The sequence below is a fragment of the Myripristis murdjan genome, chromosome 12 (assembly GCF_902150065.1).
Source record: "Myripristis murdjan chromosome 12, fMyrMur1.1, whole genome shotgun sequence".
In the NCBI taxonomy this organism is placed as follows: domain Eukaryota; kingdom Metazoa; phylum Chordata; class Actinopteri; order Holocentriformes; family Holocentridae; genus Myripristis; species Myripristis murdjan.
In genome coordinates this window covers 26,786,390-26,856,679 of record NC_043991.1, presented here as the reverse complement: position 1 = coordinate 26,856,679, position 70,290 = coordinate 26,786,390, and the positions used below count along the sequence as shown (strand labels likewise).

The window sequence follows — 70,290 nt, the reverse complement described above, 5'->3', positions numbered from 1 at the left end:
AGTAGTTCTTGAAGTGATGAAGAGAGATGTAAGGTATGCGGCTGAAATGAAGCTGCTGTACCTGACTCGCACTGGAACTCTGTGGCGGCACACACAGCGGGCGGCTCCAGTTCACACACAGCATCTGTTGTGCATGCCTCCTTGTCCCCGAGCGCTCCGAGGCAAGCTTGACCGCCAAACTGACCAAACACCTCTACACCCCGAGAACGCCTCTGAAAACCCATAAAAATGTTAAAAAGCTTAGCTTAGTAACTAAGTAACGACATAAATGCTAAAATTGGTCTGTGAAAGTGTCAACATTAAAGTGAAAATTGGCCTAGAACTACAGGTAAATAGGGATTTGTGTTTTTAAAAAATCCTATCCAAGAAATATAGCAAGGCTAAAACTTAAGTTTGCGTTTACATATTTGTATCTCCTTTTTGAAGGTTTTCAAAGCTTCTCTATAAGTTGTCCAAGTGTAAAAAGTTAAGCCTCTCTAACAGAGAGATTGACAAGTCTCAACTTACTTTTTTTTTGGCTCATTTACTCACTTATGTTGGTAGAAATAATCCAATATTTAACCTTTCAGAAACAGCCTCTTTAATATTCCTTTCAAGGTTCAGTCACATACTTGCTGTTAGTTAAAAAGTTTGATCATACAGTCTCTCCACCGGCACCAAAGCTTTAATGAACTCACGTGAATTTTCGTACACGGATCGCACGGACCCCACTCTGACCAGCGGCTCCATGCACAGTTCACTGGTGCTGGATCAGGAATATGGCGTCCCCTAAAATGTGCATGTGAAGTGAAGCAGTGAATGATAGATCGTTAATAAGTGAATGAGGGATCCCCCCCTGCAGCTGTGTAATTTAATTATATCAAATACATACATTCCTCCTCCCAGGAAAGCCAGGGTTAGACAAAGGCCCAAGAAGCCCAGCTGGAGAGCAGCCTCATTCCTCATGATGAAGCTGTGGAATATAAAAGAGTAAAGGGTGTGTATATCTGTCCCTGCAACCTCTTATGTACTGTTGCTCTGTCAATGATTGTTCAGCTGAAAGAGGAGCTTGTTGTTGCCTTGAAAATCAATAATTTGGATTTCAGGTGCAACCATATTGATTGAGTGCTCGGAAACTCCCAATCCAGGGTTTACTCTTTCGTTTCAACATAAATACTTAACTCGCCACATTTTTGGTAAAACATTTCTTTTAATTATTTTTATAAATGATTTCATCTTAATCTACCTGGCATGTGTGATCATTCCTGCAGATGCAGAACATACATGCTTATTCTGATTGACAAACAAACATGTCGACCTACAGACACAAAGACATGCCAACCACAGCTCAAGAGGCGTAGGCAGACAAGTCGATGTTATTTGATATGTGTTACTCACCACAGTTAACTTATGACACCAATAACAAATAATCATTAGGTTAGGGAATTACAATGGCAATTTCTAAACCCAGACTGAAATGGTGCCATTTTATGTTTCTGCAAACCAATAAATTTTTTAAAATGTCAGCATTTCTGAAACAAAAATATGTAGCATATCAGCGCATAGCCAATGTGGTGGAGTGACCGTGAAAGTTAGTTTGTTATTTACTTCAGCCACTTTCATTTGCTGTGTTTTGGTCTCTTTCCAGGTCTGTGCTGGAACACAGGACCTGCGAGTGAGAAACGTGTTTGATGTGTTGGGGCTGATGAGACCAGCTATGAATTAACTGGAAACACATAGGAACTTAGCATTTCCCATCCAGCAGCATTTCCCTCCACCTGACTTGGGATATGTCATGTTTAGATCAGGGCTGCCAAATCTGGGGCCCAGGGGCCACATTTGACCCATGCCTCTTTTGTTTTGGCCCACCATATCTTTTGACAATCTCATTCTTATCCTCCACTCATTTTAAAAGTGCTGTAAAATCCTAACATGACAACAAAATGCAGCTAAAAACAACAAAATCAGATTTTTATGGCAGTGTACAGCACATTGCTGTAAGCTTCCTTGAGGAATAACGGTATCAATTTTGCTCGAAAATGTAACACATTTTAATGTGATTTAATTTCACAGACCATCAACAATTATATTCCATCCAGATTCATAGGAAATAATCTGGGCACATCTTCATTAGAGGAGGATGCTGCCTGTTGTGAAGTAGACAGTTACTTATAGTAACTCTGATTCTCTGATCACAGACAAAACCCTCTTAGCTGTCACACTGCCAGTTGACTTGACTTAGGTAGATTGACTTAGTGGACTTATTTAATAGTCCTTCCCTGGTTGTTTGAGCTTGTGTATGCAAATTTTTTTAGAGGGTTCTGCAGATGATCATAGAGCTAGAGTTACCCTGAGTAACTTTTTGTGTTCCCAGCATTGCGCAACAATCTAGGCAGGTTTACAGGAAAGCAAAACAAATATTTAAGGAGGCTGTTTTTACAAATGTCGTAATACGTTGGCAAGATGACATCCATGGAACATTAAAGTCATACAAGCATGAGTAATCGGGAGAGTGAATGACAAAGATATTATAACTCAACTCAGAGAGAGAAAGCCTTTTGTTTCACAGGACCTTCTCATTATACTGTGCCTGTGTGTGTGTGTGTGTGTGTGTGTGTGTGTGTGTGTGTGTGTGTGTGTGTGTGTGCGCACACGCGTCTGTTTTCTTTTTGTTTGATATTGCTAGGCATCCGTGTTGAGGTCGAGGCATTGTTCTGTGTCCCTGTTATTATATTCCTGGCAAGTTTTTGCCTTGCTGTTTGAATACAGTGGGGTCCAAAAGTCTGAGGCTACAACCAAAAAATCTTTTGTTTCATCATACATCCAAAACTAATACAAACAGGATCCCAGGATTTTTCAGTATAAGTTAAATATAAGTTTAAAAAAAATGTATGCACTCAGCTAGAACCTTTGCAGAATTTGAGAATCTGTGTGACTCCATTGCTCTTTTGGGTGTAAATGTTGGTCTGTCTCATGCAGATGTTAACTTGATACTGTGGTTTTCAGGAGGTGTGGTCACTTAAGCTTTTTAGGTTTGTTGCTGGCCTAATTTTTACACCCCTCGCTGCTTCACTGCGTGTATTGTGACAAACAATCTGACAAAACATGGCATTCAGATATAATTCAGTTTCACAAAAGCATTTCTCAACAGTCCAAATAAAAAATGAAATCTTGAATAAAAGTATCAACTTAAACAAAAAATAGTTTTTGCTTGACATTGAAAACAAGTAGTTGTTGGTGGTGGACTTTTGGACTATACTGTTTATATATAAAATATTCAAGGGTGTGTGAGCATGCGCGCGCACGTGTGTGTGTGTGTGCAATTTACTTTAAAAAGTCAAACGAAACAGCTAAGTATACAAGTTTTTTAACTGGCGAGACTGCTCTCCCTGTAAAGCTTGTTGCAGCTCAGGCCTGCAGAACGCATGTTGCAGTGTGTCCACAAGATGGCGACATTGAACAAATGAGATTCCACAAACGAGACTATGAGATTATGTATGCTGGATATAATGTGATTACATTATATACACCACTGATTTATCTAGGGTGAAATTACACGCCTGTTTAGAGTTGGCAATGACAGTATACACTGCATGCAACAAATTTCTGTCACTGACGTGTGCCACAGGATTTTGTTTCATAGATACATTGTAAAGCAAGCCTTGCACAATGTACAGGAAGTTTCAGACTGTTGCACCTAACAATCTATCATGTGATTCTGGAGGCATTTGCTGAGTCTGCAATACGTCGTTCTTCAAAAGGAGGGAGGGCAGTGTGTACAAATCTCAAAAAAGGGGGAAAACAGAGCAGTGTACAGTGTAAAGAGATCAGAGCAGTGCTTCATTTAAGATGAGGCAGGAATCCGCTGATGTTATGGATCAAATCATTCACTGAATCTTAGCTGTGAGGCGTTTCAAAACAGTTATTCAAATGGTCTTGCGAGTGGATTTGTGCTTGTCAGTGGTGTAAGGCTCCGAAATCTATATATTTTCTCAAACTTTGTGGCCATCTTGACAGATACGTTCTGCTGACTTAAATAAACATAAGTCAAACTGTATTCCCTGGTGTGTGTCCACAGTCATTTTGGGGGTTGCCCTCCTCCTGTCTCTTCCCCCGGCCTTGATAAACGGTCGCTAGCAGAGTAGGGGGTGGACTTGGGGCTATTTGGTCATGGCCTGCTAGAGAGGCACAAATATGTGCTGAAGTCACCACTTTTACTAGTTCGGCAGTTTCCTCTTGGCTTTCTCAGGAAACCAGAGGGTAGGCAAGGTGCTTGGCTAATATTTCTCCTGACTAGAAAGTCTTCCTGTTTTTGGGGGCTGTTGGAACTGTGTGGTTATACTCCTGGGACAGACTACCACACTGATTTAAAGTACTTTGTAAAGAGTGCGTGTTACTATGTGTTGAATGGTTGACCATGCTGACACATCATACCGTACCACAGAAATCAGTGACAGGACATGGTGAGGTTGCTTCCCACACTGCTGCCACTTCTGTTGTTGCATTTTCAGACGGTAAAGCAAAGACAGAAGCAGCAGCCGTGTTGGCGTTTGAGAGTTAAAAGCACAGAGAGGAGCACAGGGGACACAATTGAAGACTGTCTCAATTATGGACTGGAGTTAAGTGGCTCCCTTACATTCACGCTGTGGTGACAGCCAGTTCCAGCATTCACGCCCCTAAATGCTTGCTTGCTCTTTGGATTTTGGCCTTCCTGACATAAACTGAGGAAAACACGCTTCCTTTTAGATTGCCTCTGTCAGCAGTTCTATCATAACACTAAACCCTCTGATGTGTTACTGTGACTGTGATGACTTATTCCATCTGATTAAACAGCGATCTCTTATCTGGAATAGGATGTCCCATATTTGTTAATTACCAAATCTCTTTTGCTGCCGTGACCTTAAGCTGTAGATGAGGAAGTGGTGTGTTAATCATCAGATATGACCAACGAGGCAAAAGTGCTGCTGAGCTGGGTGTGCCCCTGATGTAAACACACAGATCACATTCAGAGGAATAGGGAACAGTGATTTTAACCGAACGTCATCAGATGGCTGGTGTGTGTTTGTGTGTGTGTGTGTGTGTGTGTGTGTGTGTGCTCTCATAAAGAGAACTCCAGCTCTTATATTTATGTCTTTTATTTGTATTGTTTATCATACTATATGCTGTATTAACAAGCAGCATGCATATTGTTTGCCTAAATTTATGTAAAAATGGTCCGTCTTTCTGGTCTATCTTCACTGTCACTGTCCAATAAATCAGAAAAAAAAATCATATTAAGAAAAAAAAATACAGTGCAGCGTATGCAAGTGAGAATTGTATTACTTATAGGCCACTGGGTCGTCCAAAGCCCATGTTGCACTTCTTTCTGGGTCACTGCAAGCATCGAAATGTCTAGTGATATACAAAGTATAAAGGACAGAGATATTCTTGACTAGCAGTGGTTGGTCACACGAGAAGAAAAAGGGTCTCTCTCTGCGCTTGTCAATAATCTGGCTTCTGAGGGGCTCATCACTTAAATAACAACCTCTGTCAGCAGAACACAGGATACAGAGCCAGGAAGGATGTCCTTCCTCTGTCCTATAGTCTCCCATCTCTCTGCTGCCCAGCGCTCAGCCTACAGCACACACATACGTCTCCGCTGACCCACTGACAGCATCATCGTTACACAGGAATGCCCATGATGCCCACTGCTTCTCTCCTTTTGCACAAAACACACAACAAATCTCAAACAAGCTTACAGCACACCATGAACAACAGAGTGACGCATACCAGCTGGTGAAATCACGTCATATTTTTATTATATAAATTGATTAAGAGGGATTTTTTTAGAGCATTGTTGATCCTAGTCGGTTAGATCAATGTTAAATAAATTTTTGGGGTAAATTTTTGGGCTTTAAACTCGTTTTCTAACATGTGTTTTCTAGATGCTATTAAATTCCAAGGTGATGTAACCGTTCTCAGCTCCACAAACTAATTTGTTGTTGTGTCTAGGGCAGAACGGGAGAAGGGAAGCACGAATGCTAAATCAGGGTGTTCCCCACAAGAGGTGTTGTCGTCTCTGAGACAGAGCCTGATGAAAGACACGGGGACAAAGACAGCGGGGTAACAGCAAGCCTCTGGACTGTTCACCTTTGCTGACCTGAGGATCTCCAGGACTGCAGACACCTCATGAATGCAAAGTCAGACACCCTAGAGAATGTGCACTCTGCAGATTCACAGGAGAAGTCCTACAGTTCCCTCTCATCTGTCCACACCAAATTATTTTGGTCTGATGCACACACATCCTGCTACATTTTCTGCTTTGTTATGCTCATAAAAATCTACCTTTATTTTATTTTATTTTTTTTTTGCTAACACTCAGACTGAAGCAGGCTTCTCTCAGTTTGTTTAGCCAACATCTCAGACTGAATGTTGACTCTGCACCTCAAGCTCCACCTTGACAAGTTGTTCTTTTCCTTTGGAAAATCCTGCCTCCTGCAAGACCGCTCTGTCACCAGTGACATCGCCCAAGTGACTCCTGGCCTCGATCCCGGTGTGACCATAGACAACCAACTGCTTGTTAAGGCCTGCATCTCAGCCATGTGCAACGGTGGAAAGAGTGTTAGAAATTGCCACTCAAGAAGAAGTATTGTTACTCTGATGATATTTTACTTAAGCAGAAGTCAAAGTAATACTGTAAAGTGAAAGTAAGGAGTAATTTAATAAAAGTACACCAAAACAGGTAAAGACAGATTACTTTTTAATCCTTGCTAATTGACCATTTTATTGTGAAAGGTCCTCTAATCAGTCAATTTATAAAGGTCCAGTTTCTGATGCTTACAGAGATTGTGCAGAATTTGTACTCGGTTGTGCATGTGACTTGAAAGGTTTTAAGCACAATACTTTAAACTTTAAAAATAGTCAAATAGTACAAGTATACACAAAAAGTGACTTAATTACACTAATTTGAGTAAATGTTATTAGTTATTTTCACCCCTGGCCATATAACACTTAATCTCCCAAAGCAGACCCAAATCCTTAATCTGGACAGCTTCAGCTGCTTCCTGGCTGGGCTTGTAAAGTCCTCTCCTCAGCCATTACACTCATCTACACAGAGCTGCCTCCACTGGCTGCTCACGTCAAACTGAGCAAAGAACACTTTCCCTTATTTTTTCCCTCCTTTTTTTCCTGGTAATAAGTTTTTTGTTTTTTTTTTCTTTTGGCATGTTACACTACACATTCTTTGATGCCAGTGATCTGACAACAGGCACTAAATTCCCAAACCACAATAATACCATAATATACCTAATATAGCTGATATAGTGCTTTTCAAAATAAAGTGCTTTACAGACAATTAAAAATACAGTAAGCAAACTTATAAATATTAAAATATAATAATAAAATATTAAAATAAAATACAGTGAAAAATAATAGTTAGGATAATACAACAAACAATGAAATAATTTCAAATCAAATGAGAATGGAAATGCAAAGAGTAAAATCAGTAAAAAGCAAGTCTAACATAGTGAGTTTTTAAAGCAGACAATGTGTTGGCTTCCCTGATCTTCTCCAGCAGGTCATGCCACAGCTGAGGGGCTCAAACAGAAAAGGCCTGGTCACCTTTAGTTTTGTGGTTTGACCCAGGAATGGCCAGGAATGACCCACCAGAGCATCTCAGGTTGCATTCAAGCTCGCAGAGGGTCAAGAGGTCAGCCGTATATTCTGGAGCTAACCCTTAAAAGTGATCATTAGAATTTTAAAATCCACTCTGAAACGGATTGGCAGCCAATGAAGTGATTTTAAAACCGGAGTGGTGTGTTCCCTCCTGTCAGACCTGGTCATGAGTCTGCCTCGGCATTTTGAATCAGCTGAAGTTTGCTGAGGTTTTGTTGTGTGAGGAAAGAGAAGAGAGCACTGCAGCTATCCAAACGATGAGATGAATGCATGAATTACAATGTAGATGTTCTTGGCAGATAAAAATGAGAGGGAACCAAGATATATAAAATAGAGATATATAATGACAATAAGTACAAATAAGTATTGGCTGTTAAACTATGACTAGTGAGGCAACTACAAATAGCAAGGTAGAATAGTGTTCTGATTGATGCTTCCTGTGTGTAACTGTATCATAAATAAAGACAAATTGACATTATTGTCATTTTGAGAAATTATATTATTGTCACAGTACCTGGATTTCTGTCTGATTTAGGTTGAAATCACACAATCCGTATTGGATAGTGGTTTTGTTTTTTCTCTTTCAATGAAGCTTGCATGCAAGGCGAGAAGCAGACACACATCAAAACAGCAAGATTTAACAGTCTGCCCTTGTCCTGGATCCCAAGATGGAGCGAAAACACTACAGGAGTTGCATGAGAGACAGTGGCAGTAAATAAAGTTTTCTAACAATGAGGAATGCAGAGGGTCCTGACGTGAGTGCCTTGGGGACTACATGTTAAAGGTTTGTAAAGAAGGACAGTCAGCTAAAGGGTACAGGTCACAAGGTCAAGCGCAAGGTGGGGATATGCACACATGTGAGCAAGATGAGTGTTTCTGTTCACCCACAGTCATAGAGTTGTGAATTTTCTCTATAGCAATCCCGGGGGGTCTGTCTCCATGACTATAGAAATTACTTCCTCCTTGGAATTTTTTTTTTATATCACAATATGAAAAACAAAGGGGCCATAGCCCTCACATAAGAATAAGTATATAGAATTATAGCATGCCAAAACACCGGAAAGCATACTAAAAGCAACAACAATACAAAAAAGAAAAAGGATGAACAGTGCTTTAACTATGACTATTTTTTATGTATATGGAACTAAAGGAAATAGTGTGTCAATAGAGTGTCATTAGAACAGCAACAAAACAGGCAGGCACGGTCAAACACATAACCACTGCTTGTATTGGGGTTATCTATCCACACTGTATAAATACATTCAACATGTTGTAAAAAAAAAAAAAATGGCATGTCAACTATTTACTTACCTTAGCACTGCATATCAAACACAGTCAAGAGCCATAAAGATAATATATCAATTGACGATGACTATATTAACAAAAAACAGCTGTTTACAGTATGCTGACCTACATTAGTGCTTGTAACCTACTAAGAAATCTATCAGCACTCTTACAAAACCAAACTAAATACACACAAACACACACACACGAAACAGCAGATAACAAACAGTAATGTACTTCTCCATACTAGTCCACATGAAGAACCACATCTGCATCGCTTCTCTTTTCCTCTTTTTTGTTTTTCTTTTTTAAATCACAGAGTGCTTTTCATGATTGGACATTCACTCTGGTACTTTTGGCCCAGGGCTTCCTTCTTTTGCATGATTGCTCTATTTCTTTTCTCCTTGTTCGGTCATGGCGGCCGTGGCTGCTCATGCTTCACCGTTCTTGAAATTGTTGTAATGGCATCAACTGGCAACAAGAGCAAAATGGACACAAAATGTTGCAAATTCATTTAAAGCAGACCAGTCTTTTGCTGGGAATCTTTAGGTAAAGTGTGTTGGAGAATGATGACAAGTAGGCCTCTCCATAAACAAAATATAAACAATACTACTTCTACCATCACTACCTCTGTCATGTCAGTGGCATTTTTCTTTTCCTTCAGTTTACTAATGAAATGAAAACTGAACTGAAAAAAGACAGGTGGGACAAAATATTTGAGTGCATGGAATATGGGTATGGCAGTTCAATTCGGTGGTGTAAATCTCTCCTTTTTGACATTATGTAGCCTGTGGTGTTTGTGACACTCACCTCTATACACAGCAGCTCTGTCATGAGTCATCTGAAGAGCGTCTTCCTCCAGCAGCCTATCGCCTGTGAGCCTGGAGCGGGTCCCCTCCTGAGACCTGCCACTCAAGGGTTAAACTGAGCTGGGAGTTCACAGTAGCGTCTCCTTTTCTGTCCACGGCATCGCGGCCAATCCAGCGGAAAACATCTGACTGCAGCTCGCTTCCCAAAGCTGTGTTTGATTTTACTCGCAGTCACACCGGAGACGCGTAGCCAGCCGCGGAACAAAACTAACCATTTCAGGACTGCAGCGACATCCGGGCGCTTTTCAACTGGTAGGTAGCGGCACATCCACATTATTTGGCATCTGTATTTTAACTAGAGGACCACCGACGGACTCATTTAAAGCTGTGACTAAACTGTTGTCACTCATGCGAATAAAATGTCTTATTGTGCCGAGCCCCGTGAACGCCGCTTTTCAGATTTTCAAACAAACTTCAGACAAATGATTGTCCGTTAATTCCAGCTGTGGCACGTCACGTAAAGGTAGGGCGAAGTTGCGTAAAGTTGTTATTTTGTAATGTATGTTTTCGCCTCTGTGGCATTTCGTGGCTGTTTTTTGTTGCAGTTGTGTCGCGTAGATAACAGACCAGATAAACTGATTTTCTCCTCATTCAGGGAGTTTTTCTGTGTCTCTTAAAGATGGTCTTTACAGCCATAAATCCTATTCAGATTCCGTGCATTTTGACGCGACGCGCCGTGTCAGTGAGTTTTGGGCAGCAACACACTCCTATGCAAAGACAGAAAGCTGGCTGGTTTTTATTGCAGAACCATTTTGCAAAACCTTTGTATGAAGAGCGTTTGCATGCCCTCCGTGTTCACAGTGGGCCTGTGGTATTTCACCATCTCATTCACTTGCAGACTGAGTCATTCCCTGATTTCCTCCAGATGTGCAGAAGGCTAGCTTACGTTTCCTGACAAAGCAACAGCCCAGGATTGTGACACTTCTGTCTGCTCGCTGCACTTATTCTGCTGACGAGGACGATTTTTTTTTTTTTTTTTCATAAATTTCTTTTCAGGGGCATGTCTCAATATCTTCTGGGGAAATTTAGCGTGTGTTGTGATCCTTAGTTGATCAAGCTGCTGCATAAAAATGCCTCAAAACAAACCCTAACCTCTTGTAGAAAGCTGTAATCTAATACAGACCTGTCCAGGCCTCATCTTTCCTCTGCAGGTTATGAGTTACGGCCTTTTCAAATAGCAAGTTGGTTATTAAAATGTAATCCTTTAACTGAAATGTGCAATAAACTGCTGACATTTCAGCCTTTTTTATTAGCTCTTCTTCAGCTGCTGGCACTCAGTCTCTCAGTGGGGTCAAGACACTGGGACTCTGACACCACAGTGGTTACTGGACAACTAAAAAATCATGTGTGTCATACAGCCCTGATGATTTCATGGCCCATCTGAACTGAGCATCAACAACTGCACAGGGCTGCAGGCATTTTCATTGAGTCTCTGCAGCTTCATCACATCACAACAAATACACTAGGACCTCCCTTGCTTATTGCATTGTCTTATCTAAAATTGTTTTGTGATAACCGCCTATTACGCTCCAAACGTGGCAGATTATTTGAGAGGAAATGGCAGGGGAGATAATGTGACACTTTAAGTATTTCAGGATATGACTGTACTACTACCTTGAAAACCTGCTGTGCTGTTGGAAAACTAACTGCAGCTGGATAATAAATATTTTATTGTTTTTGCACCGATATTCATTTGCACTGTCTCCATAGGCCCCGTGTCAGTGTCTCTTAGTGATTGCTAGCTTTGATTTGTAGACGTGGAAATGTTGGCACAAAGTTTTAGTGCACTCACTGACCTTATAGATCTTATCTGTGTTACCTCATCTTTTCGCTACTGTTTTCCTTCACGGATCTAACAAATGACCTGCCTGAGGAAACTATCATAAAAGAGCAACACTTAAGTGAATCATCTTTTTTTTTAAAAATATATTCTCTCTGTTCTCTAGTTGAAAGCAGTCAATTTGCATTATTTCATGTGCTGCTGCTAATGTTACCCTGGTTCCCAGTTATCATAAATCAAGTGTGAAGTAGGTGTTTACACACTGGGCAAATTAGACTGTTGATGATCACTGAGAAGACTCTTAATTTGCATTTGTAGTTGATTAGCTGGGCATCACGGGATCTCTTCCCTGGCTAGCGTAAGATTAACTTCATTTAATTGCTCAACCTTTGCCCACATTCAACCTTTGGTCTGCTCTACGGTAATTACAACCTCTTCTTACAAGCAGTTCAACCAGTGTAGCCTCTGGAACTGGTCCCAAAGGTATGTCTCACGAGGAGGGTACATAAATGACTCAATTTTTCTGTCGGTGTTGTTCCATGGTGGTTGAGCAGCAGCCGTCTGCACATAGGAGTGCAGATTAGGTCTCAGTTTTTTAATATTTTGTTGTTGTTTCCACTGTTCAGATGGCAGTCTTACCTAAGACAGAGCTCGGGGTGACAGTCAAAACTGTGGTTAATCAGTGGTTGAATAAAAAATGAATGACCTGGGTGTTCTCAAATACACCAAAAGTGCTTCACCTCCAGCTAGATGAGGAGATGAAGGTGAATCACAGGTGCTTGGATTGTCCATATGATGAAATTATCTTGCTTTTGCAGTTTTACATTGCCTCTCTAATGCAATTGCCTCTTATCTTCAGCACATTATTTGCAGACCTGCATATGAATCATATACAGTGCAATTGATGGAGATGTTAATGTTGATACGAAGATGGTAGCAGTGACAGGTTTGTTGCCAGTTTGCAAGTGAACCACAATCAGCAGCTCTGTGATAGGTACTTCAGGCTGCATGGATCACATGACTGACATCACAGCATAATATGAGGAATGCAGTTAATGTTTTCCTGACTGTTAGTTACCTATACAGCTATAGTGGTACCCTCAACTGTGCAACCGTGCCGACTACACAGAGTTCAATGACAAAAGCATTCTCAGATTTGTGCATAGGTGACTGTGCAAAGGACCTTCTTTATCTTTAGGATCATTTTCTTGCCTCCTTTACAAGGCTGCACAGTTGGCATGGCAAGTGTGAAGATGGGGTGTAAATGTTTCTCTGTCATTATGAGGACATTATGTTTTATGGGTTGTCTGGATTGTTGTTCTTGTTGCTCTAAAGGGAATGGCTGTGGTTATAAATCTTCCCTGCAGATCATTAGAGGGAAATGATTACTTATAATGTGCAAAAAATCATTCTCCAATCATTCTGTATCCTACAGAATATGGTACAGGCAGAAAGTACATTGACAAAGTATTTTAATGTAGTCTTGAAGGTCAAATATCCTTTCCTCATTTTTCTAAAACAAAAATTGTAGTAAATAATTTAGCAACAGTAGTAGACTGATATAAACTTTATTTGATCAAGATGATTCAACGTACAGCCTTCTTGATATGAAAAGGGCTGTGTGTTGAAACGTGTCAGATACTTCCTGCCAGTAGTGTTGCCAAATTATTTTCTATATTCAGCTGATCATTCAAGCACCCTGTCGAGGGCTGAAGTAGCAGCACTCAGTCCTCTCCAGAAAAGCAAAAACATACACTAACATTTTTGTTCCTTCCCTTTTCTCCTTCTTTTGATAACAACATGTTAACTGTGTCCCCTCACTAACTCTGTCCTGTAGGCAGATCACCAGGAGAGCATGTGTGAATACTGAGACCCCTCTGCTCAGTTGACCTCCCTGCCCAGGAACACGGAGCTGCTGTCTGGTTTACCTGTCTGCTTGTCCTGCGAGGCTCACCCCGCACCATGTCTACAGAGGTGGAGAACAGCACACCTGTTGCTGCTGATCCCAGCGCCCCATCCCCTCCTGCAGCCTCGACCTCTGCAAGCCCGCCCACCTCCCCTGCAATAGCCACATCCAAGACCACATTCAGGAAAGAGAAGAAGAAAGGTAAGTAATACACAGGGATGGAAAAATAAAATTCTGTGCTGTAATTTGTATTTGATTGTGTAGTTTAGTGGAATGGACTTTATATCAAAATACCTAAGAATTCTGTGATTTTATAATGTCTGCATACTGAAAGTACTTTTACTACCCATTCCCCCCACAATGTCAGTAGATATATCCACCCAAACTGTGGCTCCCAAGTCAAGATCTGAACTGACCCACCCAACACTGATTTTTCCTAACTAGTCTTTAGAAAGAAGAAGGGTTTTCTTTCTTTCGTTCTTTCTGTCTTTACTTAGTTAATTTATGTTAAAAAAAGAGATATGAACCAAACAATGAATCATGAATCATATTTCCCTCAGTAGGGGTTGAGGGAAATATAATTGTTTGCACCAGACATTTTAAATAGGGTTCAGATAGTTTTACATGTTTTACAAACATGTGGCTGATGAGACACTGAACCTTGTTGATGAGGTTTGTGAGTTCAGTGTGTCATGAATTAACTTGCAAGCTTATTTTTTTCATGCTCATTTGCTGGCAAAAACACAACAAATGTGTTGCTTCCATGATTATTGTGGTTACTTTTATTGGTTAGTCCTGGGGTAGGCAACCATGCACCATAGTGAGCCGAGAGGCTGCAGGTTCTCATTCCAACCCAAAACTCCACCAGCTGATTTCATTGATTACCTCACCTTCATGCAGAGAGGAGGGACTAAGCAGTGAAATCACCTGGTGGAGTTTTTGGCTGGAATGAAAACCTGCAGCCTCTTGGCTCACTATGGTGCATGGTTGTCTACCTCTGGGTCAGTCTGTGCTGCATTTCATTAAAATGGTTAAAATGAACAAGAATGATTACAGCGTTATTTGATCCATGTTCAGGCACTGGCTACATTTATCCCATAATAAGGCTGAAGTTGTCATAGCAGTCATTGGGACTGGCTAACACAATGACCTGTTTGATCTATTCCACTATCAGAAGCCTACACTCACTGATAAAGGGCTTGGTTTCTAACAAGTAACTAATTTAATTAGGTGTGCAGGAATATTCAAATATATGCAAACAAGGTTAAACCACAGATCACATGTATTTTACTATATTTTCAGAATCCAAAATGCTCTATTTTATTTTGACATGTTAACATTTGGGGTATTTTGTATCCAAATTTTGATGTATTTTTCCCTATCCCTGGCTAATTGCATCACACCAAATGGCACTCAGTCTTAATAGAGTCCAGTCGAAATCATGGTATATTCTCAAATATGATAGTAATAAGGTAAAAACAGACATACAGTGCTATAAGTACTATATTGTAACATCCTTCTGTCCCTTTTTAAAGTGCCAGAGAAAACAGATGAGTATCTGCTGGGCAGATTTCAAGGGGATGGTGTGAGGTACAAGGCCAAGCTGATCGGCATTGATGATGTTCCAGAGGCCAGAGGAGACAAGATGAGCCAGGACTCCATGATGAAACTTAAGGTGCTGCGTGAGACCTGGGCCAGTGCCCTGTGATCAAGGAGCTGCATGAAAAATATTATGATATTGTTGTCTTTTTTATGTTCACATAAATAAGATTCTATGATATGATACTCAGATGTTATTGCACTTTAACAAATAAACAAGTAACAAATGCACACACATAGACACATGACACTGTTGTCCCATCATTGTGAGAGCCACACATACCCACACACACACACACACACACACACACACACACACACACACTGCACCCCTCATTCTATGTGCTGTTCTATGTAGAACGGTGTACATTCATTGTGTGTCATCTCCTGCTGTTCAGGGCATGGCAGTAGCTGCTCGATCCCAAGGTAAACACAAACAGAGGATCTGGGTCAACATTTCCATGTCAGGCATCAAGATCATTGATGAGAAATCAGGGGTGAGTTCTGCAGTTTTCTTCTGTTGTGACCAAAATCACTCTGTGTAGTTAGATTATATTCCAGGTGGATTTTTTAAGTGGAGAACATCACAGGGTATTTTACATTTTTACACAACCTTTAATAGCCCGGGTTAAATTCCAATGCAACTAAAATCTTTTTTTTTTTTTGGCCAAGAAGGCAGCATAAAACAAGAATTGACATTCTACACAAGGCAAGTTATTTTGTTTGTCATCTTAATGAAAATCTCTCCTTTTCAGGTGATTGAGCATGAACATGCAGTGAATAAGATCTCCTTCATTGCCAGAGATGTAACAGATAACAGGGCATTTGGTTATGTGTGTGGAGCAGAAGGACAGCATCAGTTCTTTGCCATAAAGACTGCCCAACAGGTAACACACACACACACACACACACACACACACACACACGCACACGCACACACACACACACTATGTACTATGGAAGTACTATGGAAAATAAAAATGAATGGACTAAACTACGAGGGTTTAATATGTGCAATATTTTTGTCACGTTACAGGCAGAGCCCCTTGTCATCGATCTGAAAGATCTGTTCCAGGTCATCTTCAACATGAGGAAGAAAGATGCAGAGGCTTCACAGAAGGTAAATAATGCACACAATCCTCTGTTCATTTGACTTAAAACAGAGATCCATTTTCATATATTAAATGTTGGAAAGTTTAGCAGGTTGCACCTCAACACTGCCTCCCTGTACTATTACACAGAATCACACCTGAAGACATTGCACTAAAATAATTAAATGTTTTTGTTTTCTTTTTGTGCACAATATGCCTTCAATAAATTAGGAAAAGAGGAATGATAATTATGTGCCTACATCTGTTTACAGGGTGAAAATGGCAGCACAGTAGTTGAGGTAAGCATTTGTATGGTGATTTGGTCTGATTGTTTCCCAAAGTCAACATTTCAGTTGACTAATGTATGTAATGCTGCCCTTCTTGGCCCCCTTGGTCTCTCTTTAAAAATGAAAAACCTTCTGTTTTTGCATTCTTTTTTTTTTTTTTTTTTTTTTTTTAGAATGGAAGTGACAGTCTGCTAAGTGTTGACGAAGAAGCAAAAATTGCCCAGGTATGCATTTCTGCTCTGTTTCATTTGTGACTTCCATCTCTTCTTGCTGAGGGTCAGTTCCTTCGACTCTGGTTGAATCGAGCTGCCTGTCATAGTTGTTTATATCCATTTCTGTCCCTTTCTGACATTTAGCCAGTGGAGCAGCTTGACCTTTTTGGTGATATGTCAACCCCTCCATACATCCAGCCTCCAGCTGTAAGTATGTTTTCATAATGTCTTAGTAAAAGGTTGTTATCAGCGCAATACAGTGGAATTCTGCCAAAGTGTTTAGTTTTGGTTAGAAATGCTTTAGTTTTCCACTCATACATTTATGTAATCACATTCAGAAAATAGCACTTGTTGCTAATTACAAAGCTCTATATCAGTCTTCAACTCTCCTAGACTGTGGGCTTTTAGCAAATATTTCCATTTATAGTAAATGTGCCTGTTTTCATTGCCATGCAAACTCGAATTTGATTGCCATTACCATGGAGTCCAATTATAGCAATCATGTTTTGCTAAATGTTGCCTGTTGTCAAAATGTACCTCTTAATGTGACTTTAATATGTCTTCCTGAAAAACAAACAAACAAAAAAAAAAACATTGCTGCATTGCATAACTTGAGCATTCCTCAATCGACATGTTTGATCTCAAACTCAGTTCTACAAGGACAATTTTTGTACATACATCTGAGTTATTAGTGAATCTAATTTTGTGATTTAGTCATGGTAGATTTAAATCTAAAAAACATTTTAAGAATTGAGTTTCTGATCCCTGTTTATTGATCTCAGTGTTCAACATCCAACATAAAGCTGCTACCAGTGGAATTTGTGATTTGATGATTTGGTGACCCCTTGTGTCCCTTAATGGCAGTGTTTTAGGACAACTCCACTTGACTCCCCCCATGAATTTCCAGTAGCCCCATGCAAAATGTCTGTCTGTTTCTCAGTATATTATTTCTAACTTAAGCAGTTACTGTTTCTCTTGTAGAGGTTTCAGGGAACACATTTTAGTGGCTTATATTTAGTCTAGACATAAAATTGCTATTCATAAGCTAATTGCTACTACTGATGGAAAACATTAATAGTTAGTTAGTTAGTTTACACTTTCAGTGTACTGGTTTGGTTACACTGATTGCTCACATTTTATCACCTGAAATCTTCACTTATGATTGGAATAGTTTCAGCTCAAGCAGCTAACGTTAAAGTGGTGTCAGGCAACATTGTTTATTATCCATAGCAAGTGAGAACTTGCTTGGAAAACAGAGCTGGAGTCTGGAATCCTGAAGTTTTATTGGATCTGTGGCTATGATTGAGATTGTGAATGCGGTAGTATAGTTTTAAAAAAAAGGTACTGTCCCTTGAGACAGATCAGAAGAACAATATTTAACACTGCATCACAATATATAATCCAGGAGTGAAAGGCAACCCACAAAATTGTAAAAAACTAAGTGAGTTTCCAAGCACATAAATGGCAATGTGACTGGGGATATTAATTCCCACTGTCATTCTTTATCCTTCCTGTTTGAGACTCCTCGTTTTTAAGCCCCTTTCTCACAAATTTTGATAAGATTTCAAAATCAGAAGATTTAATCAGAACATAAAAAATGTCAGCCTTATACTATCACTGCTGTTTCCGAAGTCTCCATGGTTATTGTACTGTACTTCTCATGTCCAATTAATTTGGCCAGACTGTTAGTAAGACTGTACTGCTTCTGACAGTCTCATTTTCAGACTAATATATATTTATTTCTGCCAGAGGCTTATTTGATTCAGGCAAAACAGCAACCTGTCTTTGTAAGCTTTGTAAGCTGATAGAAGCATGAAGTCCAGAGGTCTTCCCATTAGGAGAAACAGTGTAAATGTATTATGGTAATATTCAGTTAGCTGCAGGCATGTGCGAGAGGAAACCCCCCTAAAAATTATTTGAGAACATTATGTATATATTCTACATGTAGCAGCTTTAAATTGCCGTCTTTTCACACCAGTGATTCATTTTGCTAACCGTTGCTTATCTCCTCCTACAGAACTGATTCATAAATCTGTCTTCTCTCTCTCCCACCCTCCTTCTCATGATAACCAGGAGTCAAATGATATTCTCTTGCTGGACTTGTCCGCTGAAGTTGACAGCAATCAGAATTGTATAAAGGGAAACCCCTTTGACACTTCCTGTGCCCCTAACCCTTGGGCATCTCCCCAGACAGAGAATCCCTTTTCCTCGACATTTGGCTTCTTTCCAACCCCAGACACTGACCCATTCAGAGATGACCCCCTTTCTAAATCACCCACCCAATCAGCACCCCATAATTCTCAGATCTCTCTTACCACCACCAATCACAGCTTAGAGAGCACTGTTGCCAGCATTAGTAAGACAATCATGAATGGTGGTCTGAATGGAGACTCTGACCACCTCAGTCAGCAGATGAACGGGTTGTCCAATAAGACCATGACCCTCACTCTCAGTGACAGCCAGTGGCCACTGGGAGGCACAATGGTTCAGGGGAACAAGAATACTTTGTTGGAGGGGAGTGATTTTGGATCGGTTCTCTCTACCCAAAACCCGTTTTTTGACATGACTCTGAAAAATGCCCCCCCTTCTAATGGCATAACAAATGACCCACAAGCCTCAGTATCTCGTTGCAAGGATTCGGTTGTCATTAGCCCACCTCCGCAGAGCTCTAAGGTTGGACGAGGTCGAAGAAGTGCAAAGGTGAAACTCCACAGATAGATGCATCATAGTAATGCTGCATGTCAGATGCATAAGAATGAGTTTCTTATGCACACCTCCCAAACTGTAATTGGTTTCCTAACATCTCCCTTTCTGAGCACGAGGATTGCGTACTGTTGTCTGAGGGGATATGTGCCATAGGTTGCATTGGGTTTAGCTAAGGTATAATGCCTGTCGATTAGAATTGCAGCTGAGGGCTTCTTGTGTGATTCATTCTGTCTCTATCTTTTCTCTAATGTGAATGGGCATCTAACTGCATGCACTTGTGGTCGCATGCTCCACTAACTGGCTTGAATGGAGGACAGTTTGCCTGTCCTGCTGAAAAATGAACTCTGTTTCCTCTGTGTCATCTCTGCTTATGCTGCTTCTGCTGTCTCATATCATTCATGCTTCAGTGAATGAAAAGTTGGTAAGTGGGGATGTTCACATCTTTATCAGTGTTGAACTAAATAAACTGTATTTACTTCTTACATAGGTAATCACAATTATTTGTTGTTTTTGCTGATAACTAGCTGTACAATAATTCTTCTAACTCAGATATTATCCTTACCTATAAATTACTTCAAATGTGCCTCTATGGCAAATGTGATTCCATCATTTCATATTTTTCTTTTATTTTCCATCAATAGTCTACATCAAGTGACCTGTTTGGGGCAGATCTGTTTGCTGCTCCTACTCATACTGAGGCGTCATCAGCTCCAAGTGATCTTTTCAACAGTACACCTGCAAATACTGCTGCCTCCTCCATAGCTGCTCTGGGTAATACTGTTTAACCTAGCGTCTTGAAACAATGATCAATGGAGATAAAATATCAAAAGAGGCATCAACACAAATAGACTTTGTGTGTCAACAAAATTAAGTCTTTCGATTTCTTTGCCTTTTTAATATTTATCCCAACTTTTTAATCTTCAGGAAATCTTCAGTTAGGTCCTCCTGCTACCACTTCTGTTGCTGGCACAGGCATGTGGGGAGCATCTACCCCTGCACACTCCATGTTCCCCATGCCAGGAGGCATGCCCCAAGTGACACTCCCAGGCTCTCAACCCTACCCTCAGCCATCTGCCTTTGGTGGTCTGCCCATATCACCCACAGCTTGGGGCCAGCAGGTGCCAGCTCAGTTTGGTGCCACGCCTGTCTCCCCGCCCCAAGCTTGGGGTCAGTCTTCACACCCTGTGTCACCTGGTGCTCCAGGTTGGGGTCAGCCCTCCATGTCCAATCCCTTCCAGCCAGGCCCGTTCCACCAGGGTCCTCCACGGCCTCCTCCTAGGCCACCAGTTAAGGAGGCCCCAAAGGTGGAGAATAACGCCTTCACAGCTTTGGACCCCCTTGGAGATAAAGAGAAGAAGACTGGAAAGGACATGTTCAAGGACTTCCAGCTTGCCAAGCCCCCTGCCATCCCAGCAAGGAAAGGGGAGCAGGGCTCCAACACTGCTCCAGCACAGAGCAGCAGTGAAGAAGGGGCATTTGATCAGTACTTTTCCAATAAAGTGGGCTTGCCTCAGGAAGCTGCAGATCACGATGACTTTGACATCAATCAAATCTCAGCTGCTGTAAATGGTAAACTACCAGCTAGGCAAAGCAGTAATCCTTGTGATTTTTTTATAAGTTCATGATGTGTGAATGATCTTGAAATATGTCCCTAAATGTGACCTCTGTCATATGGCTGTTTAGCTCCTAAGCCAGTCGCAGCTCCTGCTGCTGTCCCAGCTTCAACTCCCAACCCCAGCCTTCTAGATGCTGCCTTCTCCTCGACTCCAGTCACAAACAGTTCAGCTCCAGCCTCAGGACAAGGACTCAGTCAGAACAAGTTTGATGAAGCATTTGGGGCTCCAAATCCTGGTGCCTTTGGAGCACCACCCTTAACTATGGTATAGAAAGTTACACAAAACACAGAGTCACAAATACATATCCAACACGGAATTGTTGTAAACCATTTATCTATATTCTAATGATTTTTGCCTTTTTCCCTCAATCTTATGACAGAATACTCCTGTTGCTCAGACTTCTGGTTCCTCAGATGCTTTTGGAGACGCTTTTGGAAATCCCTTTGCTTGACCGTGACTTTGTCTACAGGTAAGTGATCTTTTTTCTTTGTCGTTTTTGTTGTATATTGTATATAGACATATTTCAAAATTGTCTTCATCTGTGTATACAGTATTTCAACCATTTTTTTGTACTTATAGGGCACTTCAAATCGAGTAGCAGAGATCTCCCTCATCAAAAGACATGGAACCAGCTGCTACAACATGCGGAAGACAATCGATGGCAATGATCAACCTTTCTAACTCTTACCCTGTGTCCACAAGTTCTCACCTGTCCTTTAAAAACCCTACTTTAACATCGCCACCTTAACTATTACTATGTTTTTTTTTTCTATCCAATCAGTAGTTTTCCTGTTTCTGAACCAACTGATTTCAAAGTAAACATAAATGTTATGTTGTGATCTTATGAAGGAATAAATGTGTGAAGGTGGAAAAGAAAGTATGTCCAAAGATGTCCAATGCTGATACTGTCTATATTAAACAAATAAAGAAAATGATACCGTCATAATGGTGGGATGTGATGACTGTTTTTTTCTTTAGTATGGTACTGAAAGGCTTTTGCACACCCATCCCTACAAGTTCATAGAATAAGCATCAACAGATGAAATGAAAACATCCCACACACTGTCCTTACTCATGTCTTCCTTTGATTACTATTCTGTATACATTTCTAGCAATGTTATTGTAAAATGGCATTTTACCTGATGCAGCCTATCACTTTGGCAAGTAATTTCCTGAACAAATATTGTACTGATTAACTGTGCCTTGGCATGGAGATCTTGTTCAAATTAAAAAAAAATCCTGCTAGTGAAGACAGTGCTCAGGATTTAAAATCCACAAGCTAATTTTGGATTTCTGTAAAACTCAGTTTGTGAATAAAGAGTTTGCAATGCATTGCGGGTCTTTTAAGGTCTCTTTTGAGACAGTTCAAACATCAGTTTGATGTTTTTGCAAAGTTACAAAGTTATCCTACATTTATCATGATTGCCTCCAGTAGGACGCATAAATTTAAGCCCTGTATTTATGTCTCTAATTTTGCTAAAAAAAACAACAACAACAACAACAACAAAAACTTTTCAGCATTTGACCTCTTGGCTGCAGAGAATGCACACTCAGTGGCCACTTAATTAGTTTCACCTGCACAATCTAATTAAAACCAATACAAATATTCTGCCATTAAGTTTACTTTTTCTGCTGCCTGTAATGCTCAGGTTTTCTTTTTGTCACAGTAATGGAGGTGTTCATTCAATTAAATATTTGGCATTGAGCTCATAGTTAGTGCTGCTGCCGGACTGGACTGCATTTTATTGAGAGCTGTTTCTTCTGTTCTGTCCCCCTTGTGTATATAAATAAGGAGGACAAAAAAAAAAAAGAGAAACACATCTGAATATAATGTAGTCCAGTACACGACCTCTGCAAACTACAACCTCAGTAATAAACACAGAATTAAATTGACACATTCTCCACAATGTCAACCAAAACTGAACAGTATAAACTTTCTTAAACAGTAGAATTTATGGCAGAGCTGTTGCAATGAACTGCATTCGATTGTACAGCTGGATCTAATCAAGTGGCCGCTGTGTGCAAGTGCATTAAAAAAAATCGCTGTATATGGAGACGCAAGCTCACCTCCGGTACAGTAGGTGGCGACATGCACCTTTATGGTTGGTTTTATACTCTGCCAGCAAAACATTAGAGGAAGAAGAGACTCATGGCGGTGTAACGTACGCATATGCTTGGGCTACGCTGTTTGCCTCTTACTGTCGATTGAAAGAGACTCACCGCCGACAACAAACGACTTCTTCCAAGGGGTATGTAGTTACGAATGAACCGGCGCGTATTATTTTATGGCAACACACTGAAATTCCAAGTGTAAGTGGCCCCAGCGTGCCGGCAGCGTCCAGGCGTGACACATAGGACGGCCTCGCTCCGGCAGGGAGACACTATCACGGTGCTGTCATGCAAGTTGGACTGCACATTTTGCACCGTCGGCTTGTTTTGGCGTCATGTCGATATGTTTTGTGTGTGTCACGCACGGCCAAATGTCCAAGCTCTCTCTTCAGTGTCCGCTCAGCTGGCTTACATTTGCTTTAGTCATGACTGAGCGTCTTGTGAGTTAGGGGCCCGGCTGTTGCCAAATGAACTGTCAGATTGCAGCGTGATATCATTGATACTTGGGATAGACACACAGTATTGCTTGAATATTAACTTCGTATTATTCTGCACTGCACTGATACCTTATTTATTCTGGGCAACATTTGACCACTTGGTTAAGGTTAGGGTTGTGGTTTGGTGAGGGCTCACAGCATCAGCGTCCATGTCACCAGAGGCTTGGCCAGGCAGGGCTTCCTCTTTGAGTCTGCAGGAGCACCCCACTACAGTTTCTTGCTCTCCTAATTAGAGCTGTCGTTATTATATCAACATTGTGATATAAGACTAGGTACCATCTGGAATGTTGCATATTTTATTGTTTGAAAGGCTCCATTACAGTAAAGAGATGCAGTTTTCTGAATTTATCGCACTGTTGTATGTCTATGCATATTCTCATTCGTCCAGGTCATAGGCATCTCAAGGAAATTGAATCAGGTCAACTGGACTTAGTTATATGTCGAGAAGACTTTTATCCAAGTGGCTTCACCAGTTCATGCTGTTCATTAGGTTAGGCTGGTTAGTCTAGTCTAGGCTGGTTAGTGATAGTGATACAGGTTTGACTTGCCGTCTCTCCTCAGGTCAGAATGCTTCGCAGATCAAGGATAAGTGTCCGGCCCAATGTCAGTGTGGCAGGGAGAACCGGGGCCCTGACAACGCCTCAGGATGCCCCACCACAGAATCAGGGGGCCAGTGACATCCCGGCAGAAGGAAACGAGGAGCATACCGCCACTGCTGAGACAAAAGAACCCACTGTGGAACCATCAGGAGCAGCTGCAGGGTGTGTGACAACTATAAGAAAGGCTCCAAATATCACTTAAAGTTCTTTTTGTTTTGTTTTTTTTGTCTTTGTTTGCTCAAAGTAATGGATATGCTCTCATCTGTTTTTCTGCAGAGACACTAATGATGAAAATGGTGAAGGCGTTAGCTCCTCAGCTGCAGTCCAGAGGAGAAAACGGTTCTCTGTCAAGCCCAAAGTGGCCCCACGCACCTGGACCTCTGTCCGGACACCAAAGTCTTCTGTCAAGGCAGCCTCGGAGGCCCAGGCCCCTGGTCCAGACCCTGATAAGCCAACTACATCCAGCCAGAAAGAGACTACAGTCGCTCAGGAACTTCAGTCCCAGGGTCGACAGAAGCCTTCTGGAGAGAGCAGACAGCCCAAGATGCAGCCCACCCTCTCCTCCCCTCCCCCTCCAAGCCCCACAGCCGTCTCTCCAGCTGAGGACACGGCAGAAGAAGCCCCACTGCCGTCAGACAAAGGCAAAAAATCAGAAAGCAGCCAAGCCAGAGATGTTCCTCCCAAACCACCAGACAAAATCCCCCCCTCTCTACCAGAGAAAGAGGCTTTAGAGATATCAGAGAGAGCTGAGACTCTAGTGTCCAGGTCCTCCAAGAGTGGATCCCACCTGCCAGCACCCAGAATGTCCTTGAGCAGACTCCTGAACGACCCAGTGGATTTACAGAGGTTGGCAAAGGCCCGTAAGCTCAGGGAGCTGCTCAGGCATGAGATGGACAAAGAGAAGGTGAGCTGAGCTGAAGTAACCAGCATCCTTATCCTCATTCTCATCACCTTCTGAGTGTAATAGCTTGTCTCCTGTATTAATCTTGACTGATGAAAGTTCAAAATGAAAATGTATTTATTTACCATTGCAGAAACTCAAGAAGGATAAGGCACGTCAAAAGGAATATATATTAGACCCTGCCAAAATGACCATGAGAGACCTCATCTATTATCTACCAAACTCCAACCCCATGACGTAAGTAACTTTCATGGAGTAACATTCAGTTATTTCCAGATGCAGTTTTTAATATAAATTATTTCAGATATTTAGCATTCACTTGCCTTATGTGTGTTAATAGTTGCAACTTTTTCCAGGTCCTATTTAGAAGACACAGGGCGGGAAAATGAGACTGAAATCCCTCCCTCTGTGGCCAGAGAGAAGTAAGAGTTTGTCTTACCTGTCCTTTCTCAGAATTGTTTCTGTGTTTGTCACTGATCTCATCCATGGCTGGGTATCAAAATGATACAAATTCACTCCATAATGACTTGGTATTTGTATCCAAGCTGAAGTATTGAAAAAAATCAAATGATTTAATGATTTTAATCCTCAGATCAAGTTTTTTTTTTTTTTTTAAGTAAAGGTGTTACCAGGAAATCATTTGAGCATGGCCTGATTTGGTTAAACAAGCAGTTGCCTCATAACAATGTGGCACAAAATAGATGCATGAGAGAGGTGCCTCCTTTTCAAACAAAAGAAAAAAAAAAGTCTTTGTATTTGTATTCAGTTTGAAGCATTTTTAAGTACAGTGAAATAAAAAATCCAACAATGGAGTTTATCAGTAATACATCAGCACTGTGATGTGAGATATGACTTGGGATATGATATTGTAATATTGTGATATGGCATGGCATGGCAAGTGTTTTGTATTTTCCTGCATTTAAAGGCTGTGTTACAGTACAGTGACACAAATTTCTGAACATTGTTGCTGTTCTATTATTTGTCTTCACCTGCCTTCACATTACTAAAGATTGTTTTCACAAAAATCCCGTGTGTGATAAAATATCAGTCCTTTATTTTAAGATTTGCAAAAGTGGACCTATACTATATTTAAAAAAATCTCAAAATGTCCATCTTTGTCTCTCCTTGACAAAATCATCTAGACTGAATGATAGCATTTTCAAATAGCCTAAATATGTTTCTAGATAGTTACTATTTCATAATTTCACTGATAACTTCATTGCTGGGCCACTGAACCACACGTTGACCTACATATGCTGACTGTACACTGACCCACTTCTGATTTCTTGACATTTGCAACTAAATCCACAGATCACCCGAGCGAGCCCAGGAACCTGAGATCCTCCCGGAGACAGCAAGCCAGACGATGGAGGATGAGGAGGAAGTGGAGGCAGAAGAAGAGAAGGATCAGCCACTGATGGCTCCTCGGGTGAAGGTGGCAGAGGACGGCTCACTGATCATCGATGAGGAGAGGTCAGTGGAGTTCTGTAGGCGTAGATACCAAGTGTTGCTAGTCAGTCTACCTCCTTTCTGTCCATCGTTGTTGCTCAAATGCTGCCAAGCAGACATCCAAAAGTAGTTTGCCTTGACTAACGGAATAACATGACAAGCTGTGAAAATGATGTTGAGAAAGAGTTACTTGTTGTGCAGGCTTTTTTTCACCGTTTCTAAACATCTTTTGTGGGTGAACAGGGAAAGAGCAGTACAGAGCTAAAGTTTTGCAGTGGTGGAGGTACAACACATTGGCCGAAAACTTTTGAAAGGCATCTTACGTGCACTATTGTACTGTATCACAGTCAATGGGACCGGCAAAGCAAGCACAAGTCCAAAGTACTGATAGATAAACTGACTGAGATGATGACTAATACAAGTTTATGTATGTTGGCTGCTGAGAAGGGAAGACAAAAAATACTAATGGTGTGTTGCTTATGTAATCATATCATGTGACCCTGTGGCACAGCTTGACCGTGGAGGTCCAGCGATCGGAAGGTGCAAACCCAGTGGAGGAAAGAGACACCGTCTTTGAGCGCGGCACCACTACAACTTACTCAAGCTTCAGGAAAGGGACCTACACCAAGCCTTGGTCTAGCGAAGGTTTAAATGACATAAATAACCTGAACATTATTGTGGCACCCCTTTTTACTCCGCAGCATTGTCTTTATTTGCTACTTGTCTGGGTTTTCATCAGAGACGGACATGTTCTTCGTGGCCGTCAGCATGGTGGGGACAGACTTCTCCATGATTTGCCAGCTGTTTCCGCACAGAGCTCGATCAGAGATCAAGGCTAGTAGTCCTTTGACTGTCATAGAAACACAGACAAGCATGCATAGTAAAAAATAGAAGAATTATTAATGAAGAGGCAGTTGCACAAATAAACAACTTGTTAACATGTGCTCATGGTATTGTGTTGGTTTTAATCTTTCAGAACAAGTTTAAAAAGGAGGAGCGAGAGAATGCCTGGAGGATTGATAAGGCTTTCAGTAAGTATCTGTCTAGAAAGCCCCCCCACTGCCTGTTTTCAGCTTGCATTGTTTTTTCCTTGAAGCTATGAAGAGCTATGTTTTTCAGCTGGTTAAAAATTGCCCCCTCTTTTTTTTAAATTTAATTTAATTTTATTATTATATATATATATATATATTTTTGACCAGCATAACCAAAGACAGGCTACACAGGGAGATATTCCACCTTCAAGAATATGGGAGGCCAAACTGAGTTAAATGAACAGCAGTCAATGGGACTTTACCAGAAAATCAGCTTTCTAAATTATAATCATTTTCATTGTCATTGTCGTCATTGGAGATTAAGAAGATTTACATTTCTACGTGCTTAAATAATGAAATCTGGAACTATTTAAGGGGAAAAGGCCTTTTCCATTTAATTATGCCACGAGTCAACAACATTCAGCCTCAGTACTGGTGGGAATTATCTAAAATTGCCATAATTTTACAGGTTTAAGTCATTTTACATGTCTGGGCACAGACCAGACAACATCTGTCCCTGACGAGTTTGGGTGTGGAGCTCCTTCCTGTGCCCGAAGCCCTCAGGGACAAATGTTGTCTGTTGCAGTTGCAGTCCAATCCTGGGAGAAAGAAAAAGTACTGCACACTTATCTTGTTGCCACGACTGAACTAAAACATGAGAATGACTTTTAGGGACATTTAAGGAGCAAGTTATATCTTTTGGCCATGAATCAGTAAATCATTACCTTGAAATACTTTTTTTCCCTTCACAGTGCACCCCTGGGGTGCTGAAGTTTTTGTTTTAAATTATGCACTTTGGAAAATGTTACTTATGTTACGTTCTGTTGGATCTCCTGCACATTTTGTCCTTTGTGGTCATGGTGCTTTTATTCCACTGTTCTTTCACTGTGCAAATATGTACTAAAATGTTTAAAAAATGCTGCAGTTGGGATCCTTATCGCATCCTGTAGTGGGCTTAATGGAACACGGTCTGCTAAATGTCTTGTAGAAGAGAGGCGGAAACTGGATATTGAGTATTTTTCCAAGCTGCTAGAGAAGATACTGGAAGTTCAGAACAGCAAGAGTAAGAAACCCAAGTCTCCCAGTGAGAAGAAGCCACCCACCAAAAAGCGCAACAGGAAGGCAAAGGGTAAATAAAACACTTTCAGTTAACTGCCTGTGCCCTGCCACTGTTTTCAGTCCTCAGGCCAACTGTGAAAATTTGATCTTGAATAATAGTTTACAGTTCAAACTTAGCAGCTGTTGTCCTTAGAAAAGGTATTATCCTTATGTCTTGTGTTCTCTTTCCCTCCTCAGAAAAGAAAGCTAAGAGAAAGCTGAGTGATGTGGAAGAGGAGGATGAAGAGGGTGCCACTCCTTATTTGGAAGAAGTGGAGGGAGAGAAAGAGAATGAGGACATCTCTAATGAGGGAGGGACCCCTGCTTCCACCCCTAAGAGGAAATACAAAAGAAAAAAAGGAGAGGAGTCTTCACCTAACAAACCAAATGACAAGAAGATGGCAAGAGCTGAAAAGAACAAGGAACAAGGTACAGGAACTAGCCATAATTTTGTGATGAGTCAGTGTGGTGTTGTCGGTTAAAATATCAAGTTCAGTTTTTCTTTTTGCTTATTTATTTATTTATTTTTTTGCTTGTATGTTCTCAGGAGAGGCACACACACCTGAAGATGTGGAGGCAGCACTGCCAGAGGATCAGACAAATCTGAACATGTAATGTACCCTTTAAAAAAAAAAAACACTTTTAAAAAAAAAAAAAAAAAAAAAAACCTAATAAACTCCAAAAGGCATTAAAATTTCCTAATTTATCTGAATGTTCAGGTCTGAAGACACTGAACCCGCGAAAGCAACCAAGGGCACTACAATCAAGCCAGCTCAGCTTTCACGAGGGAGAGCACCAAAGCCGCTCCTGCCACTAGGGCGGAAGTGGGGGAGAAAATGTCAGGTACCCAACACAAAGCCCAACGTCGGTGCCACAGATGCAGCGCAAGAGAGCTTGGGTGACGAGGCCTCGAAAGGAGAGGTTAGAGCTTCAGCCGCAGTTCAGACAGCTATTAAATGTTTGTGCATCTACTACATGATCTTACTGAAGTTACCCTAATTTTTCAGGTTTGTAAAGATGCATCACCGTCAAGACCCGCAAAGGAGAGGAAGTTAGAGAATGATGACACTTCATCTGATGGTGAAGGAGACTCTGCTGTTAAACCTCTGAAACCTACCAGGTACAACATGTCACGAGTCATCTTGGAAACAATATCATTCTCAAATTGGGTACAAAAATAATACAGCCTGAACAATACTGGATTTTTCAGGCTGATACCAGTACCAATATTATGGAGTAAAAAAAACCCACATTTTTGGCAATAATCCATCAGTTGTGGTTCTCACACACTTGTGACAAAGATATATAATGGAAACAGGATATTTTACAGTGTAATAGTAAACTTAATTGTTCAAAATGACATCAGTCCACTGAGGTCAAACAAACTTTACTGGGAACTTAATAAATATAAATAACTATATATAAAAAGCCACAAGCAGAACTATATTTATGTATAGCATCTATAAAGCAGGTTTTTCTGCACTATGTTCTGTAAAAAAGTTTTCATATCGGTGCTTATCAGATAACATATACACAGACACTGGTATATCTGTGATAGACCGATACTGGCAGATAAAGTCAGTCAGACTCTAAAAATTATAACTCCCAACTGAAAGTATTGTTTAGCTGCTAACTAATGTGTGATTGTGGATCTAGGTATGGAAGAATGCCCAAACCCATTCAGCACTTGAATTACCCTGCCAAGGAGGACACACACTCCAAAGCATCTGAAACCACTTGTGGCTCTGCCTACCCAGAGGGGCCCAGCACCACTACTGCCAAGCCTAAACCCAAGTGCCAGGCAAAGAAGGCCAGATCATCAAAGGCCCAAGTAGCTCAAGAGCCCAAGAAATCAAAACTGGTCACCCTCAGGGCTTCTCAGTCTGAATACAGTGATGATGAGGATGGAGACCAGACGGAGGCAAATGAGATGGAGGAAGAGCAGCATCATCCCTCGTGCTCCAGTAAGGACAGTAGTGCCCCTGTGTTTGTGCCTGTCAGCCTGCGCTCCCCGCAGCCTGTGGTGTCAGAGGTGGAAGAGACTATGGAGGAGGTATGAGAAACATAGGCCCCCTTTACACCTGCCGTTAACATGCATCTCAATTTCAGACTGTTTGGAGTTATCTTTTAGTGGGATTCCATTTAGCATCTGCTATTAAATGCAAGTCATGCATCCACAGTGGGATAAGTTTCTCTTTTCTTCTAAGGATCTATCCTTAGGCTTATCCTAAAGGTTTGCAAGTGCTAACTAACAGGCATTTTATATGAACTTCTTATATTTCAAAAGTGAAGAGATGAAGAGATAACATTTGAGATGATGTGCACATCCTGCGTGATCGCAGAAGAGAAGGCTGCAAGTTTAGTTGGTTTACTTTCATTACAACAGGAAGAAAAATATTCTTTTACATAGTTACTATGTGTGGATTGAATTCGTGTTGTATTTACACCACTTTCATATTGTGGTCAGAGATTTTTCTGCCCCCCAAACCCCCCCCTTTTTGGGTTTGTTATTTTATTTTCAATGCATCTTGAGTGCACGTACAGCTGGATTGACTACACATTTGCACAATCCAGTTACATTTTGACTGCATGTTAATGGCAGGTCTAATCAGAGCCTTAAATTAACCATGTGTTTTATGTTCACTTCATCTGTTGATTTATTTATTTATTTATTTTTTTTTTGTATGTCTTGTTTTTTGATTCCATTTCCTGTAAAAGTTTAATATTATTTCTTTATAGTTTGTGTGTACACATGAACTGTCATTTTTATTCCTTTTTCTTTATGCATGGTTTTCCCATAATACTTATCCTCCACCCTGTTCCATGCTTAGCTTGATATCTTGGTCAATGTGCCTGATGTGCTGGGCATCTCCCAAGATGCACTCTGTCCTGATGCTTCATGCAAGCAGGCACAAGATGAGACAGGCACAGCTGGGCCCTGTGAGCATCAGTTGGACCTGCTGGTTGTAAGTGCCCCATGCTTACCATGAAGTACCCATGATGTTAATTCATTAACCCCAGTTACACTCATCATTTTGATATGAATGATTTATTTCAAACATGTACATAAAGAAAACAAACAACTTTTAAATAACAGAAAATGTCAATTTCTCTATTCTCCATGACAAAGTAAATATTTTGCAAGGTGTCAGGAGCAGTAAGAAGTATAAATCTATTTAATCCTACTTCTTTATCTATCTATTTATCTGTCTGTCTGTCTATATTTCTATCCGTTTTCCTGGCATGGATTCAATTCCCTTGTCGCCTTAGAGAGAGGTGTTACTGCAAATCAACACCAAGTTGTTCTGAGTGATCACCTTCATCCTATGATGAAGTGTGAATTTCTTCTGTTGAAATAGGCTTAAATCAATGGCATCTTGACTTTAATCTGATGACAGTGAATGTGCAAACATGTAACTGGGGTATCTGTGATTTTCCATGTTCATTACATCTATTCAAAAGTGTGTAGCTGTTCTGGCATATATAAATAAGTTTTTGATCTGATATATTAATGGCTAATATATTTGCCTTCCAGGATGTTATAGACTTCCTTTCTTCAGACCAGGGAGAAGGTAAGTTGGATAGATATCCTGAATATCTCCGAGTTGGCACATTTTTAGATTATTTCAGAAAACTAAGTCATGCTCTTTTTGTCTCTGTGTATTTCAGGAACTGAGGAAGAGAGTTACAATGAGGCTGCTCAGACCCTGTTGACCATTGGCAACCTGGCACATCTCTCTCAGCCAGCACAGAGTCATACATCTACACAAGATCATACAACAGGTTAGAAACACAGAGGCCATGTGACTCATTGTGTTGTAATTTATATTCACCTTCATCAAGAGTAAGATCAATCATTTCATTATTCACTCTCATTAACTATTTATCAAATTGCCATTTTTATTGCAGGGACTGCTACAGCCAGTGGAAATGAAACATGCAGCCAAGACCCACAAGAAGACATTGTATCAAAGCCTGTTGCCCACGTACAGAACAGCACCGCTGTGACTGAAACTTCAGACTGTACAGTCACAGAAGCAACAGAGATTGTTGAACAAGAGAAACCAGAATGCAGCACAACACACGAAGACCCGTTATCTCAGACTGATGATGTACAAAACAATGCTACTATGACTGTAACCTCAGACTGTAGAGTCACAGAACCAACACAGACTGTTGAAGAAGAAGAACGAGAAAGCAGCATAACAGACCAAGACCCATCATCTCAGACTGGCGACAAACCCATTATTAAAGCCAGTGATTCAACATACAGCAAACAAGAGATTGCTGCCAATGTAGAATGTGCCTCTCAAGCAGAGTTGAGCTCAGATGTCTCAGAGCAAAATTCCCAACAGACCCGGAGAAGACGCTTATCCAAGGTGAAACCCAAACCCAACCTTGGCCGAGCCTCTGGAATTGCACGGTCAAAAAAGGAGGCCATGACGTCACCTGTTAGCACAGTTAAGGAGAGCCACACAGTTGCTCCAGAGCTTTCTGGAGTCACTCAGTCACTATCAGTTGCTGATGAATCGACCTCAGAAATAGCTGACTCTGGTACAGCATCCTTAATTTTTGACAGTGCCTCTGCTGAATTCATGGCAGAACCATCTGTCACTCAGGAGAAGGCGGTTGATGAAGAATTTGCTCCTCAAGTAGAATCTCACTCTACGATATCAGATCAACAGTCTTTACAAAATAAAACCAAAATGAAACCTAATTTGGGAAGGGACACCAGAAATGCAAAGCCACAATCAGTGAGTGCAGATGAAAAACTGAAATCACTTGTTGAAACAAGTGAAAGTAGTTGTATTAATCCAGGGACATCGTACGCAGCTGTCAAAGAAGCACAAGTTAGTCCACGGTCAAACATAGTAGATCCTGTCCCAGTACAAGAGAGCAGTGATCATCCTGCTGCCACTATTGCAGCCACAGAGGAGCTGTCTAAGATTCAGCAAGAGGAGAGTGGAGATGGATCCACATGTCAGACTAGGATTACAACTAGGAGGCAATTCTGTAAAGTCAAACCTAAACCAAACTTAAGAAAGACACCTAGAACTGTACAGTCAGAATCACAACCCAAAGAAGATAGTGTCACACATTTCAAGCCTACAGAGAATCCTTCAAGCCCAACTTGTAGCCCTAAGTCAACTGTGAACACAGTGGCACAGTTGGAGCCACAACCAGCTTGCAGCACTACCCCTCATGCAGAACCACCGCTAAGCACTGGTCCTGCTTCAGATTTAACACCATCTCTGGGAATAAACCATCCTCAAAAACCCACAGAGGAAATCTTCACTGGTGAGGAGACAAAGGCTGAAGTTGGACCTGCTTATCAGGTAGACTCAAGCTCAGAGTGCTTAGAGCGGGATGTAAGAAGGAGACGTTTTCCTAAGGTCAAACCCAAACCCAATGTAGGACCCTCCACAAGAACTGCACAGTCAAAACAAGCCTATATAGGCAGATCTTCAGATACAATCTCAAAAAAAACACCCATGACAGATAGTACCTCACAAGGTGAAGTGAAAACTACAGAAAAGGCCAGTGAGCATTTGACATCACCACATTGTTTGTTGAACAGAGAACATCTTAGCTCAATAAGCTCTGGAGAACCAGGACCAGAAAGGTCAATGGAGAACACTACTCCCCAGAGTAGGTCCCCTGATGATGTAGTCATGAAAACATCGGGGCTTACTCAAGATCAAGTCCTATTGACAGACTCTGTTCCTGAAACTCTGAGTAGTGATGAATCCACAATTCAGGTGGAACCCCCAGGGAAGTGTGCCTCCAGTCAGGACAAGGTGGAAGCTGGAGCTTCTCCACAGATGGGCTGCAACCTGAGAACGTCCACCCAAACTGCAGGCTCAAATTACCAAACCAGAGATGATGCACCTGCAATGTCAGAGTCCCAGTCCTCAGAAGATGGCTCCACACCATCAAAAGATGCATCTGAACAGACTACTAATGCACAGTCCAAACCAGTGCCAACAGAAAACCCCCAGCAGCCATGTTCAGAGAGCTCAGATGTCGTCCGTGTGGATGACTCATTGTTTAAGGATCAAGATGTGTTCCAGAGGAACCTTTATGAAAACACTGAAACTACTCAAACAGTCCAGGATAATTTCCAAGCTGCCCAGTGGTAAGACCAGTACATGAGTCACATTTCTCCTCCAATTTAGTGCATTAGAGCATGCAGTTATTGGATGTTTTGATGGACATTGTATTCAGTATTCATGTGTCTCTTACATGCAAGCATAGATATTTAATGTGTAGAAATCATTTTACTTGCAAACATTTTTCCCTTCTCTTCCTCTCAAAGTGCTGGTGGTAGTGAGTCAGAGCCACTGGACTCTAACAAGTCCTTAGGAAATGCTCTTCAGACTTGTAGAGCCACACCTCCCAAATCGAACCTGGGATGCAGCCATCCGTGCCAGCACCCGCAGCCAGTACAGAACACAACGCACCTCCAACCAGGTTTGAGAACCATTAGAGGAATGCTGTTTAGGCATATCTCTAACCTCAAATGAAGGAGATCAGACACAGATAATTATTTCTGTCTGTGACCTCTGCAGTACCTGTGCAGATTATGACTTGATAACGAAACGTCTCTCTACAGATTCCGGTACATGTGTACAGGTTCTGCAGGACGCTGCTCCTCACAGACTTGACTCCAACGTCCAGGAACCAGCAGAGGGAGCTGATGATCTAAGCAATGCTGTGTCTTTGGACTGTGTGACACACATACCTATAAAATCCACCCAGGTAAATGACATAATCAACATCAGCAGAAAGATGAAGGAAATGTGTGAATCCAGTCCCTGCTTGTGTGCCACAGAGGCCCAACATAATGATGTTTTGATCATTAAGTTAGGGTGACTTTTAGCATATCAGTATATGATGATACTACATGTAAGCATAAATGTTCCAAAGTTTGTGTTTATTTCTCTTAATCCCATCAGGGTGCAGCTTCTTCCAGTACAAGCGGGACCCAAAGTTACCCAGACCTCACAACACATCTAGAAGGTTGGGTAATTGTATATCACTTTACACTAGCAAACAGGTTTTTAACATTGTGTTGATCATGATCTCAGTTGATAGTGTGCTTTACACATAAATATATTATTCAGGTCATGAAGAACATTTTTTCAAATCTTTATATTTGGAAATGCAATTTCCAGTTCCTTGGAAAGTAAAAGTAGTAAAGTAAAATTCAAATTTTATAAAAGTTTTAGAAAAGTTTTGACTAAAGCAGCATCAACTCTATGAACGATTGACTGACCAATTAAAAATGAGAGAGAACTGTTCATGGTGGCCTGTTAGGATTTCCATTTTGTGTGTTGCTGCATCAGTTTGTCTCAGACTGGTGCAGAAAATTCAGAGTACTTAACTGACCTTCGTTAGTAATGACCATATTCATCCGTGTCTGTCTCTGTCTGTCTTTCTCCCCATTAGTCCTGTCGGAGCAAGCCCCTTCAGATCCAGAGGAGCCGTTTTTCATCCTCTCTCTGACTGAGATTCCATTTTTCCCATCAGGGGAGGAGGTGGGCAGTGTATCTGAGCCTCTCCCTTGTGTTTCAGTCTCAGAAGCACCAGCACAACCACAGAGGTCAGTGCCCACCTTTTTATCAGCAAACCATCCCATATAGACAAGCATGGAGCCTGTCTCGTATGGTGTCTTATGCAGTAGATTTAAAGTCCGGAAAATATTGTTGTGCCTTTCTAAATCCTCAACACAGTGACTTGATAAAGATCAGATAAAAAAAAAAACTGCTTGACATTGGTAGTAGTCCAAAAATAGAAAGTTTATTTATCACTTATTTAGCACACCTTTACTCTAGGATGTGAATAAACTGGGATATGGGTGTATCTTGATTAAGGTGCAAGTAGGGTTGGGAACCAGAACCGGTTCTTTTTCAGAACCTGTTCCGAAATTGAAGAAATGGAGCTGGATCCATCATTTTTGCAAAACCGGTTCCCATAACGATTCCTGGAATTTCTTATCTGCATTCATTTTGCTCAGTTGTGTGCATTGAAGCAACTGTGGCGACGTCACGTCACCTACAAGACTGAGCACGCCCGAGGTGGATACACCCCCACTGCACTGCTATGAAGAATGTCGGACCGTCATTATCAAGCGAGGCAGGAGGAGGAGTGCAGCCCCGCAGCGTAACCAAACACTGTCGAAGCCAGAAAAACGCAAATGCACTTAACTAGGGACCTATAATTTCTGCTAATACGGAATCGCAGAATTAGAAAAACAACTGCACCGGCACCGTACGAGTCCAAAAGGCAAAGAAACTTTCCAGCTACAGCAGCGCACTGACATAGATTGTGTAACAAAGCGAAGAGGTGCCACTCCGCTCTATTTTCACTGGCTAACAGCAGCACACTGGCATAGCTTGTCTATTCAGAGAAGCGGTATCACTTCAGCTTATTTTTCATATTCAATCTCTGTTATCACAGGCATACTCCTACTCATTCATTGGTAGTTGAATTGTTAGGTCTGTTTGATAAGTAATTTACATTTTTAAACAAATAATAATATAACATTGTTAAGTAAGTCAAGCTTACTGGTAAACATCTACTCCTTCAGGATAATTTATTATGTTCTACAACTCATAAACATACACTAACACTACATTACACTAACACTACCCCCCACACAGCAAAATCAGCAAACATAAATCTGTCTGTACTTAAATAAAGTTCAGATAAGAGTAAGACCAGCCGCAACAGTCAAGTCAATCCGTTCAAGCTGGCAGCAGCTTGTTGTTTATTACTTGTTTTAAGTATAATGGTGTCATTAAAAAAATACAAAACTGTATATATTTGTAACCATTATCGGAACCGGTAGGAACCGGAATCGTTAAGAGGGAATCGTTAAGGAATCAGAATCGTTAAAATCCAAACGGGTCCCAATCCTAGGTGGGACCCTCACCCATGTGTGATTTTGCAGTTGGGATTAATCTTTGCTAAAGGTTACACAGATGCATACAAATAAAAAGACATCAACATAAGTCATGTATTTTGTTCTGTATTGATTCTACAAAATACAGAAAATATAACGTCCTTTTCCACAGGACACTATATTATGAACAGTATGTTCTAAACAGAGTACACACCAGGGAAATTCAACTCTTTAAACAGAGGATCCATCTACTCTCAGCTTGGAGGAGTTTCAATGTCCCCAGTTCTACATGCCCTCCTAACCGGTTGTATGGCTGTGAATGAAAAATAAGAGATGGAATGACAGACTTCTTTGAAGTGTCTCACAATGGTACATTTGACATCATTGCATCTGATAGCGCTCATTTGTTCAGTGATGCATGCTGTAACCTGTCTGAGAGCATCCAACCGTGATGAGGCACAAATTCCTTGATGTTGATTTCCTTTTAGTAATTGAACCTTGAAAACTTTTAATTTGTTGGAATTGATACAAGTTCCACACCCCCGACATGGGAGAGAAGGCATCTCATCCAAAGCTGCTGTTTAGAGGGGACAATAGTCCACGCTCACCAGCCAAACCCTGACACGTCATGATCTCTAATAATAGAGTAGAGGAGCATCTTCGGAGATTACCAGACAACATGTTGCAGTGTTTTTCAAAGAGTTTGCCAACATCAATACACAAAGAAGTGTTTGTGGAGATTAATGTACAAAAGGAAGAGTGTCTTGTAATGCCTCGACATGCCAGTCTGTGTTACAGTATGTAGGTGTGTTGGCTCGAAATGGCAGATCAAGAAAAACAAGGGAACAGCCTGCACAAGACCAAAAAATACTTAATTAAAAGTTTACGTCCATGAGAAAAAAAAATATCTTTATATATTTTATTTATATCATATTCAGTATATAAATACACAGTCTGTTGATTTATGTGCAGCATGAGAATATACGTCAGTATACAATATCCATACGGAATGAGCAATACTTCCAGCAAGTAAAGAAAAAAAAAAAACAGGCTTTTCGTACAAATAATGTATTGACAGTAAACGAAGCGACAGTTTCTCATTTATACCCTGCAGATGTTGGATTTCAAATACCCACTGTTACTGTTTGTAGGGACAGGACGCAAAGTATACAGAATTGTCAGAGCTATATGTCACAAATGGTTTAATATCATATGTTTTTCTGGTAATCAAACAGCTGAATCAGCTACTCTATTACTCTGACAAGAAAAAAAAAACACTCAGTGTGTGCATTCGGCCCTTTTGTCTGTGAGATTTGCTAGAGATTTATTGATCATCCCCTTTGGTTCTTGCTCACTGATGTGCAATTTTATGTTTCATATGGATCCACACACACACACACACACACACACACATATATATATATTTCTGTAAATGCCCTTATCATACAGGATATTCATTCATGTTCATGATATTCATGTTTTTGGACTGCTTCATCAGTCCCTGTGGCATTTTGTTCCTCATTGGACCTTGTTTTTTTTTTTTTTTTTTTTTTTTTTTTTTTTTTTCCCCCTCCAGTCTGTAGAGATGCTCGTAGGCTCATTATTTTGTAAGTAGGATCAGGTGTGCTTCCTCGGTTTGTTTGGCAATGATGATGGGGTAAATCCTGAAAATGTTTGTCACTTTTATTTTGTGTACTGAGCAGCTTTTGGTTTTCTTATGTTTTGGGCTCACTTTCTGTGGTGTATGTAAAGAAATTGTAATGAGATGATGTTCTAAGGATTGAGACGTTGGTCATTCGGCACTTTTCTGCACTTGTTTGAACATGGTAACAGAAATATTTTTGGACTACGACCTCTGTCAAGGAGTTTTACCTGGAGAGTGCAGTGTGTGGGTGTTAGTTGTATCTCATGCAGCACCGTCTTCATTCCTCAGCAGTGTTCTCGCTGCTTCTGGAGGAAGTTTGGCAGGCTCCTGTAGTGCTCCTGTGCCTGTTTCCATGGAGGAGGGTGGACGGAGAGACTTCACTAGTGTAATGCATGTTGAGTCTGCTCTAACTACATGCACAGTAAGTGAAGCTGCAAAGAACCCAGCGTTATCACATAATGTCTGTTTTTATTTGCTAACCCTTTGTTTTCCCCCCACCAGGATTCAATCACAAAGAAGCCAGTGGATCAGCATGGTAGGGTGATTGCATCGTCATCTGTCATTCATTAAATTCTGTTAATTTTGTAAACTATGATATTATCTGCAGTTAACATCCATTATGTGTCATACAGGAACAGATCCTGAAGTTCAGCCATCCAAGTTACCAGAGACTGATGAGAACAGTGAGATTGATGTTCCCTCTAAAAAGCGGAGACTCGACACAGGAAGAAGAGGTAGGCAGAGGGACGCACACACGCTGATCACATGTCATGTAAATGTCAAATCAGAGGCCTGTGTCATCATGTGCGCCTGTTTCTGCTCAAACCAGCCAAACTTCAGGTGAAGCCCAATACATCAAGGAAGAAACAAGCCCACAGGACTCTCACTGCCGAGGAAGCAGAAGTGAGTAAGCAAACAAACACCATCCCAGAATCAGACCTTCGCTGCCCGCCAGCACAAGCAGAAACACTTGATGCAACAGCAAGAGCAGGAGAAGAGGCCCTGGCTGAACCACAGAAAGGAACCAGCGGTTGTCTGGAAACTGGAAAGGACACACCCAGTCGAGGTTGTGACACGGAGGATCGTAGTCCAGAAGTACAAACCCAGGCTTCCCACCAGACCACACAGCCACCTGTGACCAGCACTCGTAATAGGTGAGAAGGAGAAGTAACACATTTTTTTCCATTTAATCACTATTTGTAAGGTATTTCCATTGTTGCCATGAATCATGACTTCTGAAACCAGCATTTTTTGCATTTGTTGGTTGTCTTTTTTTAACAAAATTTTGGGTACTTTTTATTTCCTAAACCCTGGCAGAAAACCCAGAGGATTCCTGTCCATCCTCTCGGAAAGCACTGCTCCTTCAGGACAACCTCAGCGTGTTAAAACGGGCTCGCGGGCGCCTAAGGTCAAAACCTCATGTACAGGAAGAAAACGAGCTGCCCCAGAGGCTGTAACCTCAACAGCGCTGCTGGAGGACTGTCACTCAACAGCTGCTACCCCAACAACATCTGCACAAGCTGAAGAGGACATCCCACAGAGCGCTGAGGGCCGGCTGTCATGCCCAGACCCAGGGCCCAGCACCTCTCTCTGTGTAGCTCAGGTAAGGAGGGTGGAGCTTATCCTTGTGGAGACTTGCTGTAATCTGTGCACACCTTCATCTGCCTGATTACAACTCCTCTTTTGTTCCTCTCTGTTGCAGGCACCAGCTGCTCAGCAGTGTGACTCGGTGGAAAACACCTTTGCAGAAGAGGAGCCTACCTGTGTAACTCAGTACTTCTTAAGCAACATTTTCACAGAAGTGGATGAAGGATGACGGCATGATAGAGATGATGATGAAAAGGAACTTTTTAAGTTGGCATTAGATTAAAAAATATATATATATTTATGTTGAATTTACACATACATTAACAGCTAACACATTTCAGGAACCTTTGAGAATCCAACAGAAGGAAGCGGCAGCTCCCAAAAAGTGAAATGGCATTGTCCCTTCTGCTTCCATTAAAACTGAGTTGTTAGACCCATCGCATATAAATATTTGTATTATATATATTAGTTTTATAACTCACCACTGAAAATATTTTGTAAATACTGTATTACAGTAAAACATTTGGTTTTCAAGGAAAAAAAGCTTGAAATAATGTACAGTCTGCCTGTTCACTCAGGGAAAGGTATTGAATTATTTTTCCAACAGTTTCTCTCCTAGGTAATTGTGCTATTTTTTTTTTAATCATTCTAAATATTAAATATTAAAATATAAGGAGCAAACTTTAATGTTTACGTTTCATGGAAACCAGTGTCTTATTGTGTACATGCCAAGTTGTCTCATGTAGAAAATACCATGCGCAGAATTGCAGTTTGTAAAAGTATCCCGACTTCTGCAAATTCTGCAAAACTAATAGCATGAGGTAATTACAACACGTATTTGTTTCATGATCATTTTGTGGTTAGAGCAACCTGGGTTGCATTTTATTTATTTTGAATTTTGTTTTTCTTTTTAATTTATTGTTTTATTTGATTTTGACAGTGCCAGTTGTAGCATTTCATTTAAAACTGAACCTTGTACACATGCAGCGTTCACTTACATGACTGTGGATTACTTGAGAAAAGTACATCACGTTACCTGAAGTGTTATTTTATCAGTTCATTGAATATCGCAACACAAGGTTGTGTAAACCATGCAAATAAACTTTAATTTCCTTCCACCACTGGATGCAGTCTTACATCTCTTTAGCCTATGTGTGTTGAGATGGGTGAAATTAAAGCATAATGCCAAGATAATGATACCATTTTGTGTAGCAAATTTTGATGAGTTCAATTATAGTGAAATTAAACTCTCCTAGATGAAGAGCCCTTCAATCCTCGCTTTGAAAACCACCTGTCTGTAGTAATCAAGCAGTCTCACATCTCCAACAGCAGCCATCAGTGTGCACTAAGTTTGTGTGCTGCATACATCAAGGATGCCAAAATAAAAGCTGCATTAGACCATGGACCTCCACTTTTGTTAAATGAGGACCACAGGAAGATGGATCCTAATCGACCAAACTAAACTTGACAAGAGTCTGCACTGAGGCAATGCCATCACAGTGCCATTTGCTTTTCTTTAGTCATGAGGCCTTGGGGGCAAAAGCATTTCACAGGCTGTACATGTATAACCCACGTGACAATAGAACATGTTGAATGTACACTCATTATGTATTCTAGTTTTGTAAACTCTGTTCAGTCATTCATATCAAAGACCTCATTAAGTAATGTATGAGATTCCTTCTCTCATTCCTGGCTCCATAATCTCTTGTCGTGAGGCTTAGTGTTGTTTTGATCTCTCTGTTGGGTAACTAAAGCCCTTGGGACAACTGCCTTCGACATTTCGCTCACTGGATGCCTAGAGCTGCTGGGTGACTGGAGCAGAGCTGGAACATGAATGATATCAACCAGGTTTGTGAAAGAACATGACTTTATTATTGTGATCTTTTGAAGGACTGATCAATTTATAATATATGCTTATTACATGGACGTACAGAAGTGCTACAGGCGTGATTTGTTGTTTTTTGCTTGTAAAAAATATGTCTGGTTAGTGGTCAGTGATGCTAAAAATCAGGCAAAATGTCTGCTGCTCAAACATGAATATGAAATAATATGACAATTATTGCTGCTAGTATTATTGACTTTAGAGATAGTTTATGTTAAAATACAGATTTGCATCAATTTGTCAATTATAGTGTAAGTTTATGCAGGACTGGAGAGAAATTATTTAACCATGCATATTTTCAGCTGTTGTGAGGAGTTGTTTTCTTTCTTTGAAACATGAAGAGCTTCACTTAAATTCCAACTGTGGCAGCCGTATAGGCTCCTCACGAGGGGGCACACTTGTTTGACGGCTCTTACTGAAGACATTACTGATGATAACTGTGAATACAAGTTAAGAAATGTTATTAAACATAATCGCATCAGATCTTGACAGGATTCAGACAGAGATAATTCCCTGCAACACATTTACTCATTGATGTATCAGCCAAGCAGAAAATTTTATTTGTCATCAACCCTCCATCACTTTCCATCACAGAGACTGGTCTCAACCAGCATGGGAGCTGTTTATGATTAATTTGATTATTTACTTTATTGTACATTTCTTGTTGTAATCATTGTTGCATAATTAGATTGTTTTACTAGGAAAAAAGTTATTTACAGTGTTAGGTGGTTCATGTAGGTATAGGCATAACCGCAATGTGTTACCGCAATGTTTATCAGCCCATCATCATGGTGCTGAAATTTCAGTGATATGATGAGAGTATATGATGCTTGCCCTTATGACTGCAAAATACAGATTGCAATATTGAACAAATGAACAGTTTAAAGGCTTTTGCTGAGTCATTTAAGTGCACCTCAAGTTATGTAATGGTGTGGGGCCTATTCAGAACAAACTTACAACATAACCGGTGGGGCTTAGGCTCAGAAGACTGAGTGGCACAGCAACATAAGGCACCGAAGAATTAAGTCCCTCTGATCCCTAAAAGCTTTCCTTCACTTTAATGTGCAGGGCTAGCAATCACATGGTAGAACTCACAATAGCGTAGCCAATAACATTAACCGGATGAAAACCAGATAAAACCGGCGGTAATGAACAATGTCCACTGTGTGGAGTTAAGAAATTTTCTGCTGAACAAAAACCTCATTAGGAAATATGATATTATGTTGTTTTAATTAAAAATCTTCATGCACTGTGCACAAGTAATAGACTATTTTTACATTGCTGCATATGTTGTTATTTTTGCTCATCAAATTAATAATTAATGCATTCTGGATTTCTTAGGTTGAAATAAACATTTTTTTTTCCCATGGTGTTATTGTCACAAATGACAGACTCCATGAAAAATGTATACTAGATCATGGAAAATAATCTAAAATAATGTAAAATGTAAGACAATGTGAACACCTTCTCTTTTGTGAGGTACAGTATGTAACATCATTGATGCCTTACTTTTGAGCCAAATAACTTGTGTTGGGCCCTGACAGGTGGACTGTAGCCAGTGTGATGCACCACCTGAAGGCAGTTTGGGAAACACTGCAACCCCACGTCACTCTGTCATACATACACTCAGTGGCCACTTTATCAGCTCCACCTGCTCGGTCTAATGCAATCCAGTCCAACTGTTGTGCCATAAAGTTTCCTTTCCTGCTGCCTATAATGCTCAGGTTTTCTTTTTGTCACAGTAACAGAGGTGGAGCCTGTGTTGTTGGTGCCTACTGTCTTGATGCATACTGGGGCAATGCAAGTAGCAGGAGAATAGGGTTTATGCATTCTGGCCTAAGGATGGTGCTTGAAGAAATATCATGGAACTGTCAAAATGAAAAGGAGTCACTCTGTAGGGAGCATGAACACACTCACCGTGTATCCTGGCAGTTCACCAAGTCTATTCAGTGATACCTCATGTGCAACATTCATGTTTTGGTCTGAGGGTAACACTGGAGGGAAGGGTCATGAGCTCACCAAAATTTAGAGCTGTCATCCTTTGGGGAGCATGAATGTGTTCACCAAATTTCATGGCGATCTGCCCTATAAATTCTGAAAAATTTTGCCTTGGAGGTAAGTATTCAATACATGGACGGATGGACTGATGCCGCCATCAAAAAACACAGGATTGACAATTTTTGATTCATACATGTTTCTTTATGATCTCTATCTGACAGGACGAGGAGGTGCAGAAGCAGATAGCAAGGGAAGTGCGAATGCAGGAGGGAGCCAGCAAGCTACTGGCGGCTTGTTCCCAGAGAGAGCAGGCCTTGGAGGCGTCCAAAAGCCTGGTAACGTGCAGTGCCCGTATTTTGGCCTTGCTCAGCCAACTGCAGAAGATGAGAGAAGCTCAGGTCCTACAGAGGATGGGACGCAGGTCAGTTGGAGTGCAAACATGGATGGATGGGTATGTATGTGGTAGAGAAATGGGGGAAGGAGTCTTTAAAGTGAAAAAATAGGCATATTAAGATGGTTGAATGAGCCTGCTGAATCATGTAGACTTTATGTATATGTCTTAATGAATGGATTGATCATCTGTGCGTAATATTGTAGGTCATCTGAAGTTGTTTCATTTAATGAGAGGCTGCCATGTATGGGTAAAGTCGCCATTTCAGGTTAGTGCTGATTGACTTTTAACACACCCTGAACGTAAAATAACTCCCACATACCCGTGAAAGTACCTGCGTTTGGTTTGCATATCTTCAAACTGCATCATTTGCACTCTACAGATCTGCGTATTCCTCTCATGTGGAAAGACTCAGAGTACTTCAAAAACAAAGGAGGTGAGTCACCTGGAACTCTGAGGGACGTTCTCAAGAGCTCAGATCTATGCGTGATTATTTAAATTCATTAAAGCAAATTAACCAAAAGGTGAAGTGCAGGATTAAATCCTGAGAATAGCATGTAAGGCTTCACAAAGCTTCCAGACTGCATTTTTGAACTCTTCATTCCTTTCGAGTCTGTCGGTAGCCCACGGGGAAGTCTCTGCTAGTTGTTCTGAGATCAAATTTTATGTCAGGCGGGGATCAAGCATTTACTGCCAAGGCCCTAAACTATGGAATGCACTGTCATCTTCTACTCTTTCACTTCTTTTAAGTTCTCGTTTACCCTTGCTCTCTTGTGTTGATCTCTCACTACAATTGCTGTTGCTTGTACTATTATTTTTGATGTATTTTTGTTGTTTTGATAAAGCTCCGTTCTTCCAAAAGATGCTGTACACAGAGAGGTGTTAGAGGGGGGTTGCAGTGCATAAACCCCTCATTACCAAGACAAATAGATAGATAGATAGATAGATAGATAGATAGATAGATAGATAGATAGATAGATAGATAGATAGATAGATTTCATTGATCCCAACCAGGGAAATTCTGGTGTTCCAGCAGCAACAGTAGAAACATATAATAAAGTTAAATAAAATAGAATAAAGGCTAAATATTTACAATAAAGACTACAAAGACTAAAAACTAAAAATATACAAAAAGGGCTAACCTAAGAAAAAGAGATATGAGATGTGAATTTTAGATGTGGATTTTAGAGTTCAGAGGTGCAGAAACCATAGGCTGGTCAACAGAGATGTGGGAAAACATGATGTGGTCAGGTGAGTCATCCTTCACCATATTCTGGACATCAAGCCGGCGAGTGCATGTGTGGCATGTTCACCAAGAGAAAGCTACAGGCCTGAATGCCTGACCCCTACAGTGAGGGGGTCCACAGGCTCTGTTCTGCTGTGGGGGCATTTTCCTGCCATGGTTTGGGTCTACATGCCCCCTCAGAGGGAAGTCTCACTGCAAATCAGAACAAAGTTACTCTGAATGATCACCTTTATCCTTTATGATGAAACGTTTCTGTCCTGATGGGAGTGGTCTCCTCCAGAATGACAACACTCCCATCCATGTGTTGCTTTTTCTCTACAACTGCTGTCTTTCTACCAGAGCTACATCGCTGTGCGGTCTTCTGCCTGGTCCAGTGTGGTACAGAGATCTATGACACAGATCTGGTGATGGTAGACAGGACGCTGACTGACATCTGTTTTGAGGAAACCATCTTGTTGTAGGTCACCGGCTTTGACAGTTCTTTGTCGGTTCTTCCTGTCATCTGCCTTTATTTTGAAGGCATTCTGATGGCTCTCATTTTATACCTGAACCAATGTATGCCTTGGTGTGACTGTGTCTGTGTGTGCTCATGTATCTGTGAGCAGTAACGAGGTGGGTCCAGGGTTTCAGCTGCGTGTGGAGCTGTACAGTAGCTGTGTGCCTGAGGACTTCTCCCTTGGGGCTCCAGCACCCAGGAGACTGAGCCGTCTGGGTGGCTCTCTGGGGTGCACCACTAGGAAAAAGACCCGTGCTGCCCTCAAGTCTGCAGCTGGTTGTAGGACCTTTTCCAGCAGAGGGGGAGCAAGAGGAGATGCAGGAGGCAGGGATTCATCATCGCCTTCATTGCCCGGTGTGACTCGACTGTGAGTTTAAGCGCAAACAGAAAAAGGAGACATAATTTAGGCTACAGTATCAACCAGGTAAACCACCTTTGTCCTATACTTTTCGTCTGAAGGGGGCCTAAGTATCACCTGTTGGCTCACACCACACTGAGAATAGACCACGTCCAGGACAGCTTCAAGACACATGACTTGTCACTAGCGGCTGCAGGTGAGTGACACATCTCTGATCTGATCTGCTCTCCTCTGCGTTTCTTTCCTGCCCTCCAACTAGAAATTAATTGTTGACTTCTTTTCTCCAGAGGATAGTCCATTCTGGTTGCCTCTCTATGGCAACATGTGCTGTCGCTTGGTTGCTCAGCCCCTCTGCATGGTTCAACAAATTATTACTGGCAAACTAATGGTTAAGGTGACGTCATTTTCTTCATTATACACATTACCCAGTCTCCTGACAAACTGGAGTTATAAGGAAACACTCATTGTTCCTATTAATTCTTCCCCGCCTGTTCTCATTCAGCTTGGAGAGGACCTTAATTGCTGGGACAATGCCTACGGTGTCCTCAGAGGGACAAGCCTCTTCTGCTATCACAGTCAAGACGACTTTGAGTCTGACAAACAGCCATTATTAACGATCCCCATCAACAAGGTTAGTTCAGCAAGTGCCAAGTAATTCATGCAGTGTTGAATGTTTATGTTTGTAATGTATATATTTGACTTGATTTGACTTGACTGTAAATAGTCTCTTGCCTTGATTCTGTGCCCTGAAGGCATATATTTTTTTAATATATTGTCACACCTTTAATTTGCATTTGTTTTATTTATTTTTTTATCTCGATGTATCTCGTATTCTTGGCCTTCCTCCCGGTCAAAGCATTTCATATGATTATACTTGGTATAACCGGAGTGACAATGAAACATCTTCAGTCGGTAATTGCTGATGTCAGTGGTGCCTGCACTGATGCGCTCTGGCCACTAGAGGGCACAGGCAAAGTTTCCCGCACAGGCAATCCTGTGCAGCAAGCCCTCAGTATTGCATTCATAAAGTATATGATGTACTCTATCATGAAAAAACTTTTAATTCCAAAGTTCAAAATTTGCCTATTTCCATTTGACGTGTTTATTGGCCATGTAATACTGCAGACTTTGTGTACTTTTATTGAAATGGTGGTAATTAATAACTTTGAAGTTGATTAACTGAGTTGTTGATGAGAGGGTCGATCAGACTGGGCAGCCAAGTGTGACTTTTGAAAATTTGAGTTTAGTGGAGCAAAAAAGACAAGTACTTCGAGCAACTCTAGGCTTAACATATCAGATTTGTAGTTGCATCAGCTGATGTGGTGAGGTCTAACGTGTGTGTGTGTGTATGTGTGTGTGTGTTGTTCCTGCTCTGCTAGGACACCCTCATCTGTTTGTCAGAGAGAGAGCCCCTCCAGGCCCAGAGTATACACATCAGTACACAGTGCCTGGGGGAAGATGCAACGTACACACTGACCACACACACTCCTGATGACACACAGCGATGGATGGAGGCCTTCTGGCAGCACTTCTATGACATGAGTAAGCTGCTGGACAGGATGAAGCAAATATTTAATTCTATCACCGAGGTCAGCTCCAGATAACTTGCTTTAAAGAGTTAGTGGCAAAGCTTTTAGTGAGCTACGGGCGCAATTCAACCTGAGGCTAAAGAATTAAAACACATGACTACATGACTGAGACGCTGATTATCGGCAGCACTGAAAAAAATGTTTTCATTTGGGTAAGGATTGCTTATATGTCCCCTAATCATAACCTGGATTACTAACACTTTTGTTGGTTCAACACCAATTTCACTGTAGTGCTCCTATTCTGAAATGCACTCCTATGTTGGCAATTCAAGTCTTACAATGTGAGGCTGTATGAATGCACGTATAATTTACTCTTTAGAAAATCCACAATTTTATGATTTCATTCACACAATGGCAAAAAAGACACCGCTCACCCAGTTCAATTCAATGATTGAGTGCCTTGAAGCTGGCCTGTGGCCGAAAGCTTGACAGTTAGCATAGCTATGAGTGTGTGGATGCTTGTCATTTTTCTTGTGCTAATACCCACAGTGAAATCATGACTCACAGTGACTCATACACCATGCCAGACATTAGACTTATTGTAGAAGGTGAGAATAGGAAGTAAACAATTTGTTCGTGGAAAAAATTTCCACACATCTCTATGGCTAATTAGTAACAGCACACGTTAGTGTTGCTGTTCAGCACATGGGCTCAGATGTTGTTAACATAAGCTGAGCTGAAAACAGATGCTTGCTGTCCTGTACCGCTCACACAAGTGTTTTTTTGTTTGTCAGAGCAGAGTAGCCTCGCTCTACATATCCACTGAGCAGCAGCTATCAGTTTGCTACCATGAATAAATTGAGACGAAGCAAAACTATCTGTGTCAGAGGAACGATACGCAAAATAAAAGTAGGGGAGACTGGGGTAAGTTGAGCCAAAGGGTAAGTTGAGCCACCCCCTGTTGCTAGGAAACAGTAAAAAACATTGATCATTTGACCAAATATTTAGGAGGAAGGCATCATTTCATGGAGTCTGTGAAGGTAAGAACCACATGGGTAAAGTGGTTAGACATTTATTTCCAAAAAAACATTTTTTACTCTTGAAAGTGAATTCAGTCTATCATCAGTTTCATGAGAATTGTGTTAAAAATACACTACACAAATACACAAAATACACTTAATAAGTCTATTTTGGCTGTAGCCTAAATGTCTTAAATATTAAATAAATATGAAATATTAAATGAATGAATGAATGAATAAAAAATAAATAAATTATTTAATTAATTAATTAAAAAATAAAAATAAAATAAATATTAATTACATATTAAGTGTATGAGGTAAGTGTATTTTGGTTCAATGTTCAAATGTGTTATGTTCATATGTTCATAACTGACCTTACTGTCAGCAAGGACACCAAGAAACTAGTGTTCTAGTGTTTTCTTTCCAAAAACACAGCTGTTAATGTTCTCTTCCCAAGAGCACTTTAAGGCATGTTAAAAAAGGTGTTTATTGTACCTGTTGAATTGTGTTTAATACATAAAAATACACAAGAATGTGAAGAAGTGACTGTTATTTAGGGAGGGAGAAGGTGAGGGAGGGGTGGGATGGAGGTGTGGAGGTAGGTGGGGGGGGAGTAGGGATATGGCTCAACTTATCCCACTCCTATGCTCAACTTACCCCATACACGGGGTAAGTTGTGCCACGAGACCACTTTTTTTGGACATGCTATATTATGGAAACAGTTATGTTTACACTCATTCTGTTTGTTTGAAGAGATGCACAACATCCTGAAATATATGCAGATATATTAGTTAGTGACAAAACTATGATTGCCTTGATGTAGTGATCCTAAATATGAAAAATGGCTCATCTTACCCCAGTCTCCCCTATCCCTTTAAAAGTTATTTCAATGTTTTAACAATGAAATGGAACTCAAGTGCAGTGTTTGATTTAGGTAACTATCATCAGTGCTGCAATGAATACAATGTTAGCTGCTTAATATGAGCAGATTTCATTGTTCCATCTTCCCATTTGTTTAAAGTTGTAAATTAATCTCTCCCGGAGAGCAGTTCTAAGCTGTGATGTCAAATTTACCTCAATGACCCCCAGGCCTGCCTCCAAAACAAAAGGATTTATGGTGTGTCTGAAATTATTGAGGGTGTGCTAATAGCTACAATGGGGGCCGGCAACAGCAATGAAAAATCGTGGAGGTGTTCGGGGTCTCGAGCATGGCCAGCGATGAACAGATTTAGGATACAGCTGGAAAACAGTTGTAAACAATAGTAAGTGAATACAGCAACAGTTTTTGCTTTATGAATCAGTGGTAATTAGTCTGGCCTCTCCATGCAGCCACGCACATACAGGCTTCATAACAAATGGGTCTGGATTTATTCTAAATAGGCCATTTTTATTTAGCCTAACAACACATATTCTAATATAACCAATACACATCTAATCCCATCATCTGCAGACGCTGCATTTATAAAATAGTTAGACTGTTTTATGGGGTCAACACTGTTCCATAAATCAAAAACTGACTATAAAAAAACAAGGATTAGCCTATTGCATGGTAAACAAAGAAAACAAGTATGACGTGGTGCAGTAGACTGGGACAACTAAAAAAAAGGACTCTCTTACTTGTAACCCGGTTTCTTTGTGACCAACAGAATGTCAAAGAGGCGTCAGAATCAATTGTAATAACAATTTAAAACAGGTTCTTTGGTCTATACCCCTATAATTAATGTCTTATCTAAAATATGTGTTGGCCTAAACCAAAGCAAAGCCATAGTGTACCCTTCGACTGTGCCAACAACAGCAGGATGGCATGAATTAAAAATACACAAAGAGTCCAAGCTCTCCACAACGGCAGATATGTGGATCAGATTTATTATGCATATTTCAGATATTTCCGTCTGGCAGAGGAGGGCCATTCAGGGAACAGGTGAAAACCACTCTGCGTCAAGCCAGACAGAATCAAAAAACACATCACAGTTCCGGATCATGTTTGACGAAATGAAACCCTCACCGAAATTTCCTTAATCATATCACAGTGTCATTTACCGGTATCATGTGTGATATCACCCCTAACCCTCATGAGAAGCCCTCTGTGCGATAGGACGTGCTGGAAACTGGGTCTATCAGTGTTTACCGATCTCCGGGTGCGCTTTAACTGGTGATAAGGACTTAAAGACATATGGACATGAAGAAGTTTATTGTCATTGTGGTTACACAATGAAATTCAGTTGACACTCTCAGCAGCAATTAAAAACAAGTCAACACAAGACAAGACAGGATAACAAAACAAGACAGACAGGATAAAAAAAAACAAAAAAAAAACAGACAAGACAGGATAAAAACAGGTTATCAATCAATCATGCCTAAAATTGTAAAAAAAAAAAAAAAAAATACTATAAATAATAAATAAGGCAGCATTAGTGATATGCATGTGGTTGAGGCACGGGCCAATATGAAAGGCATGTCTTGTCTGTGTTCTCATGTCAACTGAGGGTGCGTGCAAAATATTACAATGAGGGTGCAACGTGTGCTTTTGCACCCTTGTAGGACCGGGCTATGTTTGTAACAGATGGACTCATCATTTAGCTCATTATACCAATGAATTTCGATAGATTTGATGTTAACACTTTAAAACAGAGCTGCGAGTGACATCAGCAGTGTGGCTGCAGAATGAAGTGAAGCAGGGAGGAGGAAAAGATTGGTGGAAGGGGAGATTTGGCCTGCTAGAAGTATGTCTGCCCCTATTAAAAAAAAAAAAAAAAAAAAAGTGATGCAGTGACGCCGGAGAATATCCTGACTGTTGATCTTCACGGGGCGGGTGTGCTGGATGTGGGGCTGCAGAACTTTGTCTCCAGCATGTCTACGTGAGTTGGCTCTGTGTGAGCCCGGTGCAAATTCATACGTGTGATAAGAAAACTTTAGCCTAATTCATTATCATTATCTCATCTGCTCAGAAAAACAGCTGAGGTGCGTTTTGGAACTTTACAAGCGGCCAGTCGCCTGGCCCCGGTCTTTACCTTGGAAGGGGACAGAGAGGGAGTTTGTTTACCTCTGTGAGTTGATTATAATAAAGCCCATTTTTTGTAAACTCACTGGAGGACTGTTGCCAATACTGGAAAGGCAACATACTCTCACGACAGCTGGCGTTTTGACAGCAGTGAAACGGTACATATCATTTTGTAAAAAGAATGTCTCTGGGAAGGAATTAGCGTAAGATAACAATCGTGTCTGATGTCTGCTATATGCTCTGAGAATCTATAAGAGTTCGGTTAATTATAGTGCTTCAGCTGCGCTAGGAAACATGACTAAAATGTAACTGAGCTCTGGTTAGTTCCTCTCATGTTTTTCTTAATATAGATTATCTATCTATCAATCTGTCTGTCTTTGCATCTGATGCCTGAGATAAACTACAGTTAGAAGTGTCACTGTAATTGCAGGGTTGGGGACTCCAGGGATGCTGCAATCAAATTATCATCATGAAAGTATTTAACTTATAGCCGGCGTCATCTATGTGTGTTAAGTGCTCTGCTACTGATACTGGAATGTGGATCGTGGTTTGTTGGAAATTTGGAAGTTAATAGGCACATAGTGTTTGTGGTTACAAGTGTGGCAAGCACAGGTGTACTGAGTCAACTTGCCATTACTATAATTCTTAGTCTAATTATACGTAGATTGTGCAGTTTGGAATGGGAATACATGCCACTTTGTTTACTAATGTTAAAGGTGAGGCTAAAGAAGGATAAAACCCATCACACCAAAAGTAATAACCCGCTGAATTAAATCACCTGTTATGATGTCAAATGTTCGCAAAAACACAAACAATGGAGGGAAATACTCTTATATTATGGGTTATGATGGAGTAAAAGACCTGTCCTGAACTCCTGAGGCATTTCTGAGTTGCATTCAACGTTTCGTACCACATCATGACAAGGTGCAGGTGCCCTCCTCTTTCAAACGGCACAGTCTGCCTTTCATATGTCAAAACCGTATTCACTCGTGCTCCATAGCACCGGCACTTTGTAAACAGGACCTCTTTTTTTTCACCCTACAAGGTTGACTTATAATCTCCACCAAATTTGAAGTGCAGCATATTTGAACTGCCATCATCATGTCTTTATTGCTTGCAACTGTTTGGCAGCGATGCGTAAAGGAAGTTGTTTACAAGGAGGGGAGAAATCAGTCAGAAAACATGTTCCTGCATCAAGTATGTAGATCATTTGTTAGCACTGGCAGGCGTGAGGTGTCTTCCTTCTAATTCAAATAAACTTGAAATAAAACTAAAAACTATAGTTTTTAAATGTTTGCTCACATGCCCGGTGTACTTTGACTGCACTGACTTGTCTGTGTTTCTAGGCATTAGCATCCAGCATTCAGACAGCTCTTAAATCTTAATACTGAAAGAACAGAAGAGTTAAAAATTAAAATGTGGAAGCAATAGGTCTCAGTGGTAGATCAGAACTGGTTTTGATATTATTTTTAATTGAAGCAAATTATTTCTACGTATATGAAAAAAGAACTGGCTGCATATTTATTTAGATTATTACAAAGATTAAAGGAGATGAAACAATGGGATTATTTTACAGTGTAATAATTATGATGCAATTTCTATACAGAGGCAGGTGTGCCTCAGGAAGCCTATCACCGTAAAATTGCATCGCTATCCTTTAATGACATTAGGTTGTGTATTGGGTGTATTGGGTGTCACGTTGTCGCTTGGTACTTGTTTTTCACGCTTTCAATGTTGTGCCACTCCTTTTGCATGTGGTTATTGCTGAGGGTGTGTTTGTTTCATGCCAACTGTAGGGATCACGGCCAAAACACACAACGCTAATTCGATATATTCCCATGATAGCAATGCTTATTTTGAATGAATGTGTAATCTGTAATCCTTTCCCTTCAAACAATAATCTCAAAAACATGCAATAATTATTATGAATATCAGGTTGCTTGAATTGCCTATACATGGAATGGTGCCTACAGAGAATTTAGTTCTACATATTTCTGTAGTACTGTATATACACATTTGGCCTGTATGGTACAATATGTGGCCTCAGAGAAGTTTGGATTTATTACATGTTGTAAGCCTTTTAGCAAAACAACATAATGACTACTTAATTGCGGGTAAACAATAGCTGTTTGTAAATGCTTTGCTGACAGTTGCTCATACATCAATATGGGAAATGCATCCAGTATAGGAATTGACAATATACATTTGAGCAATACTCACTGAATACTAGCCTACTCATTTCTCTATTTCCCTGCAGGCCAGTGGAAGCACTGTTGTGATGACCTCATGAAAATTGAAATGCCGTGCCGCAGGAAATCCATCACAGTGAAGCAGGGATCACTATACCATGAAATAGGTAATGAAAGAGAAGCAACCTGACACTCGCGGCATACAGTCACTTTCCCAGTGATGGAGATGTCAGCCACACTGACTGCAAATCCATATTTGTATTTGCATCTGTTGCAATGCCATGTATGACCCACTTATATGAAAAGTGGGCGTCCCTTCGTGCTAAGCATTCTTACAAAAGAATGAGATATGAAGCCCTGTGCCTCGGTTGCCCAAGCTTTGTCCTCTTCTTAAGGAAATTAGAATGAAGCCTGGTCTGAAGGTGGACAAACCTGTTTCAGAGTAAATGGAAAAATTCAAAGGAGATAAATAATACCATCCAACAGTGACCTGAGACAACAGTAAAGACACTGTTCTGTGAATAGACAGATTATCTCAGACACCTGCCTGGCAAAAATGTCTGTCATGCTGATAAGACCTATACAGCTCCGCTCGGCAATATGCTCCTGGGCACCTAAGGGGAACAGAAAAATACTAGCACTCCACATGTGGGTGTGCTATGTGTCGTGCATACAAAATGTGCTGTTTACAGAGTATTCAGAGTATTCAAGAAGGGTAGGTGGAAAATGATGAAGGAAGAAATTGTTTGATGGTAAGGTTTCAAAAGTGCTAAAGCATGGTAACAGATGAGCCAGGTAACCATAGGAAATGTCTTCCCCTGTCACCTGAATTGACTTATTAAGGAAATACAGGACAAAACTCCCCTTGTAAAACCTGAATGGCGTTACCTGGGAAAGACTTTCTTATCAGATATTTGAGGCCACTGTGATCCAGGAGAATCATTAATTCAATTCACTTCAATTCAAGTCAATTCATTAAATTTTATTGATTCCCGGGGGACAATTGAGATGGCAGACATGGGATGTGAATCATTGCGTATGTGGTTCAGCCTTGCAAATGGAATTTGAATTTGATGTCTGACTCTTCTCCCCTTTTATCCCTTGTTCTTCACACATTTGCTCCTGCTTAGTAACACCCTCCTCTCCTAATGAGGCCGATCCTATGATCCAGGATTTGCCAACTGAGATCCGTACTTTACTGTCTTCCTACTACAATGAAAGGTAGGTTACCTGCCACAGCAGATGCACGTTATTCCTGTAAGCAGAAATATGCAGCATACTCACATGTTCACCCTGAGCTGTCCACATAATGTCATGTCACTGCCAGTATCATGCACTTTTTTTTTTTTTTTGATGGAGTAAGAGCACAGTCCTCACTATGTGTCAGAGCTACTGGTGCTGATAATCCTATCCTGCCATTGGCCTTCATTCAAACATGCCAGTAATCATTTAATAGGTGTGTAAGTGCCCAAATGTTGCTTTAATACAAATTAGGAATCTTCAGTGACTTGTAAATTAATTTGTTTTTAAAACAAACATGTCTCAGTCACCTGACTGAGGTTGGGCCTGCCAGACATACCAAAAGTGCCGACTTGCCACATGCATGGATCACCTCTACTTATTTTATTGTCAATACGGTGGGGAACCAAAACATGAACAATACAGTATGCACTTTTTTTTTTTAATTTTTTTTTAGTAAGGATGCACAATTTCTAGTGTACTCCCTACAGCACAAAAGAGAATTCAGTAGTATGCAAGCTTTTTTTTTTTTTTTTTTTTAATTTTGATTTCAAAAGTGTGTGCTGCTTAGTGAAATCCATCCAGTGCAAACACTGTCAGTCACCCATACCCCCCCCCCCCCACCCCCCCCACCCACACACACACACACACACTACCGTATATAGTATGATGAATTTTTGACCCCTCAGGCCAGAAGATGGATTACAGAAGTCAGCGGAGTTGTAACGTGGTTCGAGGGCCATCACAGATAATCATGACAAATAGCTCTGACTTAGCGACATTAATCTCCTGTTGCATAATTTATGTCATTGACTTCTGTGTTTGGTAAATACCTGAAGTTACAACCTTAAGTCAGCCCATGATCCATGGTGGGCGGGGGGCAAATGCTACAGATATTGTTGGTGAGCCTCAAGGTTTGTTTTCAGAGCAAGGCCAAGATTGGTCAAATGATGCTCTGAGGAACAGGTTCTGCAAGAGACGTTGATACCTGATATATGAAGTAACAGCTAAGTTGATGACTGACTTCAGTTTCACAATGACTGGCTTTGTGTTGCTTTGTGTGCTCAGGATGTGTTTGGGGCACTGTTGAACAGTTTTCCTCCATAACTCTGACATTTGTAAAGCATATGTGACAACAGGTTCACACAAAGGACTTACATATAGCCACTCGCAGCTTATCATCAGTAGAATCCAAGCAGACATAGAGCTTTAATTTCACATATTTGCCAATTTGTTGCCAGAAGGATATGCAAAGTTGCTACATGAAGCCACAAAACAGTGAAGTTGGCAACCATGGAAAACCACACAAAAGTCATAGGTGCCTGCCAAGACATGCACATGGGTTCTGACTGGGTGAGCAGACATTCCTGTTTACTGGGGACATTTCCCTGATTTGATGCTTTGTAAATGAGGGTATAGCTGATTGATGTGATTGATTTAATTTGCTGATTGATTTAATTTTCACACCAGTCAGCCAAAAGATACAACAAGGCCAAACAGAAATGGGACTGTGATGACACTCCAACATTAGAACGGCAATGCAAAGACAATGTTAATTTTAGAAGAATACTATTCCAGTAGTACAGAATGAAATGACATACAGGTCACACGTTCACACTTTCAAAGCTTTTATTAAAAAAAGAAAGATCAAGAAAGACAAATAAAGTAATAAAATGACAGCTAAATTAAACTTAATTGAAATGAAATAATGTATCATTATTAATATTAGTATTATTGTTATTAATGTAAAACAGAATCAGTGCATTTTAGTAGTTGGTTGTTTTTTGCATTATTAATTAGTTTAAGGGATTTTGTTGAATTGTTAACCTCTGTAAGCAAATCTCCAACCCAAGAATTAAGGCTAAAAATTTGCTGTTATGTATGAAATATTTATTGATAATAATCAAAAAAATGTGTCACATATTCTGTAGCCTTGTCTATACAGCTAAAGTAACAAATAATCTTTAAGAGAAAATGTAACAGTGTTGTTCAGCAACTGCTGTATTTAACTCATTTCAAAGAGCATGTGCCTGTTGACAATCAAAAAACAGGTGTGGCAGACTTTCCTCAACCACAAAGTGCATTTTCTAGTTAGATAAAGTATTCACTGACCAAGGCCGCAGAAGAGTTTGAATGTAAATATACACTATTTGGACAAAAGAATTGGGCCACCTACATATTACACATGCAGGAGCTTTTCTGGCCTCCCATTCTTAATCCATAGACATTAATATGGAGTTTGTCCCCCTTTGCTGCTAGAACAGCTTCCTCTCTTCTGGGAAGGCTTTCTACAAGATTTTGGAGTGTGTCTGTGAGAACTTTTGCCCGTTCATCCAGAAGAGCATTTGAGGTCAGACACTGATGCCATGCCTTTATGGAGCTTCTTTCTGCACTGGGCACATAGCTGCTCGGCCATGGAAACCCATGCCATGAAGCTCCTGGCACACAGTTTTTGTTCTGATGTTAATGCCAGAGGAGGTTTGGAGCTCTGCAGTTACTGAGTCAGCAGAACCTTGGCTACTTTTACGCACTATGAGCCTCAGCCCTCGGCGACCCCACTCTGTAACTTTACGAGTTGCTGTGGTTCCTAAATGCTTTGCAATAATACCACTTACAGCTAATGGTGGAATATCTAGGAGGTAAGAAATTTCACCAACTGACTTGTTGCAACGGTGGCATCCTATTACATTACTATTACAGCATGATGCTGGAATTCAGTGAGCTCTTTAGAACGAGCCATTCTTTCACAAATGTTGGTAAAGGCAGACTGCATGGCTAGCTTCTTGATTTTATACACCTGTGACAACGGTACTGATTGAAACACCTGAATTCATGATTAAGGTGGGTGGCCCAATGCTTTTGTCCATACAGCATATAATATGTAAATATCTTGTGTTCAAGTTAATCCAACATGTAACCATATTATATAAATATTACACCAATGATTTAAACTCCACCCAATGAATGCATTACCTGATATTGCATTTGCTGTTTGTAACTAAAAAAAATCAAGAACATTTCTGAGCAGGTGGAATGGTAGCTGTTAAATGCCATGCATCTTCCTGCTTTACTATCCCTGCGAATGAATGTGGATTGGCAGGAGTTGTGGTTTTTGGTAGGTTATTTATATCCTTGTTCCCTTTGCCTTTCAAATAATGTTTGTGTCTTCAGGTAAGTGATGAGGCCATCATATCCTCATACCAAAAATCATGTGCACCATCAGGTCAAATCAAATTTATTTATAAAGCACATTTAAAATCAACTAGTTTTGACTAAAGTGCTGCATAATCAAATCAAATCAAATCAAATCAAATCAAATCAAATCAAATAAAAATAAATAGTTAAAGCAGAAAAGCAGTATAGAAAAGATAACATCACTATCACAAAACCATACACAAAGAATTAAAGGAACAGGTTTAAAATACAAAAAGAAAAAAAAGATAAGGCCTGTGACAACATGTTTATCTTAAGTTAAGCCTTAAAAATGTCAGTGTAGGAGAGATAAGGTCTCTCTTCCTGGTGCCAGTTACGAGTCTAGCTGCAGCATTCTGCACCAGCTGCAGGCGACACAGGGATGACTAATTCCAAAATATAAAGCACTTTATTAATCCAACTGACAAACAGAAATTAAGACATGAGCAACTACCATCAGAGCATGAAATGAGAGGAATGATTTAAGTTTAGCAATATTTCTGAGCCAGAAGAAGCACTCTTTTACTTTTATTTGTCAAATTTTAAGGCTGCATCAAAAATGACACTGCCTTTTAGTATGGGCATGGAGGTTAGCTGCCAGAGGTCCTCAGTGATTAGCTATACCCCCCAGATGGAGACTAAATATGACCACTTTTAAATGAAGACACTTTTGTGCCATCCAACATTTCACATCCTGGGGGCAGTTAGGGAGGGACCTAACTGCATAATAATAATAATGATAATAATAATAATCATTATTATTATTTTTACCAAGTTCCAATGGAAAGTATAGCTGAGTATCATCGGCATAGTATTGGTAGGAGATGTTGTGCTTTTGGAACATAAAGCCTAAAGCATGTACAAGGTTAATAATAAGGGCCCTAAAATGGAGCTTTGAGGTACTCCACAGGTGATGAGAGCAGACGAGCAAGGTTTCCAGTTTTGACAGAGAAAGATCTATCCATGGTGTAGGAGAATTAGAGCTGACTCTGTACTGTGACATGCCTTGATATTGGACTGAAATTTCTTCATAATATTATTATTTTCAAAAAAAAAAAAAAAAAAAAGAAAAAAGAAAAAAGAAAAAGAAAAAAAAAAGACAAAAGCTATCCAAAGTCATGTTCTCCACGACTTTGGATGAAGATGGCAACTTCAAATTGGGTCAGAAATTATTTAGTACGCTTATGTCAAGATTAGGCTTTTTAGTAATGTGTTGTACTACCATATGTTTAAAGCAAGAAGGTACAGTTCTGTTGACTGTGTAGGATGAGTAAAATTGTAGTATTGTAGTGATTGCACTGAAACTGTAATTGAGTGGATAGTAACTGAATAGTCAGTCCATTTTCCACAAGCTAAAGGCCATCCAAATATAAATGAGCTTGCAGCAGTTGTTGACAGCACATCTAACTTTATTTAAATAGCACTTTTTAATAATAAAACTCTGACAATGCCAAAGCTTAATAAAATGGAAATATGAGAGAAAATAAGCATTAAAAATAAAGGATGAAGTAGCAAAAGCTTGAGTGTGGACACTGGAAAGGTCAGCAGGGCGCTGCCCTGCAGCACCCAGCAGCATCTCAGGCTCATATGAGATCAAAAGTTTGGAAAGATGACTAGGAACCAGGTGTGACTGTGCAATCACACCATTTACAGCCCACCAACGGGTTTTGAAAAAGCAGAAATTAAATTTTTTGGCATTTACATAGAAATAACTTTAAACAAATAGCAACATTAATATTCTTTTAATTTACAATAAGTCAGCAGTTATTTAAGCTGTTAATATTCTTTATATTTTATCCTAAGTTGTGACACACAGTGTAATGGACGGTTTAGAGTGCTACGAACTAATCATTGATACATTTCTGAGATATCACTTTTCAGGTCCACGTGATGAATTAATTATATGGACATTACAAAGATCCGTGCAGCTGTGCATAATGCCAGCTGTTGTGGCTATTTGAGAACCTCGTGTGTGTAACACAATCAGTGAAACTGCACTTTTTATTTCCCCTTTGTTTGCTTGACAGGTGTAAAGACCGGTGGGGCGGACAGCAAATGGATCTAAAAATACCTGGTTGTGTCTTCATACATCTATGGTTAATTGTGGGAGTGGAAAATAAGCTTGTGCACTAAGTGCCAGTAATCCATCGATGACGCATACGCATAACCTTATGTTAATCTAATGAAAAAATAATCTGATGAAAAGAATACTTACGCATATTTCTGGCTTTGAACTTACAAAGTTGTGATCATGAATGTACACAGTTTCACTAGTTTCATGCATCTGGCCCCTGGATTCGGCTTTCTGCTGTGAATGTTCAGGACTGGGGAAAAAAGTATTCAGAGGTGTAGCCCTGAATGCCCAGGCCTGGCAGCAGCCATGCCACAGGACAACACAGCACGTCAATGTTAGGAAATCCCCACTATCTCACTATCATAGCAGCATCACTCATAAACATGCAGTGTGCACGCCAGAGTTTGCTTCTCTGCTCCAATGATGCTGGGTAAAGGCGTGCTACTCTGTCCTGACAGAAGTCTGTGGGTGAAAGTGTAGAAATATACTTGTGTGTCTTGCATGTGAGCGCTTTAAAATACTTAGCGTGTGTGCACTGTAGACAGTAGACTGCCCTCACATTTGAGTTCTGTCTTTTGTGGTCCGTTGACATTACATTAAGAATAACATTATAGAACCAATTTTTGCAGCTTTTGAACCATTACCAGATTTACTTCAAACTTGGCATGTCCATTGCTAGGGAGCCAGGGGAGTGCAGTGTGGAGTTGATCAGTTAAACGGTTGAGGTGATAATCCAGCCACAGACACGCCTACAGACAGAGATTCCTCCATTTATAGTAGAGAAGCCTCGCTGCCAGAATTTTGAAGGCGTTGTACCTGCATGTATTAGCATCTCTGTATCACTGAAATGCAAGTGTGGAAAATGCATGGCTTTTTTAGTATGTGGTTCAAAATTATGGCGTGGGAGAATTTTGGACTATAATTCTCTCTGTGTTTTTTCTTACAGTTATTGATGACCCGGCCACAGTTGTGCTGCCACAGTGAGAAACACCTCTATGCGTCTGTGGTTGTCAAGCTTCATCATGAATATGGAATGAAATATGGTGCTGTTTCATCAGACACCTGAAACACAAGATACCTCCTTATTGCCTCTATAAAGTGCCCACAATGAGTTCAGGAATTCAGAGACAAGTCACTGGATCACTACCCATCAATAGCCAGCATTGCTCAATAGCAGGCCAGTTTTAGGTTTGGCAGTCATCAGCACCAACTTGCAGTACAGCTTTTATCAGTTGTTGTCATCTGCATGATAGTCATGCATGTGAAAATCCAGTTTGGCTTGAGGAAGAAATTCCTCATTGCTCTTTCTTCTATCATGTCCTTAATCTTGAGTCATGGTTCATCTCGAGTGGAAATCTTTTTTTTTTTTTTTCCTTAAATAAATGATTTCTGAACATGTAATCAGCTGAGTGTTAACTTAATAGAAAGTGAAGTACCCTCAACTGTCTATGTACTTTATTTTTTGGTAAATTAAATAGCTAATTGTCAAAAGCTTTAATTTGTTGGAAAATTCCAGTTTGATGTAATAGGATGCCACCATTGCAACAAGTTAGTTGGTGAAATTTCTTCCCTCCTCCACCATCAACTGTAAGTGGTATTATTGCAAAGTGGAAGCATTTAGGAATCACAGCAACTCAGCCAGTATCATAAAATACTGCACATCTGTTATTAAATATAAAAGCAAACATTGTTTATTATGAGGACATCAGTGGTTGTCTAACATTTTTAGAACCTGTTTTAAAATTCTTTATCTAACGCTGTTAGTAGCAGGATACTACAAACAAGAAATTTTTGGAAAAATTGGAAAAACACTGAAAATATAAGGAACTGGCAACCCCATAAGTTGGGCAATAACAAAATGAAAAACAATAATGATGATACAGCCCATGTCTTTCAGGTAATCTAATGAGGGAGAAAGAGAAAACCTGCCACACTGGATACTGGATTCTCAGCGTTGGTTTCTGGAATGTTTTACACAGCCTGAAAAAGGCATGTGATGCCATGACAAAGACGCAAACAAACAGATAAACTGATAAACACAGCAAAGCCTTGGAAAGTGGTATAATTTAGTGGTTACGTTGGTGGTTTCAGGCATACATATCAATGACTTTTGCAGGGTTTTATTTAAAATGGTCATACCTCATGTGGCCACAAAGACCACCACCTCATCATCAGGTACTTTTGGAAATGAGCATCACAAGTGCAATATCAATATGCTTGTTATTCTTCTTGAAAGAGAGGTTTATGAAATTGCCTTAATTGTTTTCTGCAACATATGAATTAGTGCAATGCATAATCTCAGTTTTTTTTTCAACCAAAACATTTCCAAAAATTCTAAGATTTATTATTTTGTATTTAGAGATTCAAAATGTTTTAAAAGTATCATACAGTTGAAGATATTTCTCTGCATAAAATCAAAGTTTTTTGTTTTATTTACAATAACAATTGATAGCTATACAAAAATGTCAAATAATGCACAATTACTGTATAAAAAAATGAAATATTGTTCAGAAGTAGATTTTATCATTGTAGTAGCTGTCAATTTCACACACAATTGCAAACATGATGATTAAATTGCTGAAAAGAATTACATATAGTATACAGACGAACATATGCACAACGGAGCAATAATACATTTGGGACTGCTATAATATAGCATTGGAATATTAACATTATTGTATAAATAAGCCGTAAGATGCTTATGAGGAGCTGGAGATGATTCTCTTCAGCTTCATTACCTCTTCACTGGTGAGATGCAATACAGAAGCAGAGGGGGAGTTCACCATCAGAACAGCTGGCGGCCCATTCCCTGATCTCCCCCTCCCTCCCTGGGATATGTCCTCATTATAGGCTGAGGTCTTAGAGCCTGCAAAGTCTTCCTCAACTGTTAGGGGGCTAGAGCTGATTTTCGATTGGATAGGGGGAGCCTGACTGCTTCTATCATAGGGATCCCAGCCGTTTTTGGGTTTGGAGCCATAGGGCTTATTAATAAGATGGAGATCCCATGGATACACATCCTGGCTGGAGGGATCTTTGAGAATGCCCCCTGACGGCACTGGCTTGAAGCTGGAGAAATCGTAGCGGCTTATGATGTGGTGATCACCGTTTATCTGGCTTGTTGGTGTGGGATTTGGCAGATTCCTCTGCCTCGGGGTTAAATCCTCATTAGCTGAGCTCCTGTCCTGGTCGAGGGGATGACTTTTAGAGGTCAGGCTGGTGGGGAAGATGTCTGAGGTGTAACAACTCTTTTGTCTGTTGTCTTCCTCTTGAGGAGGAGTAAGACGCTGCTTAGCCCCATGCATAGTGGCTGAGGGCCCATAGTGCCTGATCCAGTCCTGCAGCAGAGCCAGGGGTATCTCAATTTCCATCTTGCCTCCATTCTCTCTTGGGGGGCTGGGCAGTACATGGCTGAGATTGAGTGCCCTCTGGCTTAGTTTGGGGCTCTCCTCTCTCTCTTCCCTTGGGCACATTGTAAAGTCTGTGTTTGGAGAGTTGGGTCTGTGGGGCATTGTGGAGATGCCTTCCCTGCTGGGGCCATTCTCCATCCTCAGGGCCGGGGCAGGGTCCAACGTGGGGCTGCTTGAGGATGTCGTTGAAGTGGATTTGAGATTGATGGGGTAGTCTTGTCTAGCATTCAGGGAATACGAATATGGGGTGACTGACTGATGGGGTTCTAGACCTTCATCATCGCCTTGCATCTCACATCCCTCATTCCTCATCATCCTCTTGGGTGGATAGAGAGGAGAGGGTTTGTTCAAAAACTTTGGATTCTTGCCGGTTGGTGGTGGGCTGAACGATGATGCTTGCTGGCTGTTTGTCTCTGGGCTTGATGCTTTAAAGCTAAGGTTTAGAGGCTCAGTCAAACCAGATGAAGATTTGTACTGCTCTGCCAGGTAACGCAAGTGCTCCAGCGGCTGCTTGATCCTGTCAGCTGAGCTTTGAGGGGGTGGATGGTAGGACAGCTGGGGCTGGGGGACTGGAGGGCCATTTGTGGTTGCCCCTGAAGATGAGACTGGGGGATATCGGGGCAGGTATGGATGGTTTGGATGGTAGCAGTGACGGTAGTGGACAGGCATAGGGATGACCCTCATATGTGAGTTTGAGCAGAGGTTATGAGCATTCTGCTGGAATGACAAAGTGGGTGACCAGAACTTAATGTTTTGTTCAATACACTTTCTGACAGTGCAGCATAAAATATTCTGTTTCTTTATTTTACATGTGAAATGATACTGAACATAATGTATCATGTAAAATAACTAAAACCAGAAGTATGAACAACTCTGTATTGTTTGAAAATAATGCTCACCTGGCGCAGAGGTTTTGGTAAAGTTTTGTGTTTTGCTGTCCTCTGGCCATAATCATCTTTGCTGAAGTCGTAAGGAAAGTGCTTTGGCTGATGATGCGGCAAAATGTGCATTATTTCACCTTTCTTGTGGCACTCAAATGGCAAAAGCAACCTACAGAGATTAAACATGAATCAGAGAGAATAGTTACAAAGATATATCAGACACTGAGACACATCCAGGTGTCCACTGCTCATTTTGACTCACTTCTCATAGTGTTTGCGGGTGCAGGTGGCTGCGCTGGTGTTTCGAGGGTTTCCTCCCAGCGTGTTGTACACTTGTTTCCACAGCTGCCGAGTCGTAACCTGGAACACAGTCAAGAGAGACCATTACCAATGTAAGCATTTTGCCCTCTCTCTCTCTCTCATGGTGTTATTTTAATACTTTATTTATTACAAAATGAAAATAAATTGACTGAGGCAAATAGCTTTACCTGGTGGTACCCGCCCAGTTCTCTGACAGTCTTGTACATCACAAACAGATCAACTGGAGGGGGCAAAATCAAATACATGATTAGAATGCACTTTACATCAGATCTTTGGCACAGTAAAAAGCCACCATGCTTTACATTTTAAGCTCTATTCTGCTGTGTAACACAAAATAGAACATTCAGGTAGGTAGGGGCCTGCAGTATTTTTTGGTGTTGAGGCAGAGCGCTGTCACAGTACATGTGACCGTTACCTCTTGCACATAGTGTTTTATCAGTTCGTGAGGGCTATTGTTTTCAACTATTTTTGTAATGTTTTAATTGTTTTCCAAAATTTTCTATTTTAGCATGTAATTCTATGCAGTTGCCTAGATGGTGAACATAGTTATCCTTATGGCACGGTTGTTTTGTTTCGTTACTGACCCTTTGCTTCGGTGTGCCTAGTTCTGATAAAAATTCTCACGTCCAATGATAAAATAATGTATGTTGCCATGGAGACAGACCCTCGTTGGCTTGTAAACAGTAGATGTGAACCAACAGGGGAGACAAAACAGCTGTCCAGTATGGATAATAGAATTTTTCTGACTACAAGTGTCATTCAGTCATCATTTTGGCTTTACATCTGTGACTTTTATCGGTGAGGTTTTACATTAATGTGTTTGTGGGTGGAGCGAGGCAGCGTGAGCTTGCTGCATTTGTCACAACATGGATCTGTTTTACCAATAGGCAGGCTCCAAGCCACAGACCTACCACAAAACCTCACATATCAGCACAGTGACTATATAGAGTTGAGCCTGAACAACCCCTTCCACTTTGTAAAATATGTGTGACACCTCCCTTTGTGACCCTTCAAATATATTATATGCAGCATGGGTGTAGCACGACTCTGAGTGCTATTCTAGTTATATATGTATATCTATCTATCTATCTATCTATCTATCTATCTATCTATCTATCTATCTATATAGAAGAAGTTGTAAAGGTTTTTAATACCTACTTTGTTTGAAACCTAAATTTGGGATTCTCTCAATGGGTGTATCTCTATTCTTCATGAAAAGGTAGAGATCTTTCAGGAATGTCTCCTCTGTAATGTCCTCCACCTGCTCCTTAGGTCTGTCCTCCTGGAGATGGTCATGCGCCATAATGAGGCTGATGATGCAAAGAAACCAAACAAACACTGAATATTCATACACTTGAGTTGACTGATAACAAAAGGGCTTTTTATGACTGATCGATTTAACAGAGATTTGGCCAAATTATCAGTAATGACAAACCAATTATATGCCTGCAGCATGCTACTGCTTTTGGCGGCTGTCAAACCCAACGTGTGTGATATGGCATGACCAAACACAACGCTGTTTATCTCAGATATTCTTGTGACAATGCCTCAGTGTTGTAAGTTCACCTCTTGACTGATGATTGGCAAACATGTCCACGTTCTTCACCATATATCACACTTAATCACATGTTAGTCTTTACCTCTATGGAGCCAACACATTTGTCTAGAAAGCATACCGTTGGTATGAGTGTGTCCAAAAAGGTATCAATGCAGGTAGTGTGTCATTTGTCAACACTGTGCACTTCACCTCAGTGTGTGTCATACTGTATATCTACAGCATCAGCACTGGAATGGATCAAATTACATTTACATGACAGGACAGGGTCAATATGAGGAGAATATATTTTGATAGAAATATATACTTACAGTGATATATTTCATACTTTGCCAAAATACTGTGGTCACTACCTAAACAGTGTAGTCACCTACTGAAACACTTGATTTTTGAATTAGATTTGAATTAATTTCATGCATTTTACAAAGAAAGATTGCATTTACATTTTGATCATTATTATTTATTAGATATTAAAAAGTCTAAAATTCCCTGCTGAATGATTTTTTGTTCTGAAAATGTCAATACATTTGTAAAAATGCAAGGGATCACCAATATACAAGGGCAATTCCACGAAATACACAAGTTCATATACAAGTTGATAGAGCTGGGAGTTGGATCCAATTATCTGGGAACCAATCACTTTCTTATCCCATGGCTCTAGACACAGGGACCAACCACAAGCTGGATGGGGAGAAGGACTACAGAAACAAAACATAACAAAAGTATCTCATTGGAAAAAAGGGGCAACACACTAGATGCCAATCAAAGGACATTTGGCTAAACCTCATCCATTTGTGAGGATCATCGTGAGCGGTCAGTGATCACTGGTGTATTTCGCTTCATTTTATAAAAGCTGTTTACTGTTTTTAGTGTGGTTTCTCTTCTTGTTTATCATCATTTTTAATTTTAATTGGTCATTTAATTCTCTCTCTGTCCGTCCTTTTTGCTGTATTGTTTTGCTTGCTTGTAAAGCTCTTTGTACTTGTTATTTGGAAAGTGCTATGTAATAAGAGATTATTATTATTTTTGTATTTCGGTGCATTCCAAAGCCATTTTCTGCAGATCTTGATGCGAGGAGATGCTGTTGTGACACCTGCATGCTACACGGTTATCGCCAATGTCATCATCAAAGCTGTGAGCTCTAGCAGAAACCAGATGCCACTGTTTTCACTGCCCTTGTATGTATGTGATCCAGATGTAAAGCTACGTCTGTGCTGTGGCGGGTTCATTCACGCTCATGTCGCTTGGCAGGAATTGAACATTGTTTTCTTTATCTGTGGACGAGATCTTGGCAAGAATAACTTCAACTGATCTTTCATTCCACACCTCATACCACAGGTGGAAATGTACAGAGACAATACCAACATGAGGTGAAAAAATAACAGGAATTTCAGAGACCAGTTGGCATTTATAGAATGGATGATGTATATGGACTTGAGCTGCTTCATTTTATTTGACTGCAATTATCATCATAATAATATTAGTATCATTCCAAATACTTGGGCTTTATTTGTCTAGGAAAATAAACTCTCCATGTGTTTTATTTTATTTTATTTTATTTTATTTCATTTCATTTCATTTGTTATGAACATATGAATATAACAAAAGTGACCAGAGAGGGAAAAGGTGAAATAAGGAGAGTAAATCTCAGCACTAACACATTTGCCATATTTTATCATAAATATTTCTAATAATTTCTAATAATATATCTATTGTATTCGCAGATAAACAGGATAACAGTGGTATTTGAATCAACTGACCACAGGAAACAAAATAAAAAATAATCATTTTTTAAAAATTTGATCAGAAATACAAATGGCTCTCACCTGTGTTTCCAGCGTCTCCAGTGACAGGATGGGTCTGCTCATACGCCTGGCGATCGGGGAACTACTTAATCACAGAGTTTACACGTCAATTGTTTCTCCAGTCAGTGTGGAGACAGCAGTGTGCTGTTTGCAGCCACCTCATTCACACAGTCACAGCCACCTGTCCTTCGCACCTCAGTGACTCTGTGGGCAAATGACAATGAAGGTGTACGCGGAGACTTCTTCCTGGAGCCCAGAGTCAGACCAGTTAGACCTGCTCATGCATGCGTACCTAAAACGTTTGTATTGGAATGTCCCACATAATTACACACAATTTAATGACAGAATTTAGTCTGTGGTTCCTTGCAAACAAAAAAACATAAATTAAATTTTATCACCCTGGCGTCTGATGTGAAGTTTGTTAATTTACCTGAAAGGAATAAGGGACGCTAATATGCTGATATTGTGGCGACTGTCCAGTTGTGTAGCTGAGACAGTCTTTATGTAAGGATTAGCTAAGCATGTGTTGCTGCTGATTGTTGTCATTCTCAATCTGAGTACATCTTTGGGTGCAATATTCACCCAATAGAACCCATGAACTTTGAACAAAGAGAAAGCTGACTTTAATTTTAGACAGTAACTGTATTTTATGCTAAATATCATTGTTTATGCCAGTTAAGAAAAGCTATAAAGCTATAAAGCTATAAAAGAGAAACATAAGTCATACCACCAAAACAGAAATGATAATCATCCATTGCACTTCCCTGTCTCTGAGTAAGTCAACAAAACACATATTGTGTTCAAACCCTATAACAACATGTGTGTGTTTTCATTGGCTTGTGATATCAGGCTGCCTTGGTGCATCAGTGTGTCTTGTTTAAAAAGTATGACTGTGACAGTGTTC

The 70,290-nt window shown here is 40.5% G+C and overlaps 5 protein-coding genes across 8 annotated transcripts in view; 3 read left to right on the top strand and 2 right to left on the bottom strand.

Moving 5' to 3' along the window:
• Positions 1–945, bottom strand: part of c9 (complement component 9) — a 4,217-nt gene extending 3,272 nt beyond the window's left edge. Inside the window, exons 1-3 of the mRNA XM_030065537.1 lie at positions 872–945; positions 678–768; positions 62–212 (exon numbers count right to left, since the gene is read on the bottom strand). Coding sequence (XP_029921397.1) covers positions 62–212; positions 678–768; positions 872–945 — 316 coding nt within the window. The remainder of the gene's footprint in view (positions 1–61; positions 213–677; positions 769–871) is intronic.
• Positions 946–9,887: 8,942 nt separating this feature from the next.
• dab2 (DAB adaptor protein 2) lies at positions 9,888–21,919 on the top strand. 3 transcript variants are annotated; one of them, XM_030066104.1, is made up of 15 exons: positions 9,888–10,037; positions 13,403–13,672; positions 15,007–15,146; positions 15,469–15,567; positions 15,826–15,957; positions 16,107–16,190; positions 16,434–16,460; positions 16,622–16,672; positions 16,805–16,867; positions 18,734–19,360; positions 20,008–20,137; positions 20,291–20,935; positions 21,050–21,246; positions 21,362–21,451; positions 21,562–21,919. In XM_030066104.1, exons 2-14 carry the CDS (start codon positions 13,528–13,530, stop codon positions 21,431–21,433), a joined length of 2,412 nt encoding a protein of 803 aa, XP_029921964.1. In that variant the 5' UTR covers positions 9,888–10,037; positions 13,403–13,527; the 3' UTR covers positions 21,434–21,451; positions 21,562–21,919. The 3 variants fall into 3 exon arrangements, with proteins under 3 accessions (XP_029921964.1, XP_029921966.1, XP_029921965.1); XM_030066105.1 differs by lacking the exon at positions 9,888–10,037 and adding an exon at positions 10,206–10,248; XM_030066106.1 differs by lacking the exon at positions 18,734–19,360 and having other exon boundaries at positions 9,892–10,037.
• Positions 21,920–23,124: 1,205 nt separating this feature from the next.
• Positions 23,125–41,927, top strand: zgc:162472 (transcription factor TFIIIB component B'' homolog). Its single transcript, XM_030065197.1, has 29 exons — positions 23,125–23,231; positions 24,150–24,349; positions 24,464–25,091; positions 25,222–25,325; positions 25,445–25,510; positions 26,400–26,561; positions 27,049–27,182; positions 27,277–27,371; positions 27,514–27,568; positions 28,557–28,697; positions 28,865–29,095; positions 29,214–29,277; positions 29,386–29,587; positions 29,674–29,786; positions 30,323–30,719; positions 31,498–31,632; positions 32,202–32,238; positions 32,336–32,449; positions 32,576–34,802; positions 34,983–35,137; positions 35,280–35,425; positions 35,623–35,686; positions 36,116–36,269; positions 39,505–39,637; positions 39,718–39,751; positions 39,849–39,950; positions 40,046–40,370; positions 40,534–40,819; positions 40,919–41,927. Exons 2-29 carry the CDS (start codon positions 24,156–24,158, stop codon positions 41,030–41,032), a joined length of 6,612 nt encoding a protein of 2,203 aa, XP_029921057.1. The 5' UTR covers positions 23,125–23,231; positions 24,150–24,155; the 3' UTR covers positions 41,033–41,927.
• A 652-nt stretch (positions 41,928–42,579) lies between these two features.
• On the top strand, positions 42,580–62,911 carry LOC115368983 (rhotekin-like). Its single transcript, XM_030065461.1, has 13 exons — positions 42,580–42,651; positions 44,905–45,104; positions 45,281–45,342; positions 45,457–45,510; positions 46,660–46,777; positions 46,926–47,183; positions 47,276–47,370; positions 47,462–47,568; positions 47,677–47,805; positions 48,554–48,716; positions 54,981–55,079; positions 56,043–56,133; positions 62,364–62,911. The coding sequence occupies exons 1-13, from the start codon at positions 42,634–42,636 to the stop codon at positions 62,368–62,370; spliced, it is 1,401 nt and encodes a 466-aa protein (XP_029921321.1). The 5' UTR covers positions 42,580–42,633; the 3' UTR covers positions 62,371–62,911.
• A 980-nt stretch (positions 62,912–63,891) lies between these two features.
• On the bottom strand, positions 63,892–69,587 carry arid6 (AT-rich interaction domain 6). Of its 2 annotated transcripts, none has more exons than XM_030064645.1 (6): positions 69,408–69,587; positions 67,185–67,336; positions 66,194–66,246; positions 65,968–66,065; positions 65,724–65,874; positions 63,892–65,541 (listed from the first exon to the last, which is right to left on the bottom strand). In XM_030064645.1, the coding sequence occupies exons 2-6, from the start codon at positions 67,327–67,329 to the stop codon at positions 64,117–64,119; spliced, it is 1,872 nt and encodes a 623-aa protein (XP_029920505.1). In that variant the 5' UTR covers positions 67,330–67,336; positions 69,408–69,587; the 3' UTR covers positions 63,892–64,116. The 2 variants fall into 2 exon arrangements, with proteins under 2 accessions (XP_029920505.1, XP_029920506.1); XM_030064646.1 differs by having other exon boundaries at positions 63,892–65,538.
• Positions 69,588–70,290: the final 703 nt, after the last annotated feature.

What these genes read in the sequence shown, in the direction of transcription:
- zgc:162472 (XM_030065197.1), top strand. Translation starts at nt 24,156, where the DNA reads ATGCTTCGCAGATCAAGGATAAGTGTCCGGCCCAATGTCAGTGTGGCA. An exon ending in TGAAAAGAACAAGGAACAAG is followed by an intron (nt 29,096 to 29,213) that starts GTACAGGAACTA and finishes GTATGTTCTCAG; the next exon opens with GAGAGGCACACACACCTGAA. An exon ending in TACCTATAAAATCCACCCAG is followed by an intron (nt 35,426 to 35,622) that starts GTAAATGACATA and finishes TAATCCCATCAG; the next exon opens with GGTGCAGCTTCTTCCAGTAC.
- LOC115368983 (XM_030065461.1), top strand. An exon ending in CTTGTCACTAGCGGCTGCAG is followed by an intron (nt 47,371 to 47,461) that starts GTGAGTGACACA and finishes TCTTTTCTCCAG; the next exon opens with AGGATAGTCCATTCTGGTTG. An exon ending in GCAGCACTTCTATGACATGA is followed by an intron (nt 48,717 to 54,980) that starts GTAAGCTGCTGG and finishes ATTTCCCTGCAG; the next exon opens with GCCAGTGGAAGCACTGTTGT.
- dab2 (XM_030066104.1), top strand. Translation starts at nt 13,528, where the DNA reads ATGTCTACAGAGGTGGAGAACAGCACACCTGTTGCTGCTGATCCCAGC. An exon ending in CAGGAAAGAGAAGAAGAAAG is followed by an intron (nt 13,673 to 15,006) that starts GTAAGTAATACA and finishes CCCTTTTTAAAG; the next exon opens with TGCCAGAGAAAACAGATGAG. An exon ending in CATACATCCAGCCTCCAGCT is followed by an intron (nt 16,868 to 18,733) that starts GTAAGTATGTTT and finishes CATGATAACCAG; the next exon opens with GAGTCAAATGATATTCTCTT.
- arid6 (XM_030064645.1), bottom strand. Translation starts at nt 67,329, where the DNA reads ATGGCGCATGACCATCTCCAGGAGGACAGACCTAAGGAGCAGGTGGAG. An exon ending in AACTGGGCGGGTACCACCAG is followed by an intron (nt 66,066 to 66,193) that starts GTAAAGCTATTT and finishes ACTGTGTTCCAG; the next exon opens with GTTACGACTCGGCAGCTGTG. An exon ending in TACCAAAACCTCTGCGCCAG is followed by an intron (nt 65,542 to 65,723) that starts GTGAGCATTATT and finishes TTGTCATTCCAG; the next exon opens with CAGAATGCTCATAACCTCTG.